Source organism: Triticum aestivum, chromosome 3D (assembly GCF_018294505.1).
Source record: "Triticum aestivum cultivar Chinese Spring chromosome 3D, IWGSC CS RefSeq v2.1, whole genome shotgun sequence".
Taxonomy (NCBI): Eukaryota; Viridiplantae; Streptophyta; class Magnoliopsida; order Poales; family Poaceae; genus Triticum; species Triticum aestivum.
This window is the reverse complement of record NC_057802.1, coordinates 86,947,311-87,019,399: the sequence shown is the minus strand read 5'-3', so window position 1 is coordinate 87,019,399 and position 72,089 is coordinate 86,947,311. Positions and strand designations below refer to the sequence as shown.

The window sequence follows — 72,089 nt, the reverse complement described above, 5'->3', positions numbered from 1 at the left end:
GTGTGGTGTACCGCAAAACGGAGGAAACGGACTTGTGTTGGAGCGCTACGGTCGAAACGGGGGTCCTGTTCATCGGGAGGGGTGTGGCGTACTGCAAAACAGGACTCCACGGGCTACTGTTCATCTCCACCATCGACCTCCTCCAGCCTCCACGGGCTCCTGTTCATCCACCGTCGACCTCCTCCAGCGTCCACCTGTGACTGTTCATCCACGGGCTCCTGTTCATCCAGCCTCCACCGCTCCTCCACCGGCTACTGTTCAACCAGGCCTCTCCACGGGGTCCTGTTCAACCACCCCTCCACGTGCTACTGTTCATCCAGCCCTCCACCGGCTACTATTCAACCAGCCCTCCACGGGGTCCGGTTCATCCAGCCCTCCATGAGGTCCTGTTCATCCACCCCCAACTGGCTTGATCGATCGGGGTCCTATTCATCCAGCCGCAACGGCCTCTACTACCACGGGGTCCTGTTCATCCAACCCCCACCGGGAACTGTTCACCAACCCCCCAACAACGCTCACTGTTCATCAAGAGGCAGCAGGTTCGATTGGCTTTAGTTAGCAGCAGTAGCGAAGGAATCCCTCGATCGGGTTCAGTTAACAGCCAGATCGATCGATCACTTGGGTTCAGTAACGCGTAGCCTGCAGTGCAATCGCTCGGGTTCAGTAGGAGCGAACGCCTCGCTCGGGTTCAGTTAGAGCCCAACGCCTCGCACCCACGCGCGTATGTGTACGAAAGAAACGCGCATCGCTCAGCCCCGACCACCCACCGTAACCGGGAACTCCTCGATATTTTCCTCGCCCTCGCTTCTACCATGGTTTTTTCTGTCATGGACGGCCCAAAGAATGTCATGCAGCTGCGTCTCCAGCTCGCCCAGGATGAAAAGCCCATTTTCTGTCATGATTTTTTGTCATAGAAGTAGGTGCCCACCACATCTTGATGATACCGGGTTTTGTCACAATTATCATCATAGAAGTGTCATAAGCATGACAGGAAAAAAAATCGTTCGGCCCAAAATGTCACGGATGTGTATTTTTTTTGTAGTGATGGGCTTAGCTGCGAGCCAGCTTCTCTTAAGTTGAAAAACAATCCGAATGAGGACACGCTCCACACTCGGGGGCTTAGCGGAGAACCAACTTCGCCTAAGTTCTAAAACATTCCAAGTGAGGACACGCTCCACACTCGGGGGCTTAGCTGCGATCCAGTTTCGCCTAAGTTCAAAAACATTCCGACTGAGGACACGCTCCACACTCGGGAGCTTAGCCGCGAACCAGCTTTGCCTAAGTTCTAAAACATTCTGAGTAAGGACAAGCTCCATACTCGGGGGCTTAGCCGCGAACCAGCTTCGCCTAAGTTTGAAAAATCCCGAGTGGGGATAAGCTCCACACTCAGGGGCTTAGCCGCGAACCAACTTCACCTAAGTCAAAACAAAATGCAGAAACAGATAAAGACTCAAAGTTCTCAAATCAAAAGGTTCGATCCGTTCGATTGTTCCAAGCAAAAGTGAAAGTGAAACGAGCCCAAGGATCACCAAAGCATATGATTACATCAACCACCCGGCATTCCAGGGAAAATTTAATCAAGTTTTTCAGGCATCAGGCTGAGGGATGGCTGGCTTGACAAAGGTCTCAAGGTTGATCCCATCGGCGATGCACGTGGCGGCCTCGGCGAATGTCTTCATGAAGTTCTCAAACTTGAGCTTCTTCTTGTTGACCACTTGGAGGTTCTTCAGCTTCTCCTTGTCCACATCCCTGCAATGGACGCGGGTGAGTGACAAGGCCACGTCTGCAGCGCTCTAGGCCGCTGACTTCTTCCATGCGTGCACTCGGGCCAGAATTTCGTTCAGCCGAGTCATCATGGACTCCAGGTCCATCTGAACAGACTCGTCGGGCTGTAGTTCCTTGTCAATCCTCCCCAGGGCGCCACGCAGGCGTATGACATAGCCCAAGGCATCGCCGAGGCACTCGTCGAGTCGAAGGACGGTGAGGGCAGCCTTGTCATTGACGATCTGCCTAGTGGGGTTCAGCTCTCGCTCGATCCTCTCCGTCTCCAGCTCCTCATCGCGGCAATATTTTGTCGCAAACAATACCAAAAATCAGTACCACTGAGTAAAGCGGAAAGCAAGTGGGCCACATCTGGATGACAAACTTACCCGCAAGCTTCCCGCTCATCGCACTGCAGAAGTCGTCGATGTACTGCTCTAGAGCATTCTTCTTCTCGAGGAGCGGTGTGACTTTCACCTCCAGAGTCCGCTTCTCTTTCTCAAAGGCGATGGCTTGATCCTTGCACTTCTTCTCCCATTCGGAAGACTCGCCTTTTGCAGTAGCAGCAGCAGCCCTGAGGTTCTTGATTTCCTCCTCCAACTTGCCGACTGACGCCAGTTTCTCATCGGCGAGCTTGGTCTTGGTCTTGGCTTCCTTCTCGTCTAGTGCCAACTCCTTGTCTTTGTTCTCTAGGGTCTACTTCATGGTTTCTAAAGAAATAGAAGTCCTGAGCCTCTTTACGAGTTGGGTGTTCTCACTACGAACATCTTGCAGAGCGAAATCACTCAGATCAAAGGGGAAAAACAACGTGCAACAACCAGCCGACAGAAATGTTTTACCTCCCAAGGTCTTCTTCTCCTTCTCTAGTCGGGCACTCTTGTGCTTCTCCACATCTAAGTCCACCCTGAGGGATATCACCTCCTTCTCCAAGGCAGTGTAGTGGGATCCTAGCTCACAAGCTCTCCGCACCATACAAAAGACAGCCAATCAGAAAGCATGGAGATAAAGTTAAAGTTCTGATCTACTATTACTCGGCTGACTACCGAGTCGATGATGAAGAAGATCGATGACGACAAGGTTCTAATCTACTATCATTCGGCTGATGTCCGAGTTAGCTATGAAAAAGATTAAGGACAACAACGCCCTGTTCTACTATCACTCGGCTGACCGCTAAGTAAGCTATAAAGAAGATTGAGGACAACAACACCCTGATCTACTTCATTCGGCTGACTTCCGAGTCAGCAATGAAGAAGATTGAGGGCAACAACACCCTGATCTACTTCATTCGGCTGAGTTTCGAGTCAGCGACGAAGAAGATTGAGGGCAACAACGCCCTGATCTACTTCATTTAGTTGACTTCGGAGTCATCAATGAAGAAGATTGAGGCCAACAACACCCTGATCTACTTCATTCGGCTGACTTTCGAGTCAGCAATGAAGAAGATTGAGGGAAACAACACCTTGATCTACTTCATTCGGCTAACTTTCGAGTTAGCAGCGAAGAAAATTGAGGGCAACAGCACCCTGATCTACTTCATTCGGTTGACTTCCGAGTCAGCAATGAAGAAGATTGAGGATAACAACACCCTCATCTACCTTCATTCGGCTGGCTTCCGAGTTAGCAATGGAGAAGATCCTATCTATTGTCTCACTAGAATACGAGTGTTGGCGAGCACCCCGAGTCCCGCGCAATAGTTCTAAGGACCGCCGCTGATTGCCCACAATCGACATTAGTCTCGACGACTACACCGAGTGGGTGTACTCTGCGTGCCCCCACCTGAAAGTGACTCGTGTTGAGCTAAAAAATGGCAAATAGCCCTAGGGCAAAGGATCCACAATTCTAAGACTACCACCGACTGCCTCCGGTCAGTGGTAGCCTCGGGACTACACCCAGTGGGTGCACTCAGCGTGCCCCCACTGGATCGCAAACACTCGGAAACGCCCCGAGTGAAAGCAACTACATCAAAATGCATTAAGTTCTAAGACTCCTGCCGACTGTTTCCAGTCAACAGGAGCCTTGCGGACTACACCCAGTGGATGCACTCAGCGTGCCCCCATTGGAACATCATCACACACCTAGTGGGTGTGCCCTGCACAAACCCACTGACAAAACCCTACCACAGAGAAAGAAAAAGAAGAAACTTCGACTGAAAATCTTACTCATAATGGTACTTACTCGGACGTTGGTCTGCAGCGCCTCACTGGCATCGTAGGCATCCTTCAGCCGGCTGGACATCAACCCCACCTGGATCAGAGCCTCCACGCTTGCCCCCACTTGGTCTTCAGGGACATGGTAGAGGGGGAAAGTGGTGGTGGAGGACGACAGAGGCACAGGTGTGGGCCTTGGTGCCGAGATCACCGCAGTCACGGGCACTAAACTGCTCTGCGCCAAAGGACTCGGTCCCGTGGCCTTCGTGGTAGTCTTGGCTGGCGACGCACGCTCCACTCGGCGAGGAGAGGCCTCCTGCATAGCCACGACAACATTGGGCACCTTCTCCTTGTTACCCTCTGGGTTGGACGGATCGGCCCGCTCATCGTCGTCCAGCTGGATGACCTCGGGTGGAGCTGCACAAGCATGTGAGTCATCAAAACTAATGGAGCTCAGTCAGATATGTTCTGAACATCGAAAGCCAGTTGGCATGAAAATACCTTTAGAAGTGACAGCATCTGCTGCATCAACGTCCCCTTGGTCCTGGTTGTGAACGTGCGGGTCCGCCAACGTCGTTGAAGTCTCGTTGCTGCAATGGTCAACGACACTCGGCAGTCAGCCGAGTCAAGATAACAAAAACGAGGGAACTGTAAAGATACATACGTGGAGGCCACCGGCACCTTGATCCGAGGCACCGCAGCCTTCCGAGGTTTGGAGGCAGCTTGCTTGGGCTGTTTGGGCTGCTTCTCGATAGAGCTCTCCGCCTCAGTGCGAACACGCTTGGAGCTGCGGGTCGTCCACCCCGAGGCAGTCGGCTGCTGGGCTCCTCCCACCTTGTCACTCGGATCGTGTTGCGCCTTGGTGCGGGCCTCCCTTGGAGCCTCATAGGACAGGGAGGACTAAGCCTCCTCACCCTCCTCAGAGCTCTCATCCTTGTTGATTTCGTCGTCGTTGCCAGGATCCTCCGAATACTGGCGCTCGGTGTCGCTCATCACGTCCTCGAGCGACCGGATGATTGCTGGAATGTTGGAGATCATTTGTTGGAAGCTCTGGAAGAACAGATTCACCGCAATACAAAGATCAGATTCACTTGAAATAAAATATGAGTAGTCCGACTGCTCAGACGAAATTTACCTCGACGGGCTGCACATCCTTAGAGTATGGAGGCACCCTCTGAGCCCCCCGCGGATTGTCTTAGGCGTAGGTGATGGCCTTGATCTTGGACCCCACGTCCTTCTCATTGAGCTCCTCCAGGTGCACCAGAGTGGGATCACTTGTCCCCTCGTACATCCACACGGGGTGGGCCCTGGCTTGCAGCAGTTGGATCCTCCGAGCGAGGAAAGTCTCTAGCGGGTCCATACCATTCACGCCAGCGTTCACAACCCCGACAAGAGCAGAGGCCAGGATGCCGACATCCATCTTCCCCTCCCTTGCCACCAGAAGGGACTCGGGAGCCCGCACCCTCTCTGTCGAGTACGGTGGCAGGCCCGGCTAGTTGTTGGTTCCAGAGGTGTCTCTGAAGTAGAACCAAGTTCCCTTCCACCCCCTGAGTGAGTTAGGAAAACTCATCTTGGGGAAGGCACTGCCGCCCCGGAGCTGGATGCCCAGTCCCCCGCATAGTTGGGTGACGTGGGTCTTCTCACTAATCGGCGAATCCTTTTTCACGGTCATCGATCGGCAAGTGAATACATCCTTGAAGAGGCCCCAGTGGGGATGACAACTGACGAAGTTTTTGCAAAGAGAAATAAAAGCCGAAAGATAGATGATGGCATTGGGAGGAAGATGGTGGAGCTGCGCATGAAAATAGTTGAGAAATGCCCGAAAGAAGGGATGGGGAGGCATCGAGAAACCTCTCTCGATGTGCCGGACTCAGTGGGCGAAAGTCGAGGCACCGCGCCCCGACTTTCCCCACTAACGCATGTCGTTACCGCTTTTGCGCGCGCATGCACGAATTCAAATTCTGAGATTTCTGGAGCAGATCAATCTGATTGATGACCATGATTCCTTTCCTGAAGGACATATGTCAGGCCGACTGACCACCCTCCGTGGGGATCTGTGCACTCAGCCATGTTAAACACCCGACTGAAGTCTTCTTCGGGATTGCTATGAGGCGAGCTTGACGCCCCTCCGCGGGTCGACTTGGCCCTTTCAGTAGGCTCCAAGTTGCATGACTCGTAAACCTGGACTCATAGAAGGCCTGCGCTGGTGTTCCCCTGGGATAAGGAGTGGAATCTCTCCAGAGAATCAGACCACGTGCCGGCGTCACCACTCGAGTTATAATGGTATGCCCTCACTCGGGTCCCAAGTCTATCTGACAAATGAATGCCACCGGATTTTTCTCGGCGATCAACAACACCCGGTCATCTGGAAAAACTCGTAGTCTAGAATCCATTGCATTTTCGTCTAAGGAGCAGCAGGCCATGACTTAGAAACGTATTCCAAGTGCTCTAGCAGCACTCGGATTTAACCGAAGGATCGGCCCGTACATCCAACAAAACCTCAACCGATTCGGGGGCTAATGATGAGGTCACCTACTACAGGTAGGGTCAAGGACCCATCATATACGACCCACATGGGGCCCATCACCGCCATGGGTAGGTTCCTGTACCATGACAACATTCAGATGCATATATCAAGGAGTCCACTTGGACGCCTCGATGGCACTCGGACGACCACCCATCACTCGGCTGGACAACCACCACTCGGACTTTGTAGCTGAATGGACGACGTGGGAGCTGCAACGGTCGAGGAATCCTAAGTCGCCTTTTAAGACAGAGTCAAGACTACCGTTACCTGTGACTGCCATAGTAGAGGCTCTTTACACACCTGTAACTGACGCAATCAATGGCATTAAGTGCCCTGGCGACGTGGAGGACATGGGGCTGCGACGCACTCTATATAAGCCGCACTCCACCTCCTGAGCTAGGGTCGAGCAATCTTTGTAACTATACCCATTGAGGGAGTCCTGGCCTGAGGGGTCCTCAGGCTACCAGTCTATCTCTTCTGGGCTGGACAGGTGGGCCGCTCTGCAACTGCTAGAAGGCCAGATTATGAGGCAACTCTATATCCAGATGGGACATCTTTGATGCCTTGGTGTGTCCTCCAAGTCAAGATAAAAAGAATCGACATGTTTATTCCTTCCTTGTAACCGACCATGTGTAACCCTAGTACCCCTGGTGACTATGTAAACCAAAGGGTTTAGTCCATAGAGGCTAGAACAACAACCATCATCCTACTCGCTTAGGGTTTAGTTAATCTGATCTCATGGTAGATCGACTCTGTAATCATCCTATATATACACTTCAATATAATCAAGCAGGATGTAGGGTTTTACCTCTTCGAGAGGGCCCGAACCTGGGTAAACATCGTGTCCTTCGTCTCTTGTTCCCCATCGATCCAAGATCCACAGCTCGGGACCCCCTACCCGAGATCCGACGGTTTTAACACTGACATTGGTGCTTCCATTGAGAGTTCCACTACCGAATCGCCAAAAGGATCAATGGCTCACCTAGTCATCAATGACGCCATCCACACCGGCGACACTTTCGCCCCCGACCAGATTTTCGCGTTTGGCAGTGTCATATTGTGCGCCGATACGACCGACCATCTTGGACAGGTTGGAAACTTTGCCCCCGGTCAAGAGATCAGGTTCGGGAACCTAGAGTTCGCCGCCGACTCCAGTGGAGATCTTACTCTAAAAAAATCTTCAGCTCCCTCTGAAAAACTTACTCATCCCGATGCTTTAACTTTGGTAGCAGAAAACCGGTAGGGGACTGATGTCATACGGGGCCTGGCCTTAAAGCCCGACCCCGTCAGTTTGACCGAACTAGTTCCAGCCGAATTCCACCTGGGCGCGACCTCGAAGATCCCCGGAGTGGCTATACTCCGGGTCGGTCCCGAATATTCAGAGGGTATGGACCCAACATACCTTTCATCATTAAATGATCTACTAAATCGGATCCGAGCCATGGGAATCTCCGACAGACAATCCTCGGTCTATGATCAGATTGGGCTTAAACCCGATAATAGGGAAATTTACATCCCACCTATCACACACCTCATCGCCACCATCAAGACTTGGCTGAAGGCTCGCAGTCACCAAAGTTAATAACAAACTGTGTCCGGGTTTGCAATCATCTTGTGCAGGCCTCCAGCCCGAGGTCCGATGTTCGCCCTGAAGGAAGCCAGGAACCACGCCTCGACTTGAGGCATGACCTCAAATCTGCACAACGGTATGCAATTGACAATCCGGATTCCAAACTCAGCATGCCGGATACCGTGATAGTGCTGGACACCGCCGCCAAAGCCCCGGATACGCAACCCATTGGGACGCAAAGCTTTTTCCCACCCACCCCACATCGAGTACTCTCCAAGTAACTCGGGAAATCCTGACGTATGGGATTTAATGTACATAAAGCAGTAACCCGGAGAAATGGTCCACCACTTCTGGACCAGATTCCTCCTGGTAAAAGACAGGATGATGGATTGCTGCGACCAAGAAATCATAGCGACTTTTCAGTATAACTGCCGAGACAGAGGAATCTTGAATACCCTCGCCCGTCGCCATGTTCAAAACTTCACTGAGTTATCGGAGCTGGTACCCAAATATTGTGCCATGGAAAGCACTTAGAAGGCACAACAAATGCGCCTGGAGTCAACCCATGCCGAGCAACCCACAAAAGCTCGGTAAAAGCGCATATACCCATGACGGTCAGCCGAAGACGAGCCTGCCGAGAAGAAGAACAAATCCCTCGCCGAACCCAGAACAATCCTTGACGAGCTACTGGACAAACCATGCCTCATACACTCGGTCTTGCTGAACACAAATCCAACCCACATCCTTCAAGCTTGTTGGGTGGTCAGGCAGGTGGCTAAGAGTGGGGAAGCTATCCTCAGAGTCACACCCTCCAGTAGGCAGTCAGCAACACCCCCGTACAATGACGCTAGGATTCTGACGATCTATGAGACATTCTCCTCAAATAATCAGAGGAAACGAGCCCTTCGAGAGCTCCGTCAAGTCCACCAGGTGATAGCCGCAAATTCATGGATGGATACACCAATCACCTTTGACGAGGAAGATGAGCCAAAGGCCCGCCCCGTCCGAGCACCCTCCACACTAGTCCTTGATCCCATAGTGGAGGGCTTCAAACTAACCAAGGTGCTTATGGACGGATGCAGCGGCTTAAACATCATTTACGAGGATGCCCTTGACAAAATGCACTTCGACAGATCTCGCATCGAACAGAGCTACACTACCTTTCGAGGAATTATCCCCGGCAGAGAGGCGCGCTGCTTTGGACGAGTCACTCTCGATGTAGTATTCGGCACTCCTGAGAACTACAGGTCCAAACAATTACTCTTCCACATTGTGCCCTTCCATAGTGGATACCACGCCCTATTGGGACGTGATGAATTCACAAGGTTTCGGGCCATACCACATTACAGGTATATGAAGCTCAAAATAACAGGGCCCAATGGCGTGATCACAACCGCAAGCGATCCGGATAGACCCTTCGAGCTGAAAACAAAATAGCGTCGCTTTCCCTCAAAGCATTATCCGAGGCTCTCAACTACACTCCGTGCAACGACGTGGTCCTCAGTAAATGGCCCAAATCCACATCCTTCAAACCAGCTGACGAAATAGTCAAATTCCAAGTGCATCCAACGTATCCCAACAAAACAGCATACATCATATCACAGCTGGACCCCGCAGTCGATGAAGCATTGCACACGTTCTTGCATGAGAACTGGGACATATTCGCCTGGCACCCTTCACATATGCCAGGAATCCCACGAAGACTGGTGGAGCATAGCCTGAATATAATCAAGGGCTTCAAGCCAGCTAAACAGTCGCTCCACCGATTTTCCGAACCCAAGCGTCAATGTATGGGAGAAGTTAAAGATCGTGGATGTCGCCTAGAGGGGGGTGAATAGGCGCTTTAAAATAATTGCGGTTTAGGCTTGAGCAAATGCGGAATAAAACTAGCGTTTAATTTGTCAAGCACAAAACCTAAATCAACTAGGCTCACCTATGTGCACCAACAACTTATGCTAAGCAAGATAAACAACTAAGTGATAGCAAGATATATATCATGTCATACTATGGCTATCACAAAGTAAAGTGCATAAGTAAAGGGCTCGGGTAAGAGATAACCGAGGCACGCGGAGACGACGATGTATCCCGAAGTTCACACCCTTGCGGATGCTAATCTCTGTTTGGAGCGGTGTGGAGGCACAATGCTCCCCAAGAAGCCACTAGGGCCACCATAATCTCCTCACGCCCTCACACAATGCAAGATGCCGTGATTCCACTAAGGGACCCTTGAGGGCAGTCACCAAACCCGTACAAATGGCAACCCTTGGGGCGGTCACCGAATCCGTACACTTTGGCAACCCTTGGGGGCGGTCACGGGAACCCGTACAAGTTGCTCGAGGCAATCTCCACAACCTAATTGGAGAACACGACGCTTGCCTGGAGCTTTACACCACAATGATTGAGCTCCGAAGCACCACCAACCGTCTAGGGCGCCCAAGCACCCAAGAGGAACAAGCTCTAGGGTACCAAGCACCCAAGAGTAATAAGCTTCTCAACTTTTCACTTCCACGTATCACCGTGGAGAACTCAAACCGATGCAACTAATGCAATGGCAAGGGCACACAGAGTGCCCAAGTCCCTCACTCTAAATCCCACCAAAACAATGAAGCTATGGAGGAAAATGAGAGGAAGAACAAGAAGGAGAACACCACGAACTCCAAGATCTAGATCCAAGGGGTTCCCCTCACATAGAGGAGAAAGTGATTGGTGGAAATGCGGATCTAGATCTCCTCTCTCTTTTCCCTCAAGAACTAGCAAGAATCATTGGAGGGATTGAGAGATATCAAGCTCGAAGAAGGTCAACAATGGGGGAAGAACACGAGATCAAAAGGATGGTATGCAATGGGGAAGAAGACCCCCTTTTGTAGGCATCCCCAAATCCAACCGTTATGCACTTAGTCTGCGCACAACCGGTAGTACCGCTCGGACAAGCGGTACTTCCGCTGGCACGGTAGTGTCAGCCATAACGTGCAACTGAGAAACTCAAGGAGGCGGTAGTGTTGCCGAAGCAGTACTACCACTCCCACCAGAAGTGGTACCGCAAGGGGCGGTACTACCGCCCACTACTGCCGCTCTACATCTGCGTAGAGGAAACCCGAATCCATGAGCTAAAATATAAGCGGAGGTTCCTGCGGTAGTAGAGAGCCGAAAGTACCGCGCTCTACTACCGCTCGACTACCGCTGAGAGGAAAACGAATCCAGAAACCCAAGAATAAGCGGAAGTGCCCACGGCACCGGAACCATGGAAGTACCACGCAAGCGGTACTACCGCAGACGAGAGCGCTACTACCACTAGAGTGCAACAAAAAGGCCTAAGAAAAACAGCTGGAAGCAGTAAAGCCTGAACTGCCAAAACTTCTGCAAATGAGCTATGAATTGAGCAAACTCAAGCTTGTTGGATAGATGACGACAAGTACTATCCAAACAGCGATGTGAAACCTAAGATATAGTAAGAAGTGTCGGGGGAGATATGCCTAATATATAGAGATGTGAAACCTCTATGAATGAAGAACCGGCATAAACTCCAACATTGAAACATCATAGAAGATGCATATATGAACTCCGTTTTTGATGAACCCGAGCTTGTCATGACGATGACCAAAAGCTCTAAAACTCACAAAGAGAAACACCAAATAAGAACCAAGAAAGATGATGCAAGGATGCGATGGTTTGAGCTCTCTATGAACGATACGATCAAGCTACTTACTTGAGAGCCCCCCTTGATAGTATGGCAATCGATCCTATAACCTGGTCTCCCAACTACCACCAGGAGACCGGAAAAATAGAAAACCTATCAAGGGCAAACCCTTGCCTTGCACATAGTCCAATTGAGCTAGATGATGACGATCTTGACTTCCTCAAGTTGGACCACCTTTCTTGATTGCATTGGCTCAATGAAGACTAGTTGATTGCTCCCCCATACTCCACTATGGGTGAGCCACTCTTCAGAACATCTTCACAAGTCCATTGTCACCACAATGGACGGCAAGCTTCAAGCATGATCTCTTCATGATGCTCCACTTTACTTGCACATCGCAATCTTGATGACGATCACCACTTGATGTCATCCTCCATGGGATATATGATACCTTCGTTTTGATGCACGACCATGGAAACATACCTAACCCCACAAACAACTCTCACATAGACCACGGGTTAGTACACAAAGCATAATGGACAATCCTTACCATACCATAAGATCACTTGATCCCACTTGGCACATCTTCTACGCTTTGTGTGTTGATTAACTTGAATCACTCTTTGCACTTAGTCTTGATCAACCCTGAATCTTTCTAACTCTCTTCACTAAGATGATGTCTTGAAGGTAAACATGAATGTTCACACAATCTTCTTCTTCAAGACATGCTTGCAATAGGCTCAACTCTTACGTGAACAATATTTGGTAAATCCTTGAATAGCACCTTGGTCAACACATATTCTTCTTCTAATAACCTTGAAACCAATAAATGGTCTTCAAGCAATACCTATGGACAAACCCTTCAAATATAACTCAAGGCAACCATTAGTCCATAGAGATTGTCATCAATTACCAAAACCAAACATGGGGGGTACCGCAAGTTCTTTCAAGATTGGCAAAATTACTTGAAGCCGGATTCATCCGAGAAATAAAACACCCCGAGTGGTTGGCAAATCTGGTCATGGTACCCAAGAAGGACAAATCCTGGCGGCTATGCGTCACTTTTAAAGACCTAAATAAAGCCTACCCTAAGGGTCCCTTTCCTTTACCTCGCATAGACCAGATCATCGACGCGACTGCCGGACACAGCTCACTATGGTTCCTCGACGCCTACTCCGGATACCATCAAATTAAAATGAAGGAGCCCGACCAAGCCGCCACCGCATTCATCACCCCCTATAGGCCATTTTGCTTCTACACAATGCCCTTCGGGCTGAAGAATGCAGGAGCCACATACCAGCACATGATTCAAACATGTCTGGAGAATCAAATCGGCAAAACAGTCAAAGCAAACGTCGATGATGTGGTCATCAAGAACAAACACGTAAGCCAGTTGGTGGATGACCTTTGTCAAACCTTCGATAATCTGTGAGCTTATGACATATGGCTAAATCCGGACAAATGTGTCTTTGGAGTCCCCGTCGGAAAGATGCTCAGTATTGTCTCCCATAGAGGAATCGAGGCCAATCCGGCCAAAATCCGAGCTCTATCACAGCTAGCGATCCCTACGGAGCTCAAGCACGTCCAAAAACTGGCGGGCTGCGTGGTAGCCTTGAGCCGTTTTATCTCCTGCTTCGGTGAAAAGGCATTACCACTCTACAGATTGCTCAAACGGACCAAAAACTTTTAGTGGACCGACGAAGCAACTACAACACTAGAGGAAATAAAAATGCTATTAGCTGGCAACCCTACACTAGCAGCACCCGGCGTAGGCGAACCCATGTTGTTATACATCTCGGCCATGAATCAGGTGGTGAGCGTGGTTCTCGTGGTAGAACAAGAGGCAGAGGGCCACAAGTTACGTGTACAAAAGCCAGTCTATTACATGTCAGAAGTACTCATGCCGTGCAAATATCGGTATCCACATTACTAGAAGATAGCTTATACAGTTTTCATGGCATCCCGGAAGCTCCGACAATACTTTCAAGAGTGTTCGCTCATGGTGGCATCCGAAGTACCACTAAATGACATCATCAACAACAGGGACGCCACTGGCCGCATAGCCAAATGGGCCATAGAGCTTCTTCCTTTTGAAATCGTGTACAAACCACGCCGGGCTATTTAATCTCAAGTGTCGTCCGATTTTCTTGCCGAATGGATAGAAGCCGAGCTCCCCAGGGATTATAGTACATACTCGCATTGGACAATGTACTTCGACGGCTCCAAAATGCTAGCCGAACTGGGGGCTGGGGTGATCCTTACATCCCCCACCGGCGATAACATCTAGTACGTACTACAAATCATGTACACTGTTTCCAATAACGCAGCCGAATACAAGGACTTGTTACATGGGGATTGGATGGCAATATCAATGGGTGTAGAAAGGCTCAGGGTGCGGGGAGACTCTAACCTCGCCATCTCCCAAGTCAACAGAGAATTTGACACTAAATACCCAAAGATGGTGGCATATCGTAATGCCGTCCTTAAAATATCCACCCAATTCGAAGGGTTAGAATTTCCCCACGTCTCTAGAGATAGCAATCAAGCTGCAGATGTCCTTGCTTGCATGGGTGCCAAGCGCGACCCGGTCCCAAAGAACACCTTTGTGGAGCGGATTTTCAAGCCATCTGTGGTGTGGTAGGACGAGGGCAAGGACGCTGGAGCCAATGGCCCACAACAGATCATCCCTCCCGTCATCGAACCAGACGAAGAAATCATCGAAGGCTCGGCACTCGAAGAAACAGCTTTGGCCCACGAGGTTATGGCAGTTATCGCGCCATGGACCGAGCCCTTCCTCGCCTATGTTCTCAGTTAAGACTCCCTGATGACCAGACCGAGGCACGCCGCATCATTCGACGCTCTAAAGCTTATAAGGTCCACGAGGGTGAGCTATACAAGAAAAGCACTACTGGAGTCCTCCAGAGATGTATATCCGAAGAAGAGGGGCAACAACTTTTGGCCGAGATACATGTAGGCATGGGTGGTCACCACACAGTTGCTCGGGCCCTGGTAAGCAAGGCCTTTCGAGCAGGGTTCTTCTGACCCACCGCTCGGGCAGACGCGCACACACACACTAGTCCAACATTGTGTCGGTCGCTAGCATTTTGCAAACCAAAGCCACATGCCCCCCATGGCTCTCTAGACAATACCGATTACCTAGCCTTTTGCATTCTGGGGGCTGGACATGGTCGGACCACTTAAAGGGGGGCAAGAAGAAGAAATACCTACTGGTCATGGTCGACAAATTCACTAAATGGATTGAGGCAAAACCAATAACTTCAGCTAAGTCCGGACCAGTCATTGACTTTATATCCGGCGTGGTCCACCGTTACGGTGTCCCCCACAGCACAATAACAGACAATGGATCCAACTTCATAGCCCAGGAAGTAAAGGATTGGTTTGCTAACATGGGCATCAAGCTCGACTATGCTTCAGTATATCACCCACAGACCAAGGGATAGGTCAAACAGGCCAATGGACTAATCATGAGCGGCATAAAGCCTCGTCTGATCCGTTCCCTGAAAGAATCTAGCTGCCATTGGGTGGAGGAGCTCGACTCTGTATTATGGGGACTGCGCACCACCCCTAACCGGTCAAGGGGATATACACCTTTATACATGGTGTATGCCGCGGAAGCAGTCCTCCCCTGCGACCTCATTCATGAGCGCCTAGAGTGCGCATGTACGAAAAAAAAGGAAGTCGAGTTAGATCGGCAGGACAACCTGGACACCCTGGAAGGAGAGTGCGACATAGCTCGGGCCCGCTCTATGTTTTACCAATAGTAAGCATGGCTCTACCAGAGTAGGGAAGTATGGGCGAAGGCATACAACGTAGGCGAGCTCGTCCTTCGTCTCCCTGAGAAGCAAAAGAATAAGCTCTCGCCCAAATAGGAGGGTCCCTTCATAATCGAGGAAGTGCTAGCGGGAGGAGCCTATCGTCTCCGCAACCCAGTGGACAATCGCCTCGAACTGAACCCATGGAACCCAGCTCGGCTCCGGCGCTTCTATGGCTAGTCCGGTGTCACCACTCCAACTATACCCTCCTATTGTTTTTCCTTTTCTCTTTCCTTTTTTAATTCTTCGGGTGGTTAGTCCCTCCCCAGGCTGTGTTCGGCTAGACCAAACTATGTTAAGTTCGTTAGGTATAATCTTCAAATGTAGTACTCGGATCTACCTGGGGGCTTCTCTAACAAAGCCGATCAATATATTTTTTGTGCACATATTCGCCTCTGTCGTGTTTGCACCCTTCCCATCTCATTTTTAAAGCCATTATACGCACCATTTTGACTTAAGTTTTTGCCAGGCTAGCTTGCCTTGCTCTATGATTACCCCTTACATTCCCGATTGTTCGGCTAGGGGGTAAAGGGAGCACCTCTGCGATTGCTACGACCGGGTCAGCCGCGTACGTACCTTAGAGGGGTGAAGCCGAAAGCTAGCGTTCTTAAGAAAACAATTGGTCGTCTAGGGGGGAAGTGAAATTAATTTGGTACCCACCACCAAAATATTGGGGTTATTTTCCTGAAACAAACACCCACATATTGCGGGTATCCGGCTAACACGCCCATGGTCAACATGACAGCCTGAAGAAAGGAATCCATGGAGGAACTATTTTCTTCGGAAGATGTTTCTTACGTTAAAAAGTAATATAACATAACTCCCCGCACGTGTTTTGTCTATTCACACCAAATGGCCAGATTGCCTGGTTACCCAAAGTGATTTCCTATTACCTCGGGTCACATAGTATGAAACACTCTCCAGCCATTGGCTAGGGAGGCAGAAGCTGATGGCCGGTTAATACAACATTTACAGTACGGATGGAGAATGTTTGATATAAATAGATACATAGAATCAAACACGCTATTCCTTGTCCAGATTATCTATCAAGATATCTAGGGCACAGTCCTCCTGGGAGTACCGAGCAGCAGGCATCACTTGGTCATATACCAAGCGAAGAGTCTTGCCCATCCAGCCCTCCCAGTCCAACACGAGCCATATGCTCTGGCTCGAGTTTGGTAAAACGGGTCTTCACCATTGCCCATGCCTCCCGCGCTCCTTCTCGGCAAGCTGATATCTTCCATAACTCAAAGCGACGGCGACCTCCTTTGAATCGGTTGGCCAGTTCGGCCATCCCCTCTGGAGGCGTCTCAGTCGGCCATAACGCCTTGGCCATGCTCTTCATAGCTTTCCGCGCTCGCTCATGCACAATGGACAGTTCCTTTAATAGGTTCCCTCCAAATGAATTGACCTCTTCTTCGGGACGCCCGGTGAGGAGACCTAACACAAGGCACGTCATGTCCTTTACATTCATGCACCACACGTATCTACATGATCATAAGTTGAAATGTCACTTACCGAACATGGCGCCTTTCAATCTCTGGTTCTCCTCAAGGGCTTGCGCCAATTGAGTTTTCAAACACTCGATTTCTTTGGCCTGCTACTAGTTTTCCGCCTTGAGTTTGTTCTTTTCATCATGGCTTCGGGCCAGTACTCGGTGGACAGCTTCTTCCTGCGATTCGGCATACCTTTGGGATACTTTGGCCGTGTCCAAGTCCTTTTTCAGCTGACCTATGGACACAGCTGCTACAAGGGAAGCCTGTGTTAGACACGGCACACCGAACAGTTCATACATCTTCAATCTCTTCACTCACCATGTGCTTCCCTGGTGAACCTTTTGACCTCCTCCAGTTTGGCCTTTCCAGTAGCCAACTGTGTTCGGTTTAGCTCCAGGTCCTTGGACATTTTTTTGTTCTATTCTCTTGAGGCATGTACAATGCCATAAATATATATACTCTCAGATCCTTAACTCGGTCGTCCTGCCCAAATTAAGGCTCGGGGCTACTGGGTTAGGATTTATGTCCGATTTTGAAACCAATCACGTACTTGCATATTTGTCGACAGAAGGTTGGCAACTCCCTCAAGACCAGTTCGGGCTGCTCCGAGTTATGCGTCTACCGAAGTAAACGCATTAAATTCCTGGTCGGAAAATGCAATATGACGCAGGGACTCTTTCCGCCGCCGGTGATTCATCACACTTTTGACCTCGGAATTGGTAACCGAAACATCCTCAGGATCCTCAGGAGGCTGGTCTGCGGCAGAGGTCTCTGCGTTGACCCCAGCCCGCGCTGGTGACCTCAGTTCAGGATTACCCCTTGGCGCCTCCTTGACGTCTTCGGACGGTGGTGGCAGAACACTTCTCCTACAGGTCGTAGTAAGATTAGGAGTACTCATACCAGCCATATTAACAACCGAACTATAACTTCATATATATTACCTCTTGGTCGGGGGGCTGTCGGTGTAGCTCCCGTGGATACGTTACACTTAGAAGCTCCACTATTGGTTGGTGCCGACATGGAAGGCACCGCTCTCTTCGGAGTTCAGCGTGTGGTGCAGCGACCCTTGGGAGTATACTACTCGTCATCGGATCTGCTGCTCGCCATGCCGGAGAAGGCCGGAGATCATCGGACGGGAGTTTGGGTGGTGGAGGGGAGTGGAGTGAAGTGGCTATGGTTTGGCCCGGGCAGGGGATAGGGAGGAATATATGTGGGGTCGGGTGGGCCAGCGTGGGCCAGGTCTAACATGCGGGACGCGCCCAGGCGCACTTGGGTGCCCCCATATCCGCCCCTAGATTTGGGCTGGATATGAGGGGTGCCAGTCATCCCGGGCATTTGAGGCCCGTTTGAGGCCCCCGTCTAGGTCTACTTCTTGTGGCCGGTCACAGGCTGGGCCATCCGCCCAGGCGTATGAGGTGGGTTTGGGGCACCCGGCTGTAGATGCTCTTATCTTATGATGTATGAGTAGTCCCCTCTAGGCTGGCAGATGTAGGTAAGTGGTGGGATTCATTTGTGCCCATTCTATATATCGTTATTGTGTTTGTAGTCTTAATATATGTCTAGTAAGTTGTTATTCTATGGTGAAATCTATGTGTGTTCTCCAATTTAAGGGCCCAGACATGATCTTAAGACCTATATAGGTAACACATATTATTTAGGAATTCTGTGACCTTTGACGTGATGGGTGGGTGAAACTGCTAGTTATCGACTAGAGGGGGGTGAATAGGCGATTTTTATGTAAGTCTTCAAAACACGGGGGCTTTGAAGACAAACGGTAGAAATGAACCTATAGATATGCAGCGGAAGGTAGACTACACTAGACAGGCCATAGTCAAGTAAGTAATGAAGTGAAAGTATGAAGACTATAAGCAGCTAGGTAGTATAGATCAGGATGGAAGATAGTATGAAGCCAAACAACAATAGTCGTCACACAATGAAGTCAATCAGATAAAGCAAGCAGGCAATGACTTCACCAAGACAAACTGTAAGTAAAGAGAGGGAGAAGATAGAACCAGCAGCTTGGAGAGGACAGGGATTTGCTGGACCAGTTCCAGTTGCTGTGACAACTGTACGTCTAGTTAGGGAGGCTGAGATTCAACTCAGAAGACCGCGTCTTCACCTTATTCCCCTTGAGCTAAGGACACTTAGTCCTCGCCCAATCACTCTGGTAAGTCTTCAAGGTAGACTTCCAAACCTTCACAGACTTCGTTCACTGGCAATCCACAATGACTCTTGGATGCTCAGAACGCGACGCCTAACCGGCTGGAGGATTCACAGTCCTCAAGTGTAATAAGTCTTCAGATCACGCGGACAGAAAGACTTCAGTGATGCCTAACACTCTTTGGCTCTGGGTGTTTTGGGCTTTGTCCTCGCAAGGATCTCTCTCTCAAATGCTTCGGAGGTGGGTTGCTCTCAAACGACAAAAGCCGTGCACTGACTCTGAGCAGCCACCAATTTATGGTGTAGGGGGTGGGCTATTCATAGCCAGGAGGCAACCCGACCTGATTTGTCCGAAATGACCCTGGTTCACTAAGGAACTGACACGTGTCCCACGGTCAGATTTCAAACACACGTGGCAGCTTGACTTGGGCTACAAGTAAAGCTGACTCATCCAGCTCTGGATAAGATTTGCTCTCATTGTCTTCGCTCAAAGACATAGGATTTGGTTGAACATCACTTCAGTCACTTTGACTTTGTTCACTTGGACCCCACTTTACAGTACGGTGGTTCCTATGACTCAACAAAGAAGAAAAGGAAACTACGAAACAACTATGTCTTCACACTCCATAGTCTTCATGCGATGTCTTCTCATGTCGTAGTCTTCATTGTGAATATCTTCACAGACCACCATTGTCTTCAATGTCTTCACACATTTTTAGGGGTCATCTCCGGTAGGTAAACCGAATCAATGAGGGACTACTACCTGTGTTATCCTGCAATTCTCACAAACACATTAGTCCCTCAACCAGGTTTGTCGTCAATACTCCAAAACCAACTAGGGGTGGCACTAGATGCACTTACAATCTCCCCCTTTTTGGTGATTGATGACAAACTGGTTGAAGTTTTCAACGGGGATAAAAGTATGTGAAATTGTAAGGATTAAGGTATTGTCTTCATAAGTAGCAAAAAGGCTCCCCCTGAAGATGTGCATATAAGTAGTTTGCTTTTGAATGCAAATGCACATGACAGGTTTTACTTGTGGAGATCCTCTTCAACATATGAAGACAATTCATCATGCATATAAAGATATAGCAAAGATAATGACATGCATAATGAAAAATGGACGTCTATGGAATGACTTCATGCGGAATTTATCATCGCACCACAGAATAGCAGACAAAGTAGCAGACGACCATCAAGTTTAAGTGTTACAACCCAAAGAACCAAAAGTATCAAAACGAGAGTTGTAACCACTTGGCAAAAATATAGCAACCACCCATATGGACCCGCTTGAAGACTATCAACTCATATGCTTCTCCCCCTTTTGTCAGTAAGGACCAAAAAGGTTTGAAGACATAGAGCATATACTCGTTCCCTTCAGGTGCAGGGTCGACGTTGGAGTCCGGTGGTGCAGAGGGGCCTGGTGCAGTGTCGAGACACGGCGAAGTAGTGGTTGGAGAAGTAGCATCGTCTTCGTCATCGACGACTCTTGCATTAACCGTTGCAGCCGAGGAGGAGAACTCTGAATCTTCTAATGATGGAGTACGCCGCAAGACAGCATTCCGGGGAGGCGTGGAATCAAACTTGTAGCGCTCAGTGAAGCCATCTTCATGAAGATCATCTTCGGAGCTTAGCAAAGTGAGACTCCTGCATGACCTCTGTCGTGGTTTTGTCACGGCAGATGTCCTAGGGTGAGGACTTAGTCGTGAGGCCAGCGCATCTATGTAGTAGCTTGAGAGGGGTTGAGCGGAATCGAGAGAAGCAACACAAGACGAGGATTTAGATAGCTTCGGGCCCCGGGAAACATCATCCGGTAATAACCCTACATGCTGTTTGAGGCTAGATCTCATTACGCTCATGAGGGAGTCGCCATAAACCGGCTCTCCTCTAATTGTGTCTAGCCCTAGAGATTATTGATTGTTGCCTGTCCCTTCTTTGGGGAGCCCTGCCCCTCCTTATATATGTTGAAGGGGAGGGCTATATGTGGAGTCCTATTAGGATTAGGACTAGTCTATCTCTAATACAAACCGGATACAAGTCCAGGTCTTAACTCCTTGTAAAACAAATATTCCTCACGCCTTTCCTCTTAAACTGGCCCACCATAGTATGAACCGGCCTTCATGAACCGCCCGTTGGGCCACCGAGTCTTGTCGCTCCTCTGACCTGCCTGCCGGATTACCAATGAATCGTAAACCACCAGGTCCAAACGGGTCGCCAGTGAATCGCTAAGTGTCAGTGGGGTCTCAAATAAACCGCCCAGTCCGGTCGGGTTATACTTCCGGCCGGTTTACGCCGCGGGGTATATTCCCGACATTAGCCCCAAGTTTAATTTGGATTTATCCATGTTAAACTGATCCTCTAAAACAAACACAAGAACAAATTTGACAGATTATGCTCCGGGTTAAGAATTCTTGTAAACCGGCATCTGATCATCCTTAAGTCCTTGTCATTTCCTCCTTCTAGAAAATCCGGGTCAACAAGCCAGCTTCATACTCAATTTGCTGACATTGGTTTCTCACAGAGAAATATTGTGAAGAATAATCCACTTGAGTCGGCTTCCAAAGCGCCGGTTTAAGAAATATGGGTCTTGAAATACTTATCTGATATTCAGCCGGTTTGAAGATGTAAAACTTGCCGGTTTAATATTACCAAAATTTCTGGTTTATAAATATGGATGGCACCGAGTCATAATTGTTACCGGGTCAATCTGGTTTGCTCAGAACTGAGAATTTGAAGATTTTTCTCCCTTATATCCATATTACCTGTAGCCCCCAAGTCTTGAGCAGAACAAAGTGATGGCTTAAGACTTGTTTCCATATAATTACTGCCACTTTGAAGAAATCCATGTTGTTCATCTCAGTCACTAGTAAAAACTGAATACTCCATATATGTAGCCCCCAAGTGCCGGGTCATTATGCAATAATGAGCAGGGACTTTATAAATATGATCATGTAGATTTGAACAATAACGTGTAGCCCCCAAGGGCCGGCTCAATAAGATAATATTGAGCTGGTACTTTATATATACTTCTTTGAAAAGAACATCATATAATGTAACCCCCGTCATGGGGCTTGAACCCACGTCCACAAGGTTAAGAGCTTTGTGCTTTACCAACTAAGCAATGGACCTTTCAATATAATGGTTTTAAGACTTGTGTACCTTGAATTGTTGACAGGAGTAATTGGTAGCCCCCAAGGGCCGGCTCATTATGATGTGATGAGTCGGATCTTCAATAAGGCCAATAAAAATGACTTTGCATTAGCCCCCAAGTGTCATGGTGCATGCTTGCAGCGACATGAGACTTGCATGTAATCTCAATTTGAATAATGTAGCCCCGAAGTGCCGGGTCGTAAGCCTGCAGCGACTCGGGACTATTCCTTCCATTGTAGAATAAATCATATCCTTTGATAATATAATAGCCATTGCGCTAAAGCGACTTTGAAAACCTCAATAATACTGGTTATTAATAACCATAATAAAAATCCAGCCATGTTGGCTATTCAAGATAATATAATCCGGTATGAAAACCTTATTCATTCAATATCATAATGAAAATTCAGCCAAGTTTGGCTATTTGAATAACAGAATCCGGAGTTACATACCCGGAGGCTCTTAGCCGATGGCGACTTAATGCACGTTTAAGATAAACCAGAATTTTCATAACTCAGCGGCTTGTAGTTTTTAAGAAAATCCAGAATGGATAACCCTTTTGAGACATCAATTTTGATGATGAGCTTGAATTGACATGATATAGTTCTGCAAATCCTGCACATAGTTTAAGCAGCATATGTCCTGGCGACTTAACGTCAAAAGCCAGGATGGGTAACAACTCAAACCTAACATAACCCGGTTTGAGAACCGGTTCCTGCACAAATAAATCATACGTGCCCTGGCGGTTTACCGCCGGACGGGTCATAATGCCCAACATATAACCCGGGTTTATAACCAAGGCTGCACTTAAGAATAATCAAATATGAAATATATCATACCTGTGACATTAAATCACATCATTGGTTGGCCAACTTTATTGTAGTAAAGGTGATAACCCCAATCTTGAGTACTGATAACTCCTTCCATATTGTGCCGGTTTATGATAAAACCGTACCGGGTTGTGATAAACACCGGATTAACCATATATAATACTGGCGACTTGTAGTCAAAACTAGACCGGGTTGATAATCTCCGGATTATGACTGATCATATACTGACAACTTGTAGTTGACAACCTAACCGGGTTGATAAACACCGGTTTGAAAACATCACAAATCTTATCAAAAGAAAGAGAAACTTAGCAAAAGGCAAATAAAACCGTTGTAGTCGAGGCTTTTCACGGGCTGCCAGGCCCCAAATTTGATCAAGAGGTGTAGCTATGGTTCGGTTCGACCAAGCCCCCAAGTGATGCTGTGGCATTACGCCGATCAAGAGGTGTAGCTATGGTTCGGGTTCGACCAAGCCCCCAAGTGATGCTGTGGCATTGCGCCGATCAAGAGGTGTAGCTATGGTTCGGATACGACCAAGCCCCCAAGTGATGCTGTGGCATTGTGCCGATCAAGAGGTGTAGCTATGGTTCGGATACGACCAAGCCCCCAAGTGATCAATAATATGATAAGCCAATAAGGCAGGATACCCATGTTTGAACCGCGCATCATGGCAGCAGGTCCTCTTCGGCAACCTTTAACTTTTTGCAAGAGATAGATTCTTCTTGAACCGGGATTTTAAACCGGATATTGAGAGCTTCAAAGCTTTGTGGGAGACATCTTTCTCTTGAACCAGATTTTAAACCAGAATCTTCATTTTCAGCCGGAAATTTTCTGACGGCATTTAAACTCGAACTTGCGAGAGATTAATTCTTTTTGAACCGGAAATTCTTAAACCGGATTGGAGAACTTCAGAGCTTTGTGGGAGAACAGATTCCCCTTGAATCGGATTTCAAATCGGCATTCTTTATTTTGAACCGGAAATTTTCTGACGGCCTTCAAATTGTCATCAATATGGTAGTAGCCTCCGGGACCGGGTTATCTTTCCCTCCAACGTCCTGGGGTTCTTGACTTCACTGAAAACCGGCATATAGCTGAATCATATCATTGTAGCCTCCGAGTCTCAAGGTGACTCAAGGAGTTGGCTTGAGATTCTCCGTGTTTGACCATAGCAGAAGGTGTATATCATTGATGTTGATAACGCGATGTGCATCCATAGAAAGTTGAGGTGACTGCGGCGGGTTATAAATGATCCCGTACGAGCCGTGTCAGCAACTCGGCCAATGGTTCCTTCCAACTGGCGATTTGAAGTTCACCAAAACTGTAGTGGTGGCGACTTGTGCGCCTGCCCATTGAGCCATCTAGTGCAAACGGTGGTTGATGATAATTTGCCTCCAATTTGAAAGAAACCCGGGCTACCCAAGCTGTCACTTGCTCATACCCAATAAACAGCTCATGCAGATAGGTGCGGCCCGGTATGCTGATGTAGACCAGGCCGCGAGAGACGGACGACAAGGACGACCGCAACAGAGGCGGCACAGACAGATGAGTCGGCCGCGGCGTTGTAAACCGGTGCGGACGGGAGAGTCGGCCGTAGCATTGTAAACCGGCTCGGGTGGGAGAGTCGGCCGCGACGTTGTAAGCCGGCACGGACGGGCGAGTCAATCGCAAGCGCGGTAAGTCGTGCGGACGGCCGAGTCAGCCGTGTCATGTTGATGTAGCAGGGGCGGCGACCTGCGCACGTACTCGTCAAGCAGCACGGCACGGACAGGTGCTAGTGCAAAAATAATGCTAGTGCGCGCCTCTTGTGCGACACCGTTTGTAATAACCAATAGTCCTGCGAAAAAATATCACAGACCAGAATAATTGTTCTTTGATAAAAATAACATGTGCTAATAAAATATTTTTTAGATGGACATCACCTGATGTGTTTAGGCCGAAAAATAATCCGCCATGAAGTTGATGATCACTAGGTGAAACTGAAATCCCTCACGGGTGAATCGGTCGCTGGAGCAGACAGATAAATTGGCCACGGCGTTTGTAAGCCGGTGCGGACGAGCAAGTTGTCCTCCGTGTTGTAAGCCGGCACGGACGTGTGAACCGGCGGCAAAGGCGGACGGGCGAGTCGGCCAGCGCGTTGATGCAAACCGGATCGCAGGGGCAGAGTGATTGTTTTCAAAAAATTAATAAGTACTGATAAAAGTAAACTGGATGGATATCACCTGATGTTTGTTGTCGGATGAATGCGGATACTGGGAATCAAAGACATAGCAAATATCTGATGTGGTCGTAGCACCATAACCCCTTTCTCTTTTAAACAAAATAACTGCAGCACCACGCCCCTTTCGAATAATGGATAATGGAGTAATAGCTGATGATTTGACTTTGGTCTTCACACACAAAGCAGCAGCGGTAGATCAATCCTTGCCTCGGGACTTGACTCCCTTGTGGGCGACAGGTAACCTCGTCGCTGCATATGGAGCAGCAGTTGCAACGCGTCGGAACAGCAGGGACGTCTACAGCCCTTAGGGATTTTCACCGCGTAAAACAGACCAAAAGATGTGGCTAGAACAACTCGGCGAATCCTGACTTGATGGTGACTCAGAGCAGTTAGCAGCAGATATTTTCCGGGCTGCCGTGTGCACACACACTTTTGCACGGAGCAGAACAGTGGCAGGTGGGTCCAATCCGGGTTGGAAACGGAGAGAGATCGGGCGGCTCTTGGACTAATCCGGACCGTTTTTTACTCCCTTCACGTAATTGGTCAACTCCCCTCGTGACTTGCTAAAATACTGGATTGCCTTGGACCCTCAGTTTGGCCTTGCCTTGGGAACGTACGGCAGCTGGTAGGATTAGTAATTTAATTGCGAAAAAACGGAACCCTAGTCCTTAGACAACTCGAGGGCGCACGACTTCACAGTTCCAACTTGACAGCAGTTGTCGCTCGGAACTTGACGATCCGGCGAAATTGGTTTCAGCGGAAAACGCTGGTCTTCGACGATTTTTCTATCCAATCGCTGATCCAGACAAATGACGCTTGATTTCTTTTGAACCCGAATCTCGTGATCCCAGATCCAAAGTTGAATAGAAAATTTAATTCACCCCGCAATTGCCCAGATCTGACTTAAACTGCTGATAAAGAACATAGCCCATGTAGACTTCTTCCAGACTAGCTTTCCCTTATTAGAAAAGCTGTGAACCTCTCGATCCTTGAAAAAAGTTCCCTTCAAGAACTCAACACCACCGTGCGCCCTCGCCCCATGGTGGGCGCCAACTGTCGTGGAATTGTCACGGCAGATGTCCTAGGGTGAGGACTTAGTCGTGAGGCCAGCGCATCTATGTAGTAGCTTGAGAGGGGTTGAGCGGAATCGAGAGACGCAACACAAGACGAGGATTTAGACAGCTTCGGGCCCCGGGAAACATCATCTGGTAATAACCCTACATGCTGTTTGAGGCTAGATCTCATTACGCTCATGAGGGAGTCGCCGTAAACCGGCTCTCCTCTAATTGTGTCTAGCCCTAGAGATTATTGATTGTTGCCTGTCCCTTCTTTGGGGAGCCCTGCCCCTCCTTATATATGTTGAAGGGGCGGGCTATATGTGGAGTCCTATTAGGATTAGGACTAGTCTATATCTAATACAAACCGGATACAAGTCCAGGTCTTAACTCCTTGTAAAACAAATATTCCTCACGCCTTTCCTCTTAAACCAGCCCACCATAGTATGAACCAGCCTTCATGAACCACCCGTTGGGCCACCGGGTCTTGTCGCTCTTCTGATCTGCCTGCCGGATTACCAATGAATCGTAAACCGCCCGGTCCAAACGGGTCGCCAGTGAATCGCCGAGTGTTAGTGGGGTCTCAAATAAACCGCCCAGTCCGGCCGGGTTATACTTCCGGCCGGTTTACGCCGCGGGGTATATCCCCGACAACCTCCGACAGGCTTCATGTGATACGAAGGCATTCTTGGTGACAAGATTGCGAATGCAATTAACATCCACCAAGAGGCTCTTCATCTAACGCTTTAGCCAGTCATGATGCTTATCCTGTTTCTGATGCAAGGCCACGAGAAGCTCTCGGTCATTGAGAATGCGAGATCGCTTCCGAGGCCTTTGAGAAATAGTGCTTTCAGTGGCTTCAGTGGTTGCACGATGAGGCGCACGAGTGATACCAGCCAGAGGATAAACACGAGTTGCAGCAAGAACTCCTTCAATGGGTTGCGTGAAGCTTTGGCGATTGACATTGTGAAGATATATTGGCTCCTTGGCAGGTTCAGGGTCGATGGCTTCGACAGACATATCAACCTCTAGCAATAAGATAAGATGGTTGCGCGGAAGGCTGATAGTTGACAGAAGAGTGAAGCTTGATTAAGCGCATTACCCATGGAGCATAAAACTTCAGGCCAAATAGATCAATTCCTGATGCAGCAAGTTGCCTGATGAAGAAATCTTGAGCATTGAAGCTGATGCCATTGAGGATATAGAAAACCAATGTCTTCATTGAGCCTTCAAGCTTGGCTGCAGGAGAGTGTCCTTTGACATGCCATAGAGTTCGTCGTATAATATGATAAATGGTGTGGGGCAGATACTCTAGATCTTCGACAAAGAATTCCTTTGGATATTCAGCATCTCATGGCAGTGGCTTCATCATGCTGAGCATCTGCCTCATGTTGGGCTCAGGCTTCTGAAATATGCTCTCCAATGCATTGCGGTGAAGCTGACAACCAGGTTCATAGAGTTCACCTCGAGTGGGCAGGGAAGTAAGCTCAATGATATCTTGGGCTTTGGCTTCATGGTGTACATCACCTGTCATCCACTCAAGGACCCAAGTCTTCGGATCCCTGTTGTAGCCGCCAATGTGAAGAGTGGCATAGAATTGTAGCAGAAGCTCCTCAGTCCAATGCTCTTTATCAGTGACAAACTGCAGAAGTCCAGCATCTCTGAAGCAGTCTAGAGATTCTTCCAAGCAGGGCAGACCAGCAATGGCTTCACAATCCAGACGCATGTGAGGAAAGATTCGCCCTTGATTGTATAAGATGCATGAGTAATAGCAGCGCTGCTGATAGCTCCAGAAGCGATTAGATGAGATGCTTGGCCTTGAGTAAGGGTTCTTTGCACTGTCAAAGAAGGTATTGTGAGCCCTGAAGCTGTTGACATTGAATGATCCTGGGGAAGTTGCAGCACCGGGAAATCTTGGCAGTCGGGGCTTTGGCTTCTGGACCTGAGGCATGTGCTCCACATGGTAGTCAAATTATGGTCCGGGAGCAGGCGGAGGAACCAGAACTGGCCATCGAACAGTGACAAGCTGGCCACGATCAAATGCTTGCTCAATGGTGTGCGGCCTTGGAGGCGGTACAGGAGCATTGGCATTGACATGGGCTTCAAATGGCACATTAGCTTCAAGTGCAACATTAGCTTCAGGCACCATAGTCACTTCACGCGCCACATTAGCTTCAGCCATGACAACGTCATTGGCTTCAGTAGTATTGTTGGTGGCCGCCTCAGTGTTTTCAACCTCCACTTGAGTAGCTGGAGGGTCGGGCACAGACTCGTTCTCCTCGAGAACATTTTCTTGAGTGGTGGGGGTGTGGCAACTCTCTCTTCTTCATGACGCAGTTTTTGGTTGTCATCGGCTGATGCAGCCGGAATGTCTTCAGCAGCTTTTGCTTCAGACACAGAGACGTTCGCAGTTGGAGTGGCGTCAGGAAACACTTGACGTGCTACTGAGTTGTGTTGCACGTCTCCTTCTGGAACGCTCGGCATGGCGACCTGTGGCCTAGGGCCTTTGCGAAGCCTGCGGAATGCGGGCGACGCCTTTGGAGATGGGGTGGTCTGCACCATGTAATTGTCATCGTCAAGTACCGGAGTGGTGACTTGAGGAGGGGGAGTACTAGGTGTGTCTTGGCTTGGTGTGTCTTGTTGGGGGTGATCGGCCCACGATGCATCCTAAGCGATTGGCGTCAAGGGACGACCAATGCTGATGAGTTTGCTGTTCGTGAGAACAGACGATGATACAGATTGGTGCTCGATCTGAGGAAGGACTTCATCATCTACTACATTGTCGTGATGACCAATGTCTTCAGCTGTGATGGGGTCAACAGCTGGAATGTCTTCAGCTTCAGGAGCCTCTGAGGAAGCAGGCTCATGAAGTACTAGCTGACGCTCTTGGTTTGCGGATGCAGGACGAGCAACTGAGATGGGCTCGACAACAAGTGGCTCTGTGGCAGCAGTACGATTTTTCCGCGAAGAATTTGTCTTCGGCTTCTTGGTCGGTGGAGCATCATCAGTGGCATTCTTGTTCTTGCGCTTTTTGGCTTCGGCCTCAGTTGCCCTTGTCTTCTTCAGTTCTGAAGCGGTTGTGGGGACCTTAGGCTTCGAGTCTGTCATGCTGGCAGGGAAGACAATGCGAGGTGCTTCCCGCCCTGATGCTTCAGCTTGGGCCACAACAGGCTTCTTCTGTTTGGCAGCCATCTTGGGGTCGATGCCAGGACGCCCAAGTGCCTTGCGCTTTTCAGCCTCATTATGAACTTGAACACATTTACTTGCAGAGAGTTTCATCCGCTCTCTTGATCCTTTTGCTTCTTCAAGTTTCTTGTGAAAATGCTCCTTGAGGTCATGCAGCATCTGCTTGAAGCTTTGAACATCAGCCACACTGAGCTTGGACATGTTCCTCTTGAATTGAGCTTTATCATGGTCAATCTTGTTCTTCAGTTCGACGATCTTCTGAGCCAAAGCCAGCTCATTAGCAATGGCTCCGTCGAAAGAGACACTGATGCCAATTGGAAGCTGAAGATCATCGATGCTGAGGCTTGGGTTGTCAAACCATTCATCAATGAAGTTATTCAAAATATCCACATCAAAGAGGGGCAGATCGTTGAAGATCTCCGCCTCTTGCTTGCTCTTTATCAGTAGCTCAAGAGCACCATCACCAAGATCTTCGTCGCTTGACAGATCAATGGCTTCATCTTCGTTTCTCAGAACGGCGGCTGGGGTCAGTTCTTGCCCGGAACTCTTGATGGGCGTCTTCTTCTTGGGCTTCTCCGTCTTCTTGGAGACACGAGAAAGATCTTCAGACTGCACACTGGGGAGTGCAGTGGCCAGTGGCTTCGCACGCGAAGCTTTTGGTGTGGTAGGGGGCTTTGAAGCCTTTGTTCTCTTCTGCTTTTGCGGCTTAGGTGGAGCTGGCGCTTCATTAGAATCTGCATCATCAGCAGAGTGCTCCACTGCTGCCCCTTGAACAGCAATGTGAGTGAGGAGGCCTTCGAGGTTGTAGAAGGGCTCGATGACATTTGGTTCAGCATCACGAGTGCCATCAGCCCTTGGAGCAGATGGACCAGGGTTGAAGTCAAGGCCAAATGCTTTCTTGTTCTTTGTAGCAGAATCCTTGGCAAACTTATAGTTGTGCTTGAACAGATTGTCATCGCGATACCATAGCAGAGAGGATGGGTCGGCATTCTCGGGCTGTGGTCCTCGGACCATGCAAGGATAGAAGCCTTGAGCAATGGCTTCAGACTTGGACTTGGGTTGAAGATTTTTGTAGAGAATATCTCCCCACGGTTGCTTGATGGCATTCTTCTCCGCATACTCAGCCGTGATGAATTTGTACTTGAACCATTCCTCTGCCCAATATATTTGAACCCATTGGATTCGAATCTTGTGTTCGCCATAGGTTTCTTCAGGATCTGTCTTGTACATTTCATATAGATCAGGTGGCAAATCTTTGGATGTATTCCCACGGCGCTGTCTACCGCCCTTTCTAGCTGTCTTCTCAGTGGCGATTAAGTTCAAACTGAATGGCTTCAAAACTGTCAAAGGCTTCCGTCTGCTGATCAGACAGGAACTGGCTTCAAGAGAATTGATGTGACGCTGTAAGAATTCTGCAAATGAATGCAGACTATGAGAACCAAGGGATTCTCCCATGGACATGTACCTGTGACAGCATTAGAGGTGCGAGGGAAGGGAAGAGGTCATATGCATTCTGAGAAGATTTTGAAGATAAATCAGTTTGAAGACATTGACCTCATAGCGCGAAGACATTCACTTATATGGTGAGAGTTGGTTCCAGATTTGTACGAATCCAAGAATAAGTACAAGTGAGGAATCTAACTAGTTGTGAAGCATAAGTGAATATGCTAGGCATGATATGAGATTCAGAACAAGATAGATCCAGATATGGAAGTCAAGAAACTACTTTTGGTGAAAGTAGATGGATCTGATGGATCAAAAAGGCAGTAAAAGTAAGACATAATTACCACACGAAGAACTGCTAGACGAAGATGAGAGGGAGGCCGAGCAGTTCAATCTCCCGTGCCCTAACTTGGCGACGGAAGACACCTACGGCGGCGGCGGAGAGGACGAAGTCCGCGGCCGGCATGAGGACGGTGTCGAAGAGGTCGCGGCAGCTAAGCGCTTCTTCTCCGGCGTCGACGCGAGATAGCGGAGGCGCTAGGGTTTGTGCGAGGTGGCGAGGTGGAAGAGGAGATTGTGACCGCGGTGAGTTGAGAATTTATAAGGAAAGGGACAGCACAGCGCAATTACGCAGGTGCCCCTGGCGGTTCACATCTGAAGGACACGTGGCAAACATGCAACACATTGGAAGTTGTTCCATGTTCCCACGCACGTCTGGACTGTCGGGTGGTCGTTCCGGCTTCTCCAGGTTTCAGGCAGTAAAGATATAGCATTAAAACAGATTCAAATTTTGTCTCTTTATCTTCTGCTGACAAGGACGCAGAGAAGACATTCGACAATTTCAATAGAATGCATATGATTTGGATAGATAGAATTTGAGGTAGAAGCACAGAAGGGGTTAGGGTCCGATCACATTCACTTAGATCAAAAGATTCAAGCATGAAGACATAACTATAAGTGAATGCTGCAGAGGACAGAACACAACTATATGTATATATTTGAATAAGACCAAATCAACATGTGAAGATAAACATGAAGTTAAATCAATGTTGACGACAAACCAAATGCGAAGCCTTTGCAAATGTGATGCCAAATGAAACACTTCAAACAAAGGTTTGGTGGTGGCGTTACCCACCGTATAGGAAGTATTAGACCCAGACACGGCGCACAATTATCGTGGCACTCCGAAGTCAAATTCCGCGTTAATGTATTCACACTTAGAGTGTATGTCTTCATTGATTGAAGATATACGTTACCTCGTGTGTTGCACATCTAAGTCATCAACATGCATAAGTGTTAGGATGTGTGTCCAATTACAGGACATTTGAGGATTCTAAGATATTTAGCTCACACCGCAACTTGCAAAACCTTTTCTCATCCAAGGGCTTTGTGAAGATATCTGTCAATTGCTCTTTAGTGTTGACGTGAATGATATCAATATCTTCCTTCATGACGTGATCTCTGAGAAAGTGATGACGAATTTCAATGTGCTTTGTCTTCGAGTGCTGAACTGGGTTGTTGGCAATCTTGATGGCTCTTTCATTGTCGCGGTAGAGAGGCACTTGCTTCAGATGGATGCCATAGTCCTTGAGAGTTTGCTTCATCCACAGAAGCTGAGCACAACAAGATCCAGCAGCAATGTATTCAGATTCAGCAGTGGAGAGAGACACACAGTTTTGCTTCTTTGAAGACCAACAGACAAGTGATCATCCCAGAAAGTGACATGTGCCTGATGTAGACTTGCGATCAACCTTGTCACCAGCATAATCAGCATCTGAGAATCCAACTAGATCAAACTCTGAGCCCTTTGGATACCATAATCCTAGCGTTGGGGTGTAAGCCAAATATCGAAGAATTCGCTTCACAGCTAAGTGATGCGATTCCTTCGGTGCCGCTTGGAATCGGGAACACATGCAAACACTAAGCATTATATCTGGCCTAGATGCACATAAATAAAGTAAAGAACCAATCATGGAGCGGTATACCTTTTGATCGAACTCTTTACCATTGGCATCGGGACTCAGATGACTTTTGGTTGGCATTGGCGTCGTGCATCCTTTGCAATCTTGCATTCCAAACTTCTTCAGACAATCTTTGAGATATTTCTCTTGAAATATGAAGATGTTGTTGCTCTGCTGACGGATTTGAAGACCAAGGAAGAACTTCAGCTCACCCATCATGGACATCTGATATTGCTCTTGCATCATGTGTCCAAACTCATCACTGTATCTCTTGTCAGTGCAGCCGGAGATAATGCCATCCACATAGATTTGGCACACAAACAGTTCTCCATCATACGTCTTCGTGAAGAGTGTAGGATCTAGAGAACCAGGTTTGAAACCTTTGCTCTTCAGGAAGTCTTTGAGTGTGTCATACCAAACACGAGGGGCTTGTTTGAGGCCATACAGTGCCTTGTTGAGCTTGTATACCATATCAGGATGTTTTGGATCTTCAAAGCCAGGTGGTTGTGCAACATACACTTCTTCTTCAATCTTGCCATTGAGAAAGGCACTCTTCACATCCATTTGATACAAAAGGATGTTGTGATGGTTGGCATAGGCTAGTAGTATGCGAAAGGCTTCAAGCCTAGCCACGGGAGCAAATGTTTCATCGAAGTCAATCCCTTCAACTTGAGTGTATCCTTGAGCACCGAGACGAGCCTTGTTTCTGACAACTTGACCATGCTCATCTTGTTTGTTGCGATAGATCCATTTGGTGCCTGTGATATTGTGCTTGCGAGGGTCAGGATGCTTGACCAATTCCCACACATTGTTCAGCTCGAACTGTTGAAGCTCTTCTTGCATGGCTTGAATCCATTCAGGTTCCATGAAGGCTTCAGCAACTTTCTTGGGTTCAGATATTGAGACAAATGCAAAGTGCCCACAGAAATTTGCTAGCTGTGTTGCTCTTGAACGAGTGAGTGGACCAGGTGCATTGATGCTATCAATTATCTTCTCAATCTGTACTTCATTTGCAACACGAGGATGAACTGGACGAAGATTTTGCTCTTGTTGATCATTGTCTTCATCTTGGGCATTGGCTTCAGGCTGAGCAGTGTCTTCGGGTTGATTAGGTGCAGAAATGATAAGTTCCTCTTCAGCCTGTGCCTCTGAAGGTATGATTTCTCCAGTTCCCATGAGCTTAATCGATTCACTAGGAGGGACTTCATCTAGCACATTTGGCAGGTGCTCTCTTTGCGTGTCGTTAGTCTCATCCAACCGCACATCCACAGTTTCAACCACTTCATAGTGAAAGAGGTTGGAAGACTATGTACGAGTGCGAATCCTTTCCGTAACCAAGCATAAAACCTTCACGTGCTTTCGGTGCAAATTTTGAAGTGTGATGTGGATCCTTGATCCAACACCTGGCACCAAATACTCTAAAGTAACTGATGTTTGGCTTATTACCAGTCGGGAGCTCATAGGATGTCTTCTTCAGAAGCTTGTGAAGATAAACACGGTTGATGACATGGCATGCAGTATCAATGGCTTTGGGCCAGAACTTCCTTGGAGTCTTGTATTCATCAAGCATCGTCCGAGCCATCTCAATGAGTGTCCTATTCTTGCGCTCCATGATGCCATTCTGCTGAAGTGTGTATGGAGCAGAGAACTCATGAGTGATACCCAATGTATCAAGATAAGTGTCGAGGCCTATGTTCTTGAACTCTGTGCCGTTGTCACTTCTGATGTGCTTAATCTTGATGCCATAGTTCGTCATGGCACGATTGGCGAAGCGTCTGAAGACGAAGACATCCTGCACTTCATTCTTGTAGAGGATTATATGCACCCATGTATATCTTGAATAATCATCAACAATGACGAAACCATAGAGGCAAGCAGTGGTAGTAAGAGTAGAGTAGTGAGTAGGGCCAAATAAGTCCATGTGAAGCAGCTCGAAGGGTTGAGATGTCGTCATGATTGTCTTCGAGGGATGCTTGGCCCTTGTCATCTTTCCAGCTTCGCAGGCACCACATAGATTATCTTTCTTGAACTTGACTCCCTCGATGCCCACGACGTGTTTCTTCTTCGTGAGAGTGTACAAGTTCCTCATGCCAGCATGCCCTAGCCTCCGATGCCAGAGCCAGCACTCTGAAGCTTTTGCTAGAAGACATACGGCCAACTGTGGTCCTGCTGAGAAATCTACCATATACAGATCATCTTTCCGATACCCTTCAAAGACTAGAGACTTGTCAGATTCCATTAGAACAAGGCAACGATATTTTCCAAATATCACAATCATGTTTAAATCACAAAGCATTGAGACAGACATTAAGTTGAAACCAAGGGATTCAACAAGCATCACTTTATCCATGTGCTGATCCTTTGAGATTGCAACTCTACCTAGACCCAATACCTTGCTTTTACCAGTGTCAGCAAATGTGATGTGACTCTTGTCAGATGGACATAAGGTTGAGTCCATGAGAAGACTTCGATCACCAGTCATGTGATCAGTGCATCCACTGTCCATAATCCATTCTGAAGCATGTGGTGTCATACCCTACAGTGCAGTTAGGGGATAGGCTTCACCAAGGGTATTGTGAAGCATAAACATTTGTCGGACAAGCGGATTATGAAAGCTCAGATCAAGGTTAGGACTGATAGGATTATCGGCAAGCGATTCAGGAACAAAATACATAGTAAGACCATTTGGGCATTTTATCTTGCACCCCACAAGATGTTTTAGGTCCCCAGCATAAACATCAGACGCCTTTGATTTCCGGCTGGAGACCTTTTCCTGCAAAAGAGAGTTAAGTTTTCTTAACCACCCACATTTTCAGGGGTGGCTTCGAAGCAATGAGTCTAAGTGCAGCATCTGAGAACTTCGGCTTTGGATCCCTAGCAAATAGCCTTGTAGGAGGTGAATAATACTCATATGAATAGGCAGAATAGTTCTTAGTCTTATGAACATAGCGGTTTGATGAAACACGCTCATATTCATTAGTCTGAGTATGATTTCCCTGCAAAACATTGGCGTTAGGGTGACTCTGGTGAGTCCTCTGTCTGTATGAAGCCTTTGGACCATATGAAGCTTTTGCTCTAGGGTTTGTCTTCTTCCCTGGTGGTGTCATGATGACATTCACAGGAAGATTCTCAAGACACCTTTTGGGCACCCAGATCTTCTTCATGGGTGGTCCGTTCGTGCAGTTAGTACCAATATACCTCGCAAACACTTCACCCTTTTGATTCTTAAACAGTTTATAGTTTGCATCAAAGGATTCATCAATGACAATCGGGTTAGCACAAGTGAAGCCAGATAAGGTGGATGGATCCACTGAAGGTCCCTTTGCAGCAACCCATGTGGTTTTGGGGTACTGCTCAGGCTTCCAGTAAGAACCATCAACATTCATTTCCTCTCGAACCCAACACCCTCTTTCCTAGGGTTTCGGTTCAAAATCTGCTTTTTGAGGACATCACATAGTGTTTGATGCCCTTTGAGACTTTTGTACATCCCTGTCTCAAGCAATGTCTTCAGCCTGGCATTTTCATCAACAATAGTAGTGATATCCTCAGCAGAGGGGTTAGTTACCACATCAGCAGTTGAAGATATTGTAACAGTAGCAGCAGTGGAACATTCAGCAACAGAAGTAGCGTTATCATGCTCAAGGCATTTTAGACATGGTGGTTCAAATCCTTCCTGAGCGGGACTGATCTGTTAAGCGCGAAGTGACTCGTTCTCTTTTTGAAGATCTTCATGAGCCGCTCTCAATTTCTCAAGTTCTTGCTTCCTTTGAAGATAATCGTAGGAAAGCTTTTCATGAGTTGTTGAGAGCGTTTCATGACGATTTTCAAGTTCCTCGTACTTAACATGAAGATTTTTTATGTCTTCAATTAAGGACTGAGATCGGGTCATTTCCGCGTCCAACATGTCATCGCTTTTGTCTAGCAATTTTAGCAAGTGTTTTGTAGCTAGGTTTGGATTCACAATCAGAGTCATCTTCACTTGATGTTTGAAAGTAAGCATCGCGTGAGTTTACCTTGGCACCACGTGCCATGAAGCAGTAGGTGGGGGCAGAGTCGTCCTTGTCATTAGCATCAGCGTTGATAACGGAGCCATTGTCTTCAGTGTTGAAGATGGACTTGGCAACGTAGGCTGTGGCTAGATCCAGACTTGCAACGCCAGAGTCGGACTCCTCCTCAGACTCCACCTCTGCCTCCTCAGAAGCAGACTCCTCCTCTGAATCCATATCCTTGCCAACAAAAGCACGAGCCTTGCCAGATGAGCTCTTCTTGTGTGATGAAGACTTGGACGAAGACTTGGAAGAAGACTTTTAGGAGTTCTTCTTTTTCTTGTCATCAGAATCATATTCCTTGCTATTCTTCTTCTTCTTGTTCTCATTCTCCCATTGAGGACACTCAGAGATGTAGTGACCAGGTTTCTTGCACTTGTGGCATGTTCTCTTCTTGTAGTCATGAGTAGAAGCTTCATCATTTCTCGAGCTGGATATTGAAGACTTTCTGAAGCCTTTCTTCTTGGTGAATTTCTGGAACTTCTTCACAAGCATAGCAAGCTCCTTTCCAATGTCTTCAAGATCCCCAGAACTATAGTCAGATTCTTCTTCAGATGAGGAAACAACCTTTCCTTCAAAGCGTGAGTATGTCCATAGCTAGGACCATAGATATCTCTTTTCTCAGATAACTGGAACTCATGTGTGTTGAGCCTCTCAAGTATGTCAGACGGATCGAGAGTCTTGAAGTCAGGGCGTTCTTGAATCATCAGGGCTAGGGTGTCAAACAAGCTGTCAAGTGATCTCAGGAGTGTCTTTACGATTTCATGCTTGGTGATCTCAGTGGCACCAAGAGCATGAAGCTCATTTGTGATATCAGTGAGGCGATCAAACGTGAGCTGGACGTTCTCATTGTCATTTCTCTTGAAGCGGTTGAAGAGGTTGCGGAGAACACTGATCCTTGAGTCTCTCTGGGTTGAGACGCCTTCGTTGACCTTGGAGAGCCAGTCCCAGACTAGCTTCGAGGTTTCTAGAGCACTCACATGGCCATACTGTCCTTTGGTCAGATGACCACAGATGATGTTCTTTGTAGTAGAATCCAGTTGAATGGACTTCTTGACATCAGCAGGGGTGACACCTTCACCGGCCTTGGGAACACTGTTCTTGACGACATACCAGAGGTCGACATCACTGGCTTCAAGATGCATGCGCATCTTATTCTTCCGGTAGGGGTAATCAGTGCCATCGAAGACAGGGCACACAGCGGAGACTTTGATTATCCCTGCAGTCGGCATAGCTAAAACTCTAGGTGGTTAAACCGAATCACACAGAACAAGGGAGCACCTTGCTCCGATACCAATTGAAAGTGCTAGTTATCGACTAGAGGGGGGTGAATAGGCGATTTTTATGAAAGTCTTCAAAACATGGGGGCTTTGAAGACAAACGATAGAAATGAACCTATAGATATGCAGCGGAAGGTAGACTACACTAGACAGGCCATAGTCAAGTAAGTAATGAAGTGAAAGTACAAAGACTATAAGCAGCTAGGTAGTATAGATCAGGATGGAAGATAGTATGAAGCCAAACAACAATAGTCGTCACACAGTGAAGTCAATCAGATAAAGCAAGCAGGCAATGACTTCACGAAGACAAACTGTAAGTAAAGAGAGGGAGAAGATAGAACCAGCAGCTTGGAGAGGACAGGGATTTGTTGGACCAGTTCCAGTTGCTATGACAACTGTACGTCTAGTTAGGGAGGCTGAGATTCAACTCAGAAGACCGCGTCTTCACCTTATTCCCCTTGAGCTAAGGACACTTAGTCCTCGCCCAATCACTCTGGTAAGTCTTCAAGGTAGACTTCCAAACCTTCATAGACTTCGTTCACCGGCAATCCACAATGACTCTTGGATGCTCAGAACGCGATGCCTAACCAGCTGGAGGATTCACAATCCTCAAGTGTATTAAGTCTTCAGATCACGCAGACAGAAAGACTTCAGTGATGCCTAACACTCTTTGGCTCTGGGTGTTTTGGGCTTTGTCCTCGCAAGGATCTCTCTCTCAAATGCTTCGGAGGTGGGTTGCTCTCGAACGACAAAAGCCGTGCACTAACTCTGAGCAGCCACCAATTTATGGTGTAGGGGGTGGGCTATTTATAGCCAGGAGGCAACCCGACCTGATTTATCCGAAATGACCCTGGGTCACTAAGGAACTGACACGTGTCCAACGGTCAGATTTCAAACACACACGGCAGCTTGACTTGGGCTACAAGTAAAGCTGACTCATCCAGCTCTGGATAAGATTTGCTCTCATTGTCTTCGCTCAAAGACATAGGATTTGGTTGAGCATCACTTCAGTCACTTTGACTTTGTTCACTTGGGCCTCACTTAACAGTACGGTGGTTCCTATGACTCAACAAAGAAGAAAAGGAAACTACGAAACAACTATGTCTTCGCACTCCATAGTCTTCATGCGATGTCTTCTCATGTCATAGTCTTCATTGTGAATATCTTCACAGACAACCATTGTCTTCAATGTCTTCACACATTTTTAGGGGTCATCTCCGGTAGGTAAACCGAATCAATGAGGGACTACTACCTGTGTTATCCTGCAATTCTCACAAACACATTAGTCCCTCAACCAGGTTTGTCGTCAATACTCCAAAACCAACTAGGGGTGGCACTAGATGCACTTACAGTGGGTACATCTATGAGGACCGAAGACAATATGAGATAACGGTGATCCATTAAACTTAATGCTTGGTTCCGGCCTAAGGACTTTTAATTGTGGAGACGGCCACTCCGTGGCAACGGCGAAGCAGAACCATAGAATGAAATGTAACCCCCGCGAGGAGGAGTTCCATAACCTTAGGGTGATTCGCCTACCGAACAAACATGTCGAACACTATATTCATGATACAAGGTAACTGATATTACCGTCGCACTGGCACACTCGATGTACCATGAATTGAATTCTCTCCGCGCCTAACTTCTCCATTGCAGGAAAAACAACCTTACTTTCTGTTTTATTTATGTTATTATTTTTAAGTGTTCTTATTTCCGTTGCCGCAAACCCATCTTATTTACTACTCTGGTTTATTTGGCTCTTGGGACAGTATCAGTGTTTGTAGATCACAAGCAGTTACTTCATATAAGAACTATGACAACTTGTGTGTGACAGAAACGCTACTTATAAATACTCTCATCCACTCATCGTTGGGACGATTTCTAATTGGGATACTTATGTGAGAGTGCTACACCCTCCTGTATGTCTTGCAAGCCATCATTAAGTACTTTTGTGTGATTTATAGTACTTTCTGCATACCATCTACCATATTGCGCTAATCGTACTAAGTATTTTGTTTTTAAAACGCCGTTTGGATCGAAATTGTGTTGTTAAGTACTAGTAACAACATTTATTTAGTTCAAGTCGATGTTTGCGAGTACTTCTATTTATTGTTTGAAGTCGTTAAACTTCATTACTATGATTCTTATTTACTTGCATTGCCCCAAGTAATAACCAAATGCAGCAGAGCAAATTTTGCTACATAACTTGTGCTTACAATTAGCAGTGTTTGCCTGGAAGTTGAAACGTTACTAGAGGTGATCAACTTAGGGGTGTGCAAGCTCAAACGTTGTTGATGTCGTGCCTATTAGCAACATTTGAGCGACGCGTAGCTAGCGAGCACATATTAGCAGTGTTTGGCGCGAACGTTGCAAGTAACCTGTTACCAGCAGCGTGGTAGTAGCAGCGCTCCGACCGAACGCTGCTAGAAGGCACTCTCGAACGCTGCTAGTGAGGGAGTTCTGTACTAGTGCACTCTCAAGAACATTATCTAGGATTTCACCTTGTGGATTTTACGGTTTAAGAACCCTTGTAAAAAAGGTGGCCGCTATGTCTTGCTAGCACTAGTGTCTACCTCACCTCGCGTTGTAGCGCCCTCATGTAAAACTTGCCCTTGGACCCTTCGAGTGATGCTTTCATGTGGGGATCCTCCCCCACCCCACCCGAGGTGATTGTTTTAAAAAGATGGTTCTTTGGGAGGGAGCAACATTTGTGTTGGATGATTTGGAAGTAAAGAAGTGCAGTCCAGGACAGTACCTAATGATCCTTATCTGATGACTAGATGACCCGTTGCGCCATTGGCACACCAACTATAGTCCGGAAGTTAAATGAACTATTTGAAACACAAAATAAAAGTTAAGCGAACTATGTAAAACATAAAATGGAAATTAAGTGAACTATTTGAAGAGACCAACTGTAGCCATCGGCGCAAAGACCAACTACAGCCAAGAATGGTCTGCATGTGATTATATTCACATTATTTTTGTACCTACCCTGTATATTTACCAATGGCAGACAATGGTGATCGTTGCCCATATCCTTCTTTGGCTGGCCAGGACAATCTAACAGTCGGGTGGATAGAAAGACCGACCCCCCCCCCATGGTACATGACCTGAACCATCGGAACCGGAGACTCCTACTCGGAATAACTCAGGCGACTTGGGACCATTCGGGTAGACCAAAAAGTACAAATACCAGGCAGACATCCGAGAGCATGGCATTCGGCCAAGGGGACACAACGGCAAGAGGCCGTCGCACAACCCGACAGCCACTTGGTAGCAACAAAACAGTCTGACAGGATGCAACCGACGCGCACGTCGAGACGGGGGCTCGCGCATAAACTGAATGACATCTTACATACTGAAGTTGAAGCATGTGTGCAGGCAATACACCAAGCTCAATCTATTGACATCGGCCAAGTCATGGTGGAAATGGGTGTGTTGCTCCTCGCCTGGCATTAACTCATCAAGCTATGACCTATTTCCACCATGAATGGTGTGATGTTCCGAGAGATTAAAGCTTTTACTTCTTTGGATTTTAGCCCTTTTGATATTGCTCATTGCCCTCAGACATGTAATTAGGTCACAGACACTTTATCAATGTTTGAGTCGAAGACGAAGCATGCACCCCAGCCCTATGGCTGTTGCTCCTACCTTTGCCTAGTGTTTCGTTGCCAGCGATTCTGCTCGGCACGTTGAGTAATGGAACGAAATGTCCAAGTTCAAAAAACAAAACAAAACAAAAAATCACGGTCACCCTTAACGCCCTCTTCTCTTTCTGTTTCCCCACCTACCCTGTTGTGCCAGGCCTACATTTGAGAACGTTGCCGCGACATTCAAATCTACGATTTTTTGTAACTACAGCAAAAATATTTTTATAACAGGGCGACAAGTGTTTTTTTTTTGTTATAGAAAACGACAGGGGTAACAAAACGACGGCCTAATTATCCCTGAAAGCTGGGTGGGCCAGGCGATTCGGTTTGTCTTGCTCTCGTGGGCCGATAGGATAAAAAGAAGCTTCGCTTTAGCGCTGGCTAGCTGGGCCCTGGCCGGCAGCATGGCGCGGCCCTCCTCACGACGCACCCCGGCCCCAGCTACGCTGATCGACCAGCTCAGCTCGCGCCGCCGGGAAAACCGCATTCCGTTCTGGCTCATTCAGCATTGGCTAACCAAGCAACACCTCCCTCTCGTCCGCGGGCTCGCCGGTCGCCGTCACGCACGGCCGGAGATTCCGGACTCGGCCGGCAGGCCGGCCAGTGCTCGACCCCCTGCCCACGTACATTTGTCTGCGGTCATCGCAGATACTTGCCTTTATACCTCATCCGTTAATTAAGTTTAGAAATGATTTTACATAAAATAAAAGAAATCACAGTGACATTAGAGCATCTCCAACATGGACCCTCGAACCTCCTGCATTCATCCGGACCGCTCGGTTCAGACAACTCAAACCATCCAACGGAGTCCCGCATCTGTCCACGGACCAGTCCAAACTTCCGTTTTCCCGCAATCCGGAACCAAATAGAAGGGCTTTGCAGGAGTCCGGACACCAGCTGCATAGGACTCCAACACCCCAGCCCACCCAAAACTGAGGCGGAGCCCGCGCACTTGGAGCTAGCTAGCTGTAATGTTTTTCACGGCAAAATCACTCTTTCTCAACCCTCTTCTCTGCAATCCCGCCGCTCTCCACCTCCAATTCGGTTTTCTTTTCGTTGCAGTTGCTGCATGGAGGAACGTTACGAAAAACTGCCGGAGTCAGTGGTGGAGCATCCGGCAAAGGCGGCCGCTCGCAATATCAACTCGGCGACACGACAAGATCGTCAGCTCACGCAGAAGGCAAAGGCGACGCCGCTCAAGTAGAAGGCCGGCGGAGGTGGTGGTCGTGGAGGGGGGCGTGTAGGGGTGGACGTGGTGCCTGTGGCGGTTGTGGTGCAGGGCGGGGCCAGGGACGTGGGGTGCCACCATCGTGTTGTCCATGCAGACGCCGTCCTGGCCGGAGCAATACATGATCCCTAGTTCTACGTCGCCCAGTAGCTCGGTAAGCAGCACGTGCTTTTTCTGCGTCGACATCAACGCGGTGTCGCTTTTCTCGGAGTCTACATCGTCGCAGCTGGTCCTGTCGTGGGCGTCGGGCGTGGAGCAACCCGTTGCCTGCACGCATCGCCGGTATGCCTTAAGCGGGTGAGCCGGCATAGAACGACCCGGACAGACGCTATGTGATCGGGCGCTTTTGAATTTTAAATTGACAGAACCTGGGTGGACATTTAGGTATAGCTTTGGATGGCCGACTCCCGCAACCGTGTCTACGGACTGGTCCCAGCAATGCGCGGACGGATACGGTTTCTGATTTGGAGGTCAGTGTTGGAGATGCCCTTACTCATTTGACGTCATTTGTCCCAAAAGTTTGACATATTGCCACCAAGCTTTTTCTGTCAGCGCAAACACATGCTATACGTAGTACTGGTTTTTTTAGAAATGGAATATACGTAGTACTGGTAGTACGTAGCTAGGTGAGTGACGTTTATTACTCTACCTATATATTTTCTCTCGCGCGCGATCTTTAGCTTCATGGCACATATGGATTTTGTCACGTCTTGTTCTAATCCCGTACCAGACAGGTGAGTGACGTTTATTACTCTACATATATGCCTGCCTCACCTTAGCCAGCTCGATGATTGATGATCGATCACGATGACTAATAATCTGCTCGCATCACCGCCAGATTGCCGTAATGATTGGGATTGATGATAATGTGGATACGTGTGCACTTCCTAGCTAACCAATCCGGCCTAGCTGCCTCCTCCTCCTCCTCGATCCTCTCGGGAAATACTTCCGATTAATTCATCAAACTCAAAGTAGTACAAAGAATACCATTAAAATTTTACATCCAGACTCAGAGACCACCTAGCGACGACTTAAAGCACTGGAACAAAACAAAGGTGTGTCACCGTTATCGTCCTTCCTACACAGAAGCCATGCAAGCCTTGATGTAGTAGACAATCGGAAAGTCGACGTGTTAAGACCCCATGGGACCAGCGGACTATAACAACAACCATCGCCAACAAAGAGAAACATCGATCGAAATGATCAAACATGCAGACACACGAATGCATACAAACGAAGACCGGATCAACCGAAGACAAACGGCAATCGAATTCCATGAGATTCGTTGGAGATAAACCTCCACACAGCCTCCGGCGACACTAGAAACACCGTCGGGACAAAGGCAAGGCGGAAGAAACTTATTCCATCATCAGAGAGCCACCGCCACTGCCTGACCTTTCTGAGCAGGACACAAACTCTAACAAAACATAAAAAACATCTAAAATCAGAGTCCTCCCATCGGCAAAGGCCGCGATCCACTGTCTCCATAGCCCTAAGGCCACAGAAGACGAGGCAGACCGGCGGTGGCGCCGGCTGGAGGCAGGGGAAACCCTAATGCCTGGGTGCCCTTGGGTCACGGACAAGGGGTAAAGGGCTGAGGCTCCTCAATCCTCTCTCATACACACATATTGACATACAGGTGATCATCGTGTTGCAACATGAATTTTTGTCGTTGCATTACATGTATTGGCTGTGTGCATCGTGTTATGCAGAAGCTGAGTATTCGCTTAATGCGATTGCATCATTTCGATATGTCGACGAAATGAAAATATACTCTATTTTATATTAAAAAAGAAGGATCATCGATCGATGGAGCCACCATGTGTGATTCGACTCGTCTGAATTCGGCCACGCACGCATCACCTCACCTGTCAGGAATTTCCTTTCCTTTCCTCTCATCGACCGGTAGAGAGAGAGAGAGAGAGAGAGAGAGAGAGAGAGAGAGAGAGAGAGGGGGGAAAAGAGAAAGAGGAGCCAGCAACATGACAAGGGCTACCAAAGCGCATGGCGAAAAGGTTTGCAATCGAGCTGAGAGAGATGTGGTTGGCTCGCTCGATGGGCTCCAAAAGAGAAGGGAATCGACGCAGATCGAGCGACGAGACGCATGCCGGTACGCGCGAGCAGGGCCAGGCGCAGATCGATCGATTCTCTCGCCCGTCTCGATTTGAATTCATGATTTGGTTCTTGTGCGGTGGTGGTGGCCAGCGAATATACGTACGGCGCGTACGTGACGTATGCTCATGGTCGATCGTTATCATATGCCCGGCCGGCGGCCGTCAGGTCCGATCGACGGATCCCGCCGGCCCCGTCCCCGTCCCGTACATGCCATCCCATCCGTCAGATCATGCGTAGTCGAGTCCAGCCATATGCTCCATGAGAACTCTGAGAAGCTTCTTCTTTCCCTCTCCTCCCAGCTCGGCGTGTCGGGTTCGGGTCGCCTGCTGGTGTTGCACCGTCGAGCTAGCTAGCATGCATCGATCGATCGCTCTCGTCACTCGCTCCTCGATATCTAATGGTGGTGGCGGTGGCGGTGGTGCCCAAGATGTTCTCTAGCTCGCTCCTTTCCTTTTCTTTTCTGTATCGATTGGTTCTGGCATGCATGCCCCATCGCCTTTCTTCTTTCAATCAACAAGGGCCAGTCATGTCTAGCTATAATTTCCATTTCGACAAGACATTCATCACTGCTCATTTCTTGGTCTTGTTTTATATATGCATGATTAGTTACTTCCTCCTATCCAAATTACTCGTTGCTTAAATGGATGTATCTATTAGATGCATATATTTTAGTGTTAAACACATCCGTCTGAGCGACAGGGAGTACATGTATTCATGTCAGCATAATCAAGATACATGCATTGTTCCGTCTTGTTGCGTTCTGTCTACTGTGGATGAAAGCCCAGAATCACGCACATAAATATTGTTGTTGTTGTGCTGCGGTGTAGCTTGGATCCATGCATGCACCCTAACCACCAAATAGTTCCCTTCACTAGTCAGTCATCGGCGTTGTTGCTCCGATGGATACATGCTCATCACCCACTGATTAATCACTCGACCGGTTCTTGAGCAAGCAGAGACCCGAAGATTGGAAATGATTGGGTCCTGACTGACGACGATCGATCCATCTATTACAGTTGGCTTCAGCTAGCCCTGCACCCTCTCCCAAAACACATGGATCATGCGATGGTAGCAGATCGATCGCCCGTTCACGTCTCAGACATACTAGCAGATAGCACCATCACACGTATACACAGTGCTTGAACAGTCGCCCGTGGAGAGAGATGGATCGAAATGACAAGATGAAAATGTATGCACACTAGCTACTTGGAGCCATGTACTTACCTCACTGTCACTGTGTATATGTGTATGAGGAGATGGGTGGATGGATGGATATGCATCATCCCATGATTTCACACGTTTTACCCGATCTGGCCGCCGGGGTGTAGCCGAGCTCAGCTGGTGCGTGATGGCTCAGCGGGGAAGCATCAGGGAAACGGACATGGGTAGATATAACCTGGACCTGACCCTGCTCCTCCAATTGCATGTCAAGTCTTTTCCCTCCCTCGCTCACTCTCATCTCCATCCTTGGCCACCACCACCGTCACGCATCGCAGCAACAGCGCCGCGCACTGCCTGCATGCATGGCTCCTCTCCTCCGGCCGTCCGCTGCTAGCTGCAGCCACTGTAGGAGCTAAGCTTTGCTTCTCACATCACGCACACAGCACCCAGAAGGAAACTTTGGCACGTTCTCGGGGGCACACCGCTCGACGCAAACAGTGCCTAGATAGCCAGAGATCTTGTTCATCGGTCAGGCCAGCGTTTTGATGCCTCAGGTAGCTAGCTAGAGAAAGACTTCCGTCAGATACCAGCAGGTTTTCAGGCACCCACACCAGGATTCAGATCGATGGGGCAAAAAGCGACTCTACTATTTGGCTGTCATATAATGTGCATATGTGAAGTTGTAATTCATACGATATCTTTGAGCAGCGATGCCATGCATGGATGCATGAACGTACATGCATATGCATATACACACATGCATGTGCCATGGCATGGCTATAGTGACAGTGCTAATCATCCGCAGCTCCAGTTTTAGCAGCTCAACAGAAACGAGCCAAGCGGGAGCAGGTGGCGAGCAACACATCAGGTGAGCAGTGGGGAATCGAGGCTAATACAAGCTAGCTCTGGTGGTGGTGTACAACCAACCATGCCACTTGTGCATTATTGTGCAAAGTCATGTCACTGGTACTGGGGACTCTTACAAGTTTTAGCCTTTTATTTAGGCAACATGTACATGGTATATGACACTGCCACACTACACATCCCTTCTCCCCTTCAATCATGCTAAGTAATCAATGGGGAAAGAAAGGAAACAAATCATGAATGCATTCCATTCACATTCATACATGTACGTACCTTCAATGCGGACGGACGCACGCACCAAATGTTGCAAACCAGCACGTCTGATGTGATCTCTCTAGCAGCTCCAAACATAATGGTGTTACTGGTTGATGCATGCCTGCCTGCAGGGTTAGATTCCATCAAGTCAACTTTGGCATGGGTTTACATAATTAGCAAGTACAAGTAACAGTTGCGGCTTCATTATTTGCTGCCTTGCCTTGCATTGATCCATGCAAGCATGCATGATGGGGTTAAGTAGTGTAGTTCCAATTTCCAAACCGAGAGGCGCCTGTTGCATTTTATAGAGCTTGATAGAATATTTTTGGAGGAAGGAGTTAGGAACCATATAGATAGCTGTTGTTGGTGGTGTGTAGTACACTAGAATAGAACAAGGTGCAATTAATACGAGCGAGTGTTCTTTAAAAGAAAAGGCACTAGCAGATAAGGCTCCCCTGCGAATCCGGGAGCTTGATGTGAAACAAACAAAACCGGCCAGAAAGGTATGCAACAATCCACTGGGAAGGAGGAAAGAATACTGCCTGGAGTTTGTTAGAGAAACTGAAGAAGGGATCTGAAGAAATGGAGTTTGTTTGTTGTACAATACTTCCCTTTTTTCTTGAATGGTTTGTTATATACAAAATACTGCTGCAACTAGATTGCGGAAATTTTTACCAACGAACTTACCAAAAATAAAATTATAATATATGACGATAGGCTTGAATGTGGTAGAAAGTGGAAAGTTGAATGGTTGCATTAGGGCTTGATGAAATGAATCACGTGCATGTTGTTGAAAATGCAGAGCTGGTTTTTTTAGGGAAAAAGGAAAAAGCTGATTGATTGCATGCATTTGATGATGCAGATTACTTGCATGTGTATTTAAATGGAAAGTAATATTATGGGACATATGTCATAACTGTGTGTTAAGATAAATAAGATTGTGGAGATAAACTTCTTAAGTATATACTGCAGATCAAAGATTTCCCTACACTGCAGAGACTGTCAATCTAACCTCGGTTTACTCCTAATAATAGCCAGCGGTGTGATTTAGTTCAGCTCAGCCACACACAAAAAAACAGAGCAAAGGCTAAGTACATGTAAACTAGACAGGCACTAATAATTCCGCTATAGGAACAGAACCTATCAGCCCTAACGGTGTATGATTGATTGATTATACATAGACAGCACTTTTCCTGCACTCTATCATCCTTTTCTCTACTACACATATAATAAAAAAATAATTAAAGAAACACTAGACTTGATGCATTTCCAATCGCCCTTGTCTCTTCTGAGGTTAGGCTTAGGAGGAGGAGCCCACAGGCCACAAAGCCCCCTGTATTTCTTTCTTTTGCCCCCTTGCATCCATGATGATCCATCCCCCAAAAGGTAGAACCGCGGGCGATACAGCAAAATGCAGCCGCACATAACCCTCAAGAGATCTCATCAATCTCATCAGGGTGATGGCTGATGAGATGAGATGAAACCCCACCCAGGCAGCCCCTCAAAAGCTACATGCAGGAGCCATTGCTGCTGTAAAAGGAGAGAAAAGGCGCCCCGCATCACGCACATAACAACCTGACTGACATGCCACACAACCAGGCACAGTGCGGAGCAGAGCACAGCAGAGCACAAGGATAATTACACACACAGAGAGATACTAGCAACATGAATGAGTGAGCGCTACTCATACTACTCCTACTACTACTACATTAGATGTCAGTACGTGTAAGGACGGACGGCACGGCAGCAATGTCCATCTGAGGGGAGGGTGCTGAGAACAGAGCAGAATCCTCTCTGTAGCACGCCGCAACCGGTGCTGCGCACACCACACTGGCAAAGTTTTGCAGCGAAGCGGTGAAAATGGAACAGTGTTGGCACGTTATCACAGGGCGCCAGGAGAGAGAGAGAGGTTGAGGCTCGAGGGAGAGAGACTAGAGAGAGAAAGGTCGAGAGAGAGAAATGAGAAGGCGGGCCAAAACGAAAGAGAACAAAGTTGCCAATTTGGGTTGACCCCGCCATTAATCCCCGCGACGGCGGCTCCAACGGCGCCGGCCCTGCTCGCTCCACATCACATCCCTCTCTCTGTCTCGCTCTCGGCCAGCTTTTACCGTTGTGCCCCCTCCCTCCCTTCCCCCCTCTATCTAGATTAAATGAAATGAAACCGATGGATCCATCCGACGCTTTCAGCGATGATACTAATCCTCCTACTACTACACACATGCTGGTCCAGAGCCCAGCTCCCCTATATAAATCCACCCCCGTTTTCTCTCCTCTCCTCTCACCTCACCACACCACGTCTCCGCTCCTGCCACCTCACGCGCCCTCCTCTGTTCCTCTCTCCTCTGCTTCTACTGGTTTCTTCTTCTCTGAGGACGGACGACACAGCATAGCTCAACGAGTGAGTGAGTGAGGCGAGAGGTGGGGGATATACATACATACATAGAATTGAGCGGTGCTGTTGGTGCGGATGATGGGCTGGTGGTGGATCGCGGCGGCGGCGGCGGCGCTGGCGTACGTGGCGGCCAAGCTGATGGAGGTGCTGTGGTGGCGGCCGCGGCGCGTGGAGGAGCACTTCGCGCGGCAGGGGATCAGGGGCCCGCCCTACCGCTTCTTCATCGGGTGCGTCCGGGAGATGGTGGCGCTCATGGTGGCCGCCTCCGCCAAGCCAATGCCGCCACCCTACCGCTCCCACAACGTCCTCCCCCGCGTCCTCGCCTTCTACCACCACTGGAAGAAAATCTACGGTAAACACATACGTCCTCAACCATACCATTCCATGGCCTTGCTTGCTTCTTCGTCTTCCTCGGCACACTCTGCTTCTTCCTTTGTTTGCTTGATCTCCCAACGACAAACTCTTTTTCTTCTTCTTTTTGCCTCCTTTTAATCTGATGAATGAAGAGAACAAGGAAAGAAAACAAAATTCAGAACGAAAATCAAGAGAATGGGATCGGTGGCAAACAGAACAGAGAGAAGAGAGAAGAGCGACAGGCAGGCAGGCAGCGGCAACAACTTGCAGCAGCTGTTGTCGAGCGAGCGCGTCTTGTTCCCGAAATGCCGCCTTGGAGTGACATGCATTAAGTGGCATGTCGAGCGCCTGGCCTTGGCTTGTCGGAGTGGTTTGCCGTAGTTGTCTCTCGTTATCGCTGTCCCCCGGCTGCAGCCCGGTTAGGTGGCCACGGGTCTATTCCCTGCTTGCCGCCCCCTCGGACATGAGCGAGCCTACACATTTCCTTTTCTGCTCCCCCCTCGCTTCCCCGGCCGGCCGGCCACCGTCCGTCGGCCCATCCGTCGCCATTCCCATTTACTCCCGTATGGCCTTGCGCAACGCCATCCACATCCACATCCACTGCTGTGCTGCCCCGTCGCAGTCCCTCACCAGTTCTTCCACCACCTGCCACTGCTCCATCCTCTGCTTGCTTATAGTACTAGTCGTTCTTCAGACTGTAACTCATCTTGCTTGGGCCATAGTTTTGCAGCTTAGTAGTCGTGGGAACTGATTGCCACCTTGCTGTATGTATGTATCTATGTATTTATGCCTGCATTTTTCTACGTATATGTGTGTACCCATGCCATGCCAGCGTCTTCTCCTGGTGCCTTGTGCGTTCATGCCGCATTGGCATTTTTGCAGCTTAATTAGCGTAGCGGTACCAGTAACCTTGCTGTATGTATTTATGTCTGTATTTTTGTGCCCATGTCGTGTCATGCCATGCCAGCGTCTTCTCCCGCTGAGTCTGGTGGATGCTGATGTGGCGGAACATGGCCTCCCTCGTCAATCATTGATCCCCTCGTTTGCTTGCCTGCTTGTCGCTCACGGCCACTTAATTTTGCTGCTGCTCACAGGCTCCACGTTCCTCATATGGTTCGGCCCGACGCCGCGGCTCGCCGTGGCCGACCCCGACCTCATCCGGGAGATCCTCCTCTCGCGCGCAGAGCACTTCGACCGCTACGAGTCGCACCCCATGGTGCGGCAGCTCGAGGGGGAGGGGCTCGTCAGCCTGCGCGGCGAGAAGTGGGCGCACCACCGCAGGGTGCTCGCGCCCACCTTCCACATGGAGAACCTCAAGGTCGGTCGCTCGGTCCCCTCCTTTACCAAATTGGCTCTGCCGCCCTTGCCTCCTTGGGCATTATGGCGGTGATGCGATCGGGTTGTGGTTGGTGCTGACGTGCATGGCGACGCCGCAGATGCTGCTGCCGTTCATCGGGAAGACGGTGGTGGACATGGCGGAGAAGTGGGTCACCATGGCCGACCCCGCGTCCGGCGAGGTCGAGATCGACGTGTCCGAGTGGTTCCAGATCGTGACAGAGGACGCCATCACGCGCACGGCCTTTGGCCGGAGCTACGAGGACGGCAAGGCAGTCTTCAAGCTGCAGACGCAGCTAATGGCCTTCGCCTCCGAGGCATTCCGCAAGGTCTTCATCCCTGGATACAGGTACTTGATTAAACATAATTACTGTGCTTAATAGAGTACTGACTGATTTTTAAAGTAATGCACAGTAACATAACTTGTGTGTGCTTACGCATCCAGGTTCTTGCCGACCAAGAAGAACACGAGCTCGTGGAAACTGGACAAGGAGATCAGGAAGAACCTGGTGACGCTCATCGGCCGGCGGCAGGAGGCCACGGACGACGAGAGGCTCCAAGGGTGCGCCAAGGACCTCCTCGGCCTCATGATCAACGCCAGCAGCAACGGCGGCAGGAGAGGGCAGCCGGTCAGCCCCATCACCGTGAACGACATCGTGGAGGAGTGCAAGACGTTCTTCTTCGCCGGCAAGCAGACGACGTCCAACCTCCTGACATGGACCACCGTGGTGCTCGCCATGCACCCGGAGTGGCAGGAGCGTGCCAGGCAGGAGGTCCTCGAAGTCTGCGGCGCGCACGACATCCCCTGCCGCGAGCAGCTCGCCAAGCTCAAGACTGTAAGCAACGTGTTCCCTGGCACCCTGACACGCACATTTCCACCATCATTTCAAACCAGCCTCCTCCCGGAAAGTAGTGCGTGACCTGACCGCGTGCTGCCGATTCCCCTGACAGCTCGGCATGATCCTGAACGAGACGCTGCGGCTGTACCCTCCGGCGGTGGCGACGGTGCGGCGGGCCAAGTCCGACGTGGTGCTCGGCGGTTACCACATCCCGCGCGACACGGAGCTGCTGATCCCCATCATGGCCGTGCACCACGACGCGCGGCTGTGGGGGCCGGACGCGACCCAGTTCAACCCGGCGCGGTTCGCGGACGGCGTGGCGCGGGCGGCCAAGCACCCGACAGCCTTCATACCCTTCGGGCTAGGCGCGCGGATGTGCATCGGCCAGAACCTGGCGCTCCTGGAGGCCAAGCTCACGGTGGCCATCATTCTCCAGCGGTTCGAGTTCCGGCTGTCGCCCAAGTACGTCCACGCGCCCACGGTCCTGATGCTCCTCCACCCGCAGTACGGCGCGCCCGTGATCTTCCGATCCCGCTCATCATCCCAGACGCCAGACCGTCATGTGTGAAAAGATGATGAACTCACTAACAACATTGTCAGTGCGAATTGTGACTGGCAGAATGACATGCCGAAATGACCATGTGCTGCTCATGGTGTGTGCTGCTTTGCTTTGTCATATCCAGGGCGGAGATCACTGGAGCAAAGCTCTGGTACCACCAAGAGAATGACTACAAGAACCACCCCCCTGTACTGTACTGCACTAACATATAATGCCTGCCAGCAGCTTAGATTAGTAGAGAGGTAGTAACAGTGTAGAAGGCTTGAGCTTGAGCTGTGTCTCCCAAGTTTTTCTGTCCTTTTCGGGTTGATGATGGTTTCTTCCTCGGTGGATGGATGGGGTTTGGTGTGTATGGATGGAAGATTGCAAATTGTACACATGCCATGTTCCTTTTGTTCTTTGGCAAGCGCGAGGGGATAAACGGAGAGGCAAAAAGAGTACGAGAGGAAAGGCAGGTATGAGAGATGCATGCATGATGCAAAGATTGTGGCGCCACAGTGCCCCTCTGATTACTTTCTCTGTCATTCTTGTGGTCCTTCTCCCGCGATGCAGAGTAGAAGCCATTAAAGGAAGAGATGGGCACCGCTGGGTGCGGGCCATTTAAGAGTGCCTTGCCAAGGGAACAAATGGTGTGCCAGTTGGAGCAAGCACGGCAGCCAAGATAGCAGCAGCAGCAGCAGCATCAAGCAGCAGATAGGCGAAGGGTAGAAGATAGATTTGATCATGGCATAGCAATGGTAGTGTGCGCCTGCTCTGCTCTCCTCAGCATCGCTGCATCATCAGCAGCTCCATTGCTAACACCTCCTCTGTAAACAACGCAACACACATGGGACATGTACGTACGGCGTCGGGGCAAGCTGTCACTCACCACTGGCAAGGGCGGGCGGGCGATCGCGGGCCGACCGAGGACCGGGACTGTAGCGGCCGATAAAGGCGCTGCCTGCCGCACCGGACCTGGTGGAGGGGCCTGCGAACTGTTCATCTCCTCTGTCAGACTGCGCTGGCTGCAACATTGTTTGCATCACACAAGAGGATGCATGGAAATGGGGTGGGATGAGATGAGATGGCCACCTGCCCTGCTTGCTGCTGCTGCTGCTGGAGTGGATTGGACTCCAGTGCTTGTGCTTGTGGGGGGGGAGTACTTGGGACAGCCAAGGCAAGGCTCTTGGGATCTGCAAAATGATTCAAATTTAGTTTTGGATCTGGATCACTACAGCTCAGACCAGATTCATTTCATGGAGCACAAGAAACCTGCTCACCTGCTGCTTACCGGTTTCCATGGCGAGGTTATTAATAAACAAACGCATGCTTCCAATATGATGATACAGGCACACTTGTCCTTGTGCACAGGGAATGTTTTTGCCTTGCAGCCGCAGCAGAATTCTACATAGTAGTATATTGCTCACTCTCAAGTCCCAGTTCCTGGACTCATGCTGCTTAACTGTGTTGCAAACAATCTGGGGCACAAGCTCAGCTAGTGCCCTACAGCGGCCGCCTAAGGGTAAAAGAAACCATAAAGTACCTACCATATGCCTCAAAACTCCCAATCATTGATCTGCAGAAAAAGAACAAGGGGCACCCACTGCTCAGTGTGCATTGCATTGCACAGCAGGATTTACTTATACCCAAATTGACTGTTGCTGTTGCTGCTGCTGCTGCTGCATAATCTCACAAGCTCCACAGACAGGAGGTACTCCCATAATGCCCGGTACGTGTAGGTTTGCCAGCATCAAAGTTTCAAGTGCACAGCTCCTTTTTACCTCTTTTGTGAAAAAAGGCAAAGGCATTGACAGGGCAGCCAGCCACCACTTCACTGGCCAGGTGGAGCACAGGCTCTTCTCCCCACCTGAGGGACGGACGGACGGACGGACCTGCCTCCATCAAACGCCTTTCTCTTCTTCCCAAAGCCAAGCTCGATTGGGCAAAAGGAAAAAACTCATGCCTGCACAACATCCAACCCCTCAGCTGCACATTTTCCCCCGCAGATGTTTGTTTGTCATCTTCCTTTTAAGGCCTTAGCGTCATTTGGGAAACACTCGCTTTTCCTTCCAAGAAATGCTGAAAATCACAAATGGGGAAATCAATCTCGGAGACGATTCACCTCTTGCTAACTTTACTAGTAGTGCTTTTAACACGAGCATTTATTTTCAGTTCATTATTATAATTGACAGTTAACATGCTACAACTTTCAACCATCGCTTTAGTGTCGAGTAGAAAATACAGCTGCCCGACGGCAGAAAACATAATTGACAGTTAACATGCTACAACTTTCAACCATCGCTTTAGTGTCGTGCACCTGTAATTTACTATGGAAATTGGACCAGGGAAGGGGAATATGGTGATGTTATGGGCAAGAAAGCTCTAATCTTAGAGATCTCCGAAGGGGGCCACAGCCTTGTTCCTCTTGAGGGGGGGCTCTAGTTATGTAGCTCCCATGTGTTTCTGGTCCCCATAAGGGAAGGCATGTGCCAGAGAGCATCCTTCCTTGCCCTTAATTAATCGTAGTGAGATGGCACTTCCTCCCTATCCTAACAATGTGCCCTAAAACAAATGAAGCAATTGGGCATGCCAAAAGAGCATGTGACCCCAACGCACTGCATAATTACCTTTACGATTAAACAAACACATAGTGGCTTCAACACTGTTAAATCTTCATAAGAGTAGGTTTAGGGTTAACTATCGCTTAACAGTTAACACATAATTGGTCATGGGGTTCTCCACTAATCTCTAGCCGGCGTGCGAAGAGCGCTTTATTATCAAAATCCGGGGGGCTTGAAACACCTTTACCATCACAATGGCATCATAAAAAGGCGCAACACATAAACTATTGAACAGTTTATGACAAGTTTCCGGGAGGAAGGCATGTTTAGCCTCACTAGGAGGGCTAGGGCCGTTGTGCAGCATGGTTCAAAACATCGGACTGAAATGGGACCGCAGTGGCACTTGTATATGTGTTTCTATTTGGTGCATAATCGCCACATGCTGCAAAAGTATGTAGCAGCACACAAGATTAGATTTCTGCATGCAATGATCATAGCAGGCTACCTTTCTTTTTTGAACTCATCATTCATGTGATTGAAGCATATAAAGATAGGGACTTTGCAGTAGCAAATGATCAGGGCAACAGGGTTTGAACTCGAGGATAACTGAATGCATGCTGCAGGATCATATGAGTGCGAACATGATTATTTTGAGCAGAAAAATAAGGGGTGAGGTCCGTGAAGAAGGCGGGATGGGATAGATGGATGTCTTAATACCAAGGAATCGTCTCTTGTCCTCTATCACTATAGTCTTTTTAGTTTGTTAATTTGTGCAAACCTGCTCCCCTCCTAGGGGCAATGCACATCTCACCAGTAATCTTCTCCTCTCTGCTGCCAGTCAACCAAATGCATCTTCGGGAACCTTTCTTTCCATGCACCAATCAATCTAAAAGATGCAAAAATGATCATTCACTCTTGGTGAGCTTTCCAAAAAAAATCTTCAGTCTCGGGTGTTCCATTGTTTATCTGCAAAAGGAGATCACAGGATCATTAATCTAGGTTAACTCAACTGTAGCTAGCTTATACTATATTGAGATTGCCAGCTAAAGCCAAGTAGCTAAAATACAGTGCCCTCCATATGATGAAAGCAGGTGGCATTCTCATATGACATTCTCATACGAGCTGATCCCAAAATGACTCAAGGATTTAAGTTTTGTCCTAAGCAGGAAAATATCTATGGAAATCTACATATTTTTTAAATCTATGCGCATAAAGTGCATTTTTGTCTATGCACATAATTAAATATTAGCATTTGTATTATGCAACAAAATGTAACATGACCCAAATGACCACGAGAGAGAACATATCTCTGAGTTCCCCCTTTAGTACTAAAATGGCATCTGTTTGCCTTTTTAAGTCAGACCAACCTAAATATAAATGGAGACCGTACAAAATATTCATGTGAAACAGTTGGTTCTCGTGCAATAATGGAGTATCTCTTGTCCATCCACCCAGTGCAGCACCGGCCACACATCTATTATAAAGATGGTTATGTACTTGCCTAATGTGAAACAACATACATTATATGAGCTAGCACTGGATCAGATGTGCATGTCAATTCACCAACACAGTAATACTTTAAATTTCAACAATCAATACAAAGTGCAAACGAGGAGCAATTCTCGAGTTTAACTCCAAAATATACCCCCATTAGAAATATATTCCCTCCGTCCGGAATTAATTGTAGCTAAAATGGGTGAACACTCATTTCAGTGACAGTTAATTCCGGACAGAGGTAGTAGATTGCTGCCTAGAAATTTCTGACATTAGCTTTGGAAGTTTTGTAGCATATATTTTGTAAGTTCAACTTATTTATCAGTTTTAATAAGAAAACAACTGTTTTATAAGATTAGAAGACAGTACAGCACGTTTGATTCTTTACGAGATGTGAGTAGACCTCATTAACACGTTGTCGGGCGCTAGCTGCGTTAACTTAAGGTGCTGTTGTCATTTTCCTGCAGCACCTACAGGCTGTAGCTATCCAGCAGAAAACTGATCAGGGCAAGTGGAAATTAAAAAGATGAAAAGGTTGTAAATCCAGAAAATAATAACGACTGAAAGAAGTAGCAAGGCCTCAATTTAAAATGAACCGATATGGGAATATTACAGAGCACGTGCTAGGCAACGGAAGAAAACTAATGTAATGGTTCACCATTGTACCCCATGGAAATATTATTCTACCATCAAATAGACTCAAATTGGGAGGGAGAGAACATCAAACAAGCGACAAAGAATACATAAAAGTTCTCTACAGCCGTACCTTCCGGCACAGGCCAAATGACAGGATCAAGAGGGTCTAGCATCACATGCGAGAGCAGGTCCGCCAAAAAGCTTCCCGTCAGTTAACAAACTGTATCGTGCCCGACAGCCGTCCGACCAACGACTGCACAGCTGTGATCAGGGTGTGGAACACCGTATTAACCCCAAGCTCTCTCCTAATTCCGATACCACCACAGAAAACAAATCAAGCTCACGCCAACCAAACCTTCTCTCAACTATCTAAAGATATGATGATCTCGACATGCTTGGAGTGTACACTCTTCCATGGATTCCAGCTCATAGACTTACCGAGGGAGACCTTGAAGACCCAAATCTAATTAGTTTTTTACTGGCATTACAACCCCCCAGTAAATCCCCTAAGACCTATGGTCTTTAAGATAATCTAATCCCATCACGTAGACCGTTTGGTTTTTGTTTTGTTTGAGTGCCTTGGGGCACTACGTACCAAACCCTTGTGGCCCTTAGCACCCTTGAATTATGCCATTATGTCGGAGAGTAGTAGACAGCAGCAGCGCGCCAAGCTGCGTCCTGATGATTGGAGTCCTTCCAGCTTTCACTGCCTCATAGCAAGGAAGTATCTTCTCTCTCGTCTTTTTAGTAATGGGAAAAATGGAAATCATTGTTCTTGCTATCGGAAAAGGTTAGCTCGATGCCTCCAACCACGGGCATACACTGTTCCAGGATCAAAGCAAGGCCAGTACAAGTTTTTCATTGCCCAAATTTCTTGTGGGTCTTGGCTCTTGTCCTTAGATTGGTCCAGCCTGGATTGAGCAGATATAGGAACAAATATCTGATCTGGATACTCCTCTTTTAAAAAGGGGAAAAACTAACCACCGGCATTATACATCTTTCCCCCACCGTGCAGATGTCTGTTCAATTGCTATAGTGTTCATGATCCCTTATTGGCATGATCATCATCTATGCATGAACAGTAACAGTCTCCTTGTTCAACTAACTCATCCCAAAGCTAACATTTGAAAATGTGTGACAATTAACATACTGAATTTGTTACAACACCATGACATTGTCATTACAGGTTCATTGATCTAGTCACACAGTACTTTTCGACTGCCTGCTTGCTATGTTTGTTTTAGATTGCCCATTTGCTAAGTTTCTAAGCATAGCTCATGTCCAGCATACATAACTGTCTGGTTCAGTTCTTAACGGCATGAATAGATGCTCAAAAGTCATCATGGAATACAATTTCTAGGTAAATAGCCATAGTTTTGCTGTAACCAGCGTAAATCGTTTCGTGTATTGTTAGAAAAGCAACTAAAATTATATTTAAGAAATTAATGTACGCAACAGACTACATGAAAACATACCAACATGGGGATACGTGATTCTGACCTGTTGTGTCAGATGCCAAGAGCAGGCACCATGAATCGATGATCATGCCATTCGTCCAAGAATCCATGGCATCACATGTGCATCACGTGACTGTGCTCTTCTGATAATACCCAAATGTATAACAGGGATTGGTGGACTGGTACGGCAGACCAAATAAAAAGCATCATCAAACTAATTACTGCCCCACTTATTACGAATCCTCCTTATAATGGATGTTCCACCAACCTAAGGGCATTGTCGTCTTGAAATTATATCTCACCTGAACAGGGAGGGATAAGAATAGCTAAGAACTAGATTGCACTATCTGCATGCTTTTTTACAGGAGGAACAAACGGGCCATTTGAAGAGGGAGGATGGTTCCGATATACACAGAAAGTAAATGAGCAAGACTATACTCTCTGCAGGCATTTTGGTGAATAGTTGAATGGAACAAACAAGACATTTGAATAGAAAGAACTTTGCAGGCATACACGAAAGTAAATGAAGTAGTTATATCTTTGATACCAATTCATGAATTGTGATGCTGCCTGCCTCAGCAATATAACTAATAAATTGCAGCAATGATGTCCGAGCAGGTAAACACAAGAACAGTAAGAGTATTTATCAATGAATGTCTCTTGCGCAGTAACTGCAGAGCTGAGAGAGATAGAGAGGTGGGGGTGGGGAAAGGTCCATATGAATATGATCACTGTACGCAAAGTTGATGGCAGAAACATATTCAGGCCCATACTAGCCCATCAGTGTATAGATATTGAATGTAGAAGCAGGAATATTTACCACATCATGACTGCCAACACCAGGCATTGAGCAGCTCTCATGACCCATCTGGGTACCTTCTCACAGAGTAACTGTTCTGCGTTCCACTTGCTGACATGTACTGTTTAGACAATGTCATAGCTTTGGCTGCAGCATTGCAGACATCCAGCTTTGGCCAATGTTATCTCACTGTAAAAATATCTTTCTCTAAACTCCCTGTATTTTCCTGAAGTTGCGCAATAAAATTCAAGAGAGTCAGAAACTGGTCGAGTGCTATACCAACTTCAACTATCACAAGATTCATCCTAACGCAGGCATGCAACACCGTCAGAGACAATGTCAGGTGAAATGTGCTATCTGGAAATGAGTCGGTAACATTTCCCCAGATCGAGGATTTTTTTTTCCTCAGTTCAATAGAAGTTTGTATTTGCTAGATAACTTAAACATTCACTTTGTCAATATCAGGATATAGCACCTTTGGATCCGATTACCAAGGAAACCAATGTACTGCTCTTAACAGTGGAATCTTTCAGTTGCTTACATAACTGCTATGGAATGTTTCATAAGCTGATGCAAACTAACCATGACAGGTGTTAGTACTAAAGGGTCAGCATCACACTGGTAAACCACTAGTAATACACAGCCCATGAAGTCATCTATATGATATTTCAGAGTGGTTTAATCATTAAGCACCTGAGGCTTAATAACAAGTGTAAAAGGTTACAATCATCTCTTCCTGTTCTTTCTCCCCAGTTTCCACTCCCTATAAACCATTTGTATTCCCTACACTCCCTAATCTTCCCACCTGATTTCGGTCAATCTGACAGACACAGTTCTTCCTTAGTTGTGCAATGTCAGCACCGAATCCAGCCCTCGTTGCTGATATTCAGCCAATGGCATTTAGTGATTTAGATGTGGCATATCCAAGGGTGACATATTTATGTAACCCAGATTAAAATACCCCCTGATGTTGCAATTTGATAATCCTTGGAAGGGAACAAACGTGGGACCGTCGAATTTGAATAATTAGTCGGATCTCTCTTGCCGGTGCATGTTTTCACTAAATTAAAAGGGAGGAGGCCGCAGCTTCGAGGATAAGGGAAGCTTCTCGACAATAATAACGAGATTGGGCTGAATGTTCTACGAATTTCTCAAATCGGAAACCACAAATCGACATCCTACCGCACACATTCCTCAACCGCCGCATGCAGCACCAATCGAATCATCCGTTCAATCCAGCAGGAATTCGGCCCGGATTTCCGCAAAAACTAAAACGTGCCTTTCACCCTCGATCGGCGCATCTCGACCCCTACGGCAGCGGCGGCCGCAAGGGATCGATCGATATCGGAGGAGCCCTAGGGCGATCGGGCGGAGGCGCGCGCCGCCCCCAGCGCGCAGTGCATACATAATGCGGAGGGAATCCGGGAAGATCCAAGCGGGTGGAGACAAGTACGGAGCGGGGAAGGAACAAAAATCCAGGCGGGGAGGAGGGGGCGAGTACCATCTCCTCGGATCATGGATCTTGTCGCGGCCCACTTCCCCTTGTCGCCTTCCGCCCTGCCCGGATCGCCTCGCCGTACGCCCCTCTCTCCTCCCAATCATTCGCGTCGCCGTCGTCGTCTCGATGCGTGGCCGCTGGCCGCGGCCGCGGCCGCCTCCGTGGTGCTGTTTTCGCCATGTTTTTTTTTTGAATGAATGGAGGCTGGGTCAGTGCGAGGGAGGACACCTGCGTGCCGCCGGGCCCGGCCGGTTTCGACGGGGTATCGCCGGGCGCCGCTTGTTCAGTGCCAACTGTCACGGTCTCTTCTTTGGACAAGAAAACACTTGTACTTGCGCTAAGAAACACTTGTACCGTCGTCGCAAACTCTGGTAAACAGAAAAGGACGTGTTTAAAATGGAAAAAATCCATTTTAAACCCTAAACTCGTAGAGGTTTGGCGAAATGAACTCTCAAGTCGAAATTCCGGTCGATTGCACCCTAAACTATGCAATCCCGGTCTAAATCGAACTTTGACATGGTTTGATACATAAAAACACTGACCTGGCAGGGATTTGTCTGGCCAAGCAGCGATGTTGACCACAGCGCGCACTGGGCCGGCCCATCATACTCTTTTTTCTTTACGTTTTTTGCAAAACGTTTCAAAAAACGCGTGCCATGACGTTTCGAACCCAGAACCTCACAGGCAATGTACGAGCGCGCTAACCATCCGGGACAACATCCACTTCGTGATAGTTTATTCTTTCATTCTATTTTTAATAACGATCATTTTTTTGTGCTAGATTCCAGCTTGTTTGCTTTTTTTGTGCCGTTTTTCTTCTTTTTCCAATTTCGTGAACTTTTCTCGAGTTTATGAATTTTTTTCGTTTCTGTGAACTTTTTTTCGAATCTTTTGAATTCATGAACTTTTTCAAATTCAATGAACTTTTTTTCAAAATAATGAAATTTTTCTAAATTTGATGAACTTTTCAAGTTGACTAACTTTTCAATGAATTTGTATTTTTTTTGCCTGTTAAAATGTCTTTTTCTGTTACACTGCTAAAAAAAGGTGTGCACATAAGGTGTTTTGAACTTGCAACCTCCCCTTTTTGGTGCAAAAACTGTCCTTACCAACCACGCCACCTCACCTCTTGTGAATAATTTATTCCAATTTCTTAGCTTTTTTTAATTTTTATCTAATGCGTGAAACTTTTTACGGAACTCGTGGACTTTTTTTGAATCCGTGGACTTTTTTCAAATCCACGAACTCTTTTCATTTTTACAACTTCTTTCAAAATTCCGAGAACTTTTCTTTTGAAAATTTGTGAACTTCTTTTGAAAACATTTGAATTTTTTCTAAATCCGTGAAATTTTTATTAAAAAATTGCGGCCTTTTTTCCTTTTGAAAAATTGCTTCACGAGGTTTTTTTTCGTTTGGTATTCCCTACTAAGATGTCCACGAATTTAACAAAAAATTAAAAACAAAAAATATAAATAAAAAGAACAGAAAAAGAAAGAAGAAAAAGAAGAAACAGGGATAATGTGAACAATGATGTGCTGTCCAGGTGGTTACTTCCGTGCTCTTTCTTTGCAGTTTTAAAGAATAAAAAAGCTGCGCGTTTTAAAAGAAGGAAAAAGAAAACTAAAGCGGGCCAGCCCAATGGGGAACAGTGCGGCGAAATGGCACCAATCCCGGCCATCCTGTGACACGTCGTTGATCCTGGTTTGCCAAACGACTCCAGGGTTCAGTTTAGACCGGGATTGCATAGTTCAGGGTGCAATCGACCGGGATTTCGACTTGAGGGTTTGTTTCGCCGAACCTCTACGAGTTCAGGGTTTAAAATGGACTTTTTCCGTTTAAAATTGACAGCGCAGATGATTTCCGGCAAAAAAAAGATGATTTCAGGCGAAGTATCTAGTTCCTTTATACCTGAATGCTATAGATCTCACGTAGATTTTTGAGCAATCCGAGCGAAAGGACCCCAAGCACGTCGGATCTTGTGCATGAATTTAAAGCATTCGCTCCCATGTACCCTCACTGAGCGAGCTGACGACAAAAACGGAATGACTGTGCACATGATGCTTAAATCAATCCCAGCCGAAAACATCCCAAGCACCAGCAGGAATCTGCTAGTTAGTAATAAAATCGATCAACAAAGATGGTATATGTTCAGATCTTGGAGAAGTATAGACAATTAGTCTGCAGATAATCAATTTGTAGATTTCCTAGCTTATGCAGAAGTACAATACATCATCTATCCAGTAGTGGGAAGCAACACTAAGTTATGGCATGATATTATTCACCTCTGGACAGGAGGATGATGCATAAATTACGTCAGTTCGTAGATGACAATGGGCTCAAGGAGTTGTATATGCATGGGCGTGCGTTTACATGGAGCAATGAAAGGGAGGTACCCACCCTAACAAAAATCGACAAGGCGCTTGTTTCGGTGGATTGGGAGCTGGATTATCCGGACTGCCTGCTTCAAGCTATGTCGACGTCTGTGACGCCCCCGATGACCGTACACTAATCATGCACGCAAATGTGTACGATCAAGATCAGGGACTCACGGGAAGATATCACAACACAACTCTAAAACATAAATAAGTCATACAAGCATCATAATACAAGCCAGGGGCCTCGAGGGCTCGAATACAAGTGCTCGATCATAGACGAGTCAGCGGAAGCAACAATATCTGAGTACAGACATAAGTTAAACAAGTTTGCCTTAAGAAGGCTAGCACAAAAGTAGCGACGATCGAAAAGGCAAGACCTCCTGCCTGGGACCTCCTAACTACTCCTCGAAGCCGAACTCCATGTAGAATCATCCTCGGGATCTCTAGCTCCTGTACTCCAGTATCTGGTTGCGACAATCAGGTATAGACAAGGGAAAAGAGGGAGAAAAGCAACCGTGAGTACTCATCCAAAGTACTCGCAAGCAAGGAGCTACACTACATATGCATGGGTATATGTGTAAAGGACCATATCGGTGGACTGAACTGCAGAATGCCAGAATAAGAGGGGATAGCTAATCCTGTCGAAGACTACGCTTCTGGCAGCCTCCATCTTGCAGCATGTAGAAGAGAGTAGATGGTAAGTTCACCAAGTAGCATCGCATAGCATAATCCTACCCGGCGATCCCCTCCTCGTCGCCCTGTTAGAGAGCGATCACCGGGTTGTATCTGGCACTTGGATGGGTGTATTTTATTCAGTATCCGGTTCTAGTTGTCATAAAGTCAAGGTACAACTCCGGGTCGTCCTTTTACCGAGGGACACGGCTATTCGAATAGATAAAGTTCCCTGCAGGGGTGCACCACATAACCCAACACGCTCGATCCCATTTGGCCGGACACACTTTTCTGGGTCATGCCCGGCCTCGTAAGATCAACGCGTCGCAGCCCTACCTAAGCACAACAGAGCGGTCAGCACGCCGGTCTAATCCTAAGCGCGCAGGGGTCTGGGCCCATCGCCCTATGCACACCTGCACATTGCGAACGCGGCCGCGAGCAGACCTAGCAACCCAGACGATCACGGCGGTTACGTCAAAGCGGTCCAACACGGCGCGCGCCACTCAGTCGCTGACGTCACGAAGGCTTCGGCTGATACCACGACGCCGGGATACCCATAACTACTCCCGCGTAGATGGTTAGTGCGTATAGACCAAATGGCCAGACTCAGATCAAATACCAAGATCTCGTTAAGCGTGTTAAGTATCTGCGAACGCCGACCAGGGCCAGGCCCACCTCTCTCCTAGGTGGTCTCAACCTGCCCTGTCGCTCCGCCACAAAGTAACAGTCGGGGGCCGTCAGGAACCCAGGCCCACCTCTACCGGGGTGGAGCCACCTGTCCTTTCAGCCCCCTCATCAGAATCACCTGCAGGTACTCAACGAGCCGACCCGACTTTAGTCACCACATGTGTCATGTATATAATGTATATAGTATATACCCGTGATCACCTCCCGAAGTGATCACGGCCCAGTAGTATAGCATGGCAGATGGACAAGAGTGTAGAGCCACTGATGGAACACTAGCATCCTATACTAAGCAGTAGGATAGCAGGTAAGGGTAACAATTGTAGCAACAATGACAGGCTATGCATCAGGATAGGATTAACGGAAAGCAGTAACATGCTACACTACTCTAATGCAAGCAGTATAGAGAAGAATAGGCGATATCTGGTGATCAAGGGGGGGCTTGCCTGGTTGCTCTGGCAAGGAGGGGGTCGTCGTCGACGTAGTCGATCATAGGGGCAACATCGGTCTCGGGGTCTATCGGAGAGAAGAGGGGGAAGAAACAGTAAATATAAAGCAAACATAGCTTCACAAAGCATAACGTGGCAATATGATGTGCCAGGTGTGACCTAACGTATGGCTACACGATATAGGTGAAGGGGGAATTCAACCGGGAAGGGGTTCCCGGTTCCGGACCTGTGTCAGACAGATGACCAGAGGGGGAAAGTTCCATGTTCAGCATGCTAGAGGCATGTGACAAATGAACGGACCGCGTATTCGGATTCGTTGGATTTTTCTGAGCAACTTTCATATAGAAAACATTTTCATCCGAGCTACAGATTATTTTATATGATTTTTGAAAGATTTAACAATATTCTGGAATTATTTATATTAACAGAAAAGGAATATGACGTCAGCATTGCGTGGGGATGACGTCAGCAGTCAACAGACTCGCTGACCAGGTCAAACTGACCAGTGGGTCCCACCTGTCATCGACAGTGGACTGACAGTGGGTTATTTTAATTAAACATGGCTAATTAGCAGCTGGGCCCCACATGTCAGTGACTGTTTTAGCTTAACTAATTATTTTTAATTATAAAACATTTTAATTAGTTTAATTAAGCGGCGGGGCCTGCATGTCAGTGGCACTGGGCTGCCCAGTCAGCAGTTGACTGGGTCAACCTAGTCAACTGGGGCCCGTGGGGCCCACTGGCAGTGAGCCAGGGGTGGGGCCCGGCCGGCCACGTCGGCAGGGCACCGGAGAGGGGCTCCGGCGAGCTCCAATGCGGCGGCGAGGCGCGGGTGAGCTTCGGGTTTCGCCCACAGGGCATCCCCGGGGCTGTGGTTTGGCCCATTCGAACGACCAGTCCACACCGCGTCGAATGGAGGTGGTGGCGTGGCTGGGGACGGCCGGGAACGTCGCCGACGGCGAGGCAGGTGGTGGTGGGTTTCCGGTGAGCGGCGAACAGGGGGCTACGGGGCACGGCGAGAGCAGCAGACGCGCGCGTTGGGCCACTAGGAACCCCAGGAGCACGATGCGGCGCTCGGCCGCATGTGAAGGCGACCATGGCCACGGCGCCGAGCTCGTCGGCGGCGAGGTTCTTCGGGCGAGCTACGGGAACGGGGCTACGGGCGTCGGAAAGCTCGAGAGAGAGAGGGGAAAGAAGCGCAGGCTCACAGTGCTCCTGCAGATGTGCTCAAGCATGCTCGAGGAGGGCTCGGTGCGGCGGAATCGACGGCGAAGCTCGTCGGAGAAGAGGAGGAAGACGGCAACGTAGGGGATGATGCAGAGGCACTCCTGCTCGGGTGATTCGTCGGGGAGGAAGAGGAGGTCGAGGCGGTCCTTCTTGGCGCGAAGGAGATGCGAGGCGGTGTCGGGGACCGCGTGTGTTACGCCGGCAGGGCCACGGCAGCGCTCGGATGCGGTGGGGAATGGGAGAGGCGGAGAGGGCAAGCAGCAGCTCGTGGGGAAGGGGGGAAAAGATCTCTCGGAGGAGGCAGGGGGGCCGTCGCTGGCGTCCTTATCCTCCCCGCGGCGCCTGTAGCAGCGTGGCCGGCGAGGTGGTTCGGCGGCGACGCCCCTGTTGCGGTCTGAGACCGAGGAACAGGGCGGGGGGGAGAGAGACCGCTGCGAGGGGGCACTGGGATGGCTTGGGTGGGTTAGGTGGGCCAGCCCAGGTGGGTTCGGTCCAGGGAGGGGGGTTGCTCTCTCTCTCTCTTTGCTTTTTCTTTTTTTTTAATCTTTTACCCTTTTATTTATTTTCCTTTTCTGTTATAGTTTTGCATCCTATTATTTTAGTTTTAGTAAAATATATACTTTGTTTATAAATTAGTATTTCAAATTAGTCCATACTCAAATGTCCAGTCCTCAATAAATTAGTTTGACATTTTATTAATTACAAAAGGTTTTTTAAATAATTATTTTGCTGCTGTTTTATTCATCTCATATTATTTAAACATTTTATAAAGGTGTGGTTTCTCCACCATAATTATCTATGCAATATTTGGTTCACTCCGAACAATTTAATTTTAATATTTGAAAACTTTTATTGTTTGCTTGATTTTGGATTTGAATTAGAATCGGTTTCGAACTAACGTGAGATTAACAACAATAACCGAGGTGACGTGGCATCGTTAGTAGAGGGTTACTGTAGCTTTATTATCCGGGCGTCACAACGTCGGCCTCGGATCACTGCCCGTTGCACCTTGCCTTGAATGAGCACATACACCTGCAACAACGTTTCAGATTTGAAGTGTTCTGGACTAGGCTTGACGGATTTGAGGATGCGGTCAAGGAGGCTTGGGTTTGTGACCCTAACGTGCGAGATTCCTTCAAACGACTTGACGTGCTGCTCAGGAACACTGCTCGGTACCTGACTGCCTGGCGACAAAAGAGGATCGGCAACGTCAAGCTACAGATTGCGATGGCTAACTGGATCATCTTCCAGCTTGACGTGGCACAGGAAAGACGCATGCTCATGGTAGGGGAGAGGTGGTTGCACAGAACGCTTAACTCGTAGCTCTGGGCCTGGCCTCGCTCGAGCGTACGATTGCTAGGCAAAGGTCGCGCATAAGATGGCTACAGGAGGGTGACGCGAGTACCAAGCTGTTTCACCTTGTGGCTAATGGAAGAAAGATGAAAAACTTCATCCCGGCAATCATGCACGACGGAAATCTAATTACGGACCAGCTCGGCAAGGAGCAATTTTTTTTCCAAACCTATAAAGACTTACTGGGAACGGCAAGAGGGCGTGAGAACACTATCGACTTGGATTTCCTTGAGATCCATCCTATCAACTTGGTTGATCATGACGTGTTGTTCACGGAGGATGAGGTGTGGGCCACGATCAAAGAGATGCCAGCGGATCGTGCACTAGGGCCGGACGGTTTTATTGGCATTTTCTTTCAGAAGGCGTGGAGTATCATCAAAGGAGACCTGATGGCAGCCATCCACCATCTGTTTCTAGGCAATGGCCGTGGTTTTGGACGACTGAATCAAGCCCTGATCACGCTTATTCCCAAAAAGGCTGGCGCGTGCCGTGTGGGGGGCTTCCGACCCATTAGCCTAGTTCACAGCTTGCCCAAGATCGGCTCCAAGCTTCTCGCAAACAGATTGCGGCCACGTATGAATGAGCTTGTCCAAGCCAATCAAACGGCGTTCATCAAGGGGAGGAATCTACATGACAATTTTATGCTCGTCAGACAGGTGGCTCGATCCCTCCATCGCCGGAGAGCGAAAGGCATCATGCTAAAGTTGGATATCTTGCGAGCATTCGACACTTTGTCTTGGACTTTCTTATTTGAGGTTCTACGTGCCAAGGGGTTTTAGGATACATGGCTGTCTTGGATAGCGACCTTACTCTCGACGGCCTCTTCTCGAGTGGTGGTTAATGGACATGCGGGGCAAAAGTTCTCACACGCTCAATGGCTACGGCAGGGAGACCCGGTCTCGCCGCTACTATTTGTCATTGCCATGGATGTCCTCACGTCCCTCATCACAAGAGCCCAGGAGTGTGGCATGTTGAGTAGAATGTCGGGCTGTACTCCCATGCAACGGCTTTCTATCTATGCGGACGATGTCGTCCTATTCGTCAGGCCCACCGTTTCGTATCTTAGGTTCGTCAAGGAAGCACCGCACATTTTTGGGAATGCATCGGGACTACACATCAACTATGCAAAATCTATGGCTATCATGATCAGAGATGAGGATGGCGAGAAGGAGCTGGTTTAGGGTGCAATGTTGTGGAGCATGGAGTCCTTTCCCTACAAGTAGTTGGGGCTACAACTCTCAATATCGCAATTGACGCGCTCGGAGTGGCAACCAGTAGTGGACAGTGTGCTTAACTTCATGCCAGGCTGGCAGAAGGGGCTTATCACTAAAGCAGGACGACTGGTGCTTGTGCATGATGTGGTGATGGCGCGCCCCACTCACCATCTTACTATAGCAGATGCTCCCAAATGGGCTATCAAGCAAGTGAACAAGCGTTGCAAAGTGTTTTTTTGGTAAGGATCAGAAGCGATCCATGGAGGGAAGTGCCTAGTGGCCTGGCAAAGAGTGTGCATGCCCAAGGAGCTAGGTGGACTCGGGCTGCTAGACCAAAACCGTCAAGGCCTGGCCTTAAGATTGCGTTGGGAGTGGCTTAGGCGTACTGATTCAAGCCGACCATGGCATGGGCTCCCGATGGCCAAGGATCCACAAGTACAGGCGGCCTTTGATAGTCTGGTTCATTGGAAACTTGGGGACGGAAATAAGGTGTTGTTTTGGAAAGACAGATGGATGGGAGGTGTGATAGCCAGGGAGATTACTCCGAACATCTGGGGCAAGGTTCGCACGCAAACAATGAACAAGTGGACAGTGCACGATGGGCTACTCAACCACCGCTGGACCTCAGATATCTCAGACGATCTTTCCACGGAGGAGCTAGTTCAATTTATCAGGCTCTGGGAGATCGCTATTACCGCGCAGCTTAATACCAATGAGCGAGATGAGGCAGTTTGGCCCTGGAATTCCAAGCAAGTATACACTTTGGCCTCTGCTTACCAAATGCTCTTCAAATGTGCGATCAAGGTGACCTATGCGAGGTGTATATGGAAGTGCTGGGCACCCCTCACTTTGCAAGATCTTCATGTGCATAGAATATGGACTTCCGATCGGAGGCTTCGGCATGGGTTGCATGATAACCCCTCGCCATGTTACCTATGTGTCCAGGAGGAGGATAACGTGGATCATCTACTAGTCCAGTGCGTCTACTCACGTCAAGTGTGGCACAAGATCTTATCCAGCACGAGGACTGTTCCTGCCCTAGCACCGGTGGCAAACGACAATTTGGAATCATGGTGGGGCAATACCCGAAAAGGACTTGACAAGGAAAACTGCAAAGCTTTTGATAGTTTGGTGATGCTAGTGTGTTGGCACTTATGGAAGCAAAGGAATGATCGTGTTTTCCGCTCGTCGCCACACCAATGTCGGTTACGGATCTTGTAAATAAGATTCTAGATGAGCTTCGCACTTGGGCGATAGTGAGAGGGCGTGGAGTTGAAACCATTTTGTGAGGAGTTAACGTAGTGTGTGGAGTTGGAGTTTTGCGTGGCCTTGGTCGGCTTGTGACTATTGGCTGTGCACATAACACTCTTGTACATTGTTTTCTCTCTTCTATAAAGCTAAGGTACGCAATTTGCGTACTCTCGAAAAAAGATATTATTCACTTTTTTTGTTGCCAATGAACACTAAATTGACCACTTGCTATTAACAAAATTGAGATTACCAGGAGCAAGCCCACCCGATCTCACGGCGCTCGTTCCGCCGCCGCCACGAACGCAAGATTGATCCACCTGAAGGAAATATGCCCTAGAGGCAATAATAAAGTTGTTATTTATATTTCCTTATATCATGATAAATGTTTATTATTCATGCTAGAATTGTATTAACCAGAAACTTAGTACATGTGTGAATATATAGACAAACTAAGTGTCACTAGTATGCCTCTACTTGACTAGCTCGTTGAATCAAAGATGATTAAGTTTCCTAGCCATAGACATGAGTTGTTATTTGATTAACGGGATTACATCATTAGATAATGATGTGATTGACTTGACCCATTCCGTTAGCTTAGTATTTGATCGTTTAGTATATTGCTATTGCTTTCTTCATGATTTATACATGTTCCTATGACTATGAGATTACACAACTCCCGAATACCGGAGGAACACTTTGTGTGCTACCAAATGTCACAATGTAACTGGGTGATTATAAAGGTGCTCTACAGGTGTCTCCGAAGGTACTTGTTGGGTTGGCCTAGATCGAGATTAGGATTTGTCACTCCGATTGTCGGAGAGGTATCTCTGGGCCCTCTCGGTAATGCACATCACTATAAGCCTTGCAAGCAATGCAACTAATGAGTTAGTTGCGGGATGATGTATTACGGAACGAGTAAAGAGACTTGCCAGTAACGAGATTGAACTAGGTATTGGGATACCGACGATCGAATCTCGGGCAAGTATCATACCGATGACAAAGGGAACAACGTATGTTGTTATGCGGTTTGACCGATAAAGATCTTCGTAAAATATGTAGGAGTCAATATGAGCATCCAGGTTCCGCTATTGGTTATTGACCGGAGACGTGTCTCAGTCATGTCTACATAGTTCTCGAACACGTAGGGTCCGCACGCTTAACGTTCGGTGACGATAGGTAATATGAGTTTATGTGTTTTGATGAACTGAAGGTAGTTCGGAGTCCCGGATATGATCACGGACATGACAAGGAGTCTCGAAATGGTCGAGACATAAAGCTCGATATATTGGAAGCCTATATTTGGACATCGAAATGGTTCCGGGTGAAATCGGGATTTTACCGGAGTACCGGGAGGTTACCGGAACCCCCCGGTAAGTGTATGGGCCTTA

At 48.1% G+C, this 72,089-nt stretch overlaps 1 protein-coding gene and 2 long non-coding RNA genes across 7 annotated transcripts; 1 reads left to right on the top strand and 2 right to left on the bottom strand.

Annotated features, from left to right (window-relative positions):
• Positions 1–45,961: 45,961 nt before the first annotated feature.
• On the bottom strand, positions 45,962–52,303 carry LOC123077603 (uncharacterized). Of its 3 annotated transcripts, XR_006436728.1 has the most exons (4): positions 52,092–52,303; positions 50,013–51,993; positions 47,592–47,698; positions 45,962–47,016 (listed from the first exon to the last, which is right to left on the bottom strand). It is a non-coding gene; the product is annotated as an uncharacterized lncRNA (long non-coding RNA). The 3 variants fall into 3 exon arrangements; XR_006436727.1 differs by lacking the exon at positions 45,962–47,016 and having other exon boundaries at positions 47,338–47,698; XR_006436729.1 differs by lacking the exon at positions 45,962–47,016 and having other exon boundaries at positions 47,338–47,698; positions 52,078–52,192.
• On the top strand, positions 50,041–53,431 carry LOC123077601 (cytochrome P450 734A6). Its single transcript, XM_044499895.1, has 5 exons — positions 50,041–50,317; positions 51,414–51,637; positions 51,756–52,003; positions 52,100–52,490; positions 52,606–53,431. The coding sequence occupies exons 1-5, from the start codon at positions 50,041–50,043 to the stop codon at positions 53,059–53,061; spliced, it is 1,596 nt and encodes a 531-aa protein (XP_044355830.1). The 3' UTR covers positions 53,062–53,431.
• A 748-nt stretch (positions 53,432–54,179) lies between these two features.
• On the bottom strand, positions 54,180–61,772 carry LOC123077602 (uncharacterized). Of its 3 annotated transcripts, none has more exons than XR_006436726.1 (6): positions 61,480–61,770; positions 60,000–60,204; positions 59,223–59,481; positions 56,404–56,558; positions 54,312–55,110; positions 54,180–54,224 (listed from the first exon to the last, which is right to left on the bottom strand). It is a non-coding gene; the product is annotated as an uncharacterized lncRNA (long non-coding RNA). The 3 variants fall into 3 exon arrangements; XR_006436725.1 differs by adding an exon at positions 57,490–57,563 and having other exon boundaries at positions 54,188–55,110; positions 61,480–61,772; XR_006436724.1 differs by having other exon boundaries at positions 54,188–55,110.
• Between the last annotated feature and the right edge of the window lie 10,317 nt (positions 61,773–72,089).

Bases quoted from the DNA above. Each gene is read 5' to 3' on its own strand.
- LOC123077601 (XM_044499895.1), top strand. From the start codon at position 50,041: ATGATGGGCTGGTGGTGGATCGCGGCGGCGGCGGCGGCGCTGGCGTAC. The intron at 51,638-51,755 runs GTCGGTCGCTCG...GCGACGCCGCAG, and splicing joins TCCACATGGAGAACCTCAAG to ATGCTGCTGCCGTTCATCGG. The intron at 52,004-52,099 runs GTACTTGATTAA...TTACGCATCCAG, and splicing joins GTCTTCATCCCTGGATACAG to GTTCTTGCCGACCAAGAAGA.